Source organism: Caloenas nicobarica, chromosome 4, assembly GCF_036013445.1.
Source record: "Caloenas nicobarica isolate bCalNic1 chromosome 4, bCalNic1.hap1, whole genome shotgun sequence".
NCBI lineage: Eukaryota > Metazoa > Chordata > Aves > Columbiformes > Columbidae > Caloenas > Caloenas nicobarica.
Window position 1 is genome coordinate 16,470,157 of NC_088248.1, and position 72,089 is coordinate 16,542,245.

The 72,089-nt window shown below is 36.6% G+C and overlaps 2 long non-coding RNA genes across 4 annotated transcripts; both read left to right on the forward strand.

Moving 5' to 3' along the window:
• The first annotated feature begins 4,923 nt into the window (after nt 1-4,923).
• LOC135988524 (uncharacterized) lies at nt 4,924-10,103 on the forward strand. The gene is made up of 3 exons (XR_010606166.1): nt 4,924-5,001; nt 6,464-8,214; nt 9,988-10,103. It is a non-coding gene; the product is annotated as an uncharacterized LOC135988524 (long non-coding RNA).
• Nucleotides 10,104-23,565: 13,462 nt separating this feature from the next.
• Nucleotides 23,566-51,082, forward strand: LOC135988573 (uncharacterized). Of its 3 annotated transcripts, XR_010606172.1 has the most exons (10): nt 23,566-23,806; nt 23,910-23,986; nt 24,515-24,577; nt 28,507-28,615; nt 29,742-29,828; nt 31,080-31,272; nt 35,930-36,005; nt 38,101-38,205; nt 49,721-49,799; nt 51,005-51,082. It is a non-coding gene; the product is annotated as an uncharacterized LOC135988573 (long non-coding RNA). The 3 variants fall into 3 exon arrangements; XR_010606171.1 differs by having other exon boundaries at nt 23,566-23,986; XR_010606173.1 differs by lacking the exons at nt 49,721-49,799; nt 51,005-51,082 and adding an exon at nt 41,247-41,364 and having other exon boundaries at nt 23,566-23,986.
• Nucleotides 51,083-72,089: the final 21,007 nt, after the last annotated feature.

Below are 72,089 nucleotides of genomic sequence, written 5' to 3' on the forward strand. Positions count from 1 at the left end.
TTTGTTATTCAGCAAGCAGTCTCCCCGAAATAGACATAGGTCCTTTTTCCATCTCTCACAAATATTTTCTTCTAACATTTTATGAAATAAATTGTTTTGGTAAGTGTTATGTTTTGATAGGTCTTGACGAGTGGCAAGAACAATGGTTTCAAATTTAAAAAGCACGCTAGTAAAACTCCAGTGGGACCTCCTCACCCAGAAACACTAGAAAGAACAACATTCATAAACTTTGTAGTGCTCATGATGAGCCTGCATTAGAGTTTTACCTCAAAACAGGCATGAAGTTTGGAGGTGAACCTCCCCTTCACTTGCTGCATTGCGGTTTACTTTGAAGAATGAGTTTGGAGCATTTGAGCCAGTTTCTCTTTGAGCAGAAGTAAACTCAGAGCTGTGCTCCTGGCATGTACCTGTATGCCCCAACACTTTATGAGTGCCAAGCCCACAGAGCCAGGCTATAGCTTGTCTGAAGTGAAATCCCTGAAGTAGACGGATATCACATTGACATGGGGTCCTCAGCACCAACTACTCACTCTCCAGTTCTGGCATTCTACTTATTAGTGTAGGTGCAGCAAGTAAACACGCATTTGGTTAATAAATAACAGTTTATTACAGACGAAGAGAAAACCACAGTAAGCGATATTCAAAAATGTGGCATAAATACTTAATTCCTGAAGTGTAACTACTGTACAGTCTCAGTCTTCATTGAGACAAATGCTAGGACAGCTGGTGCTTTTCCTCTTATGAATTCTCAGTCATAGCAAGACTGAAGGGTATTGTAACCTATCCTGATGGGTAACAGGGCCCAAATTCAGGTGATTTTCATTTAGCGACCTGAGGTTATTTTTCTGTTGCTCCCTTGCCAACTGTGTTATTCAGTCTGCTGGCATCTCTAGCGAAATACATACTGATGGTTTCTGTTATTTCAGCTCTTGCATTAAGTAATGGTTCACTCCTATAAGGTGAGTTCTGCAATCTTTCTCATACTTCATAGGTGATTCTTAAACAGGTTTTTCACTTCACAGCTTAGAGTAGGCTCATGAAATGGTATTTCTAAAAAAAGCCACTTTTGTATCTCAGTACTGGAAGCAGACTCTAAAGTGTAACTGGCCCAGAAACAAACATACACTGTTATAACCCAGATGGTTCTCCCCTTTCCTTCCTTTTCCATGAAAATAACTTTTTTTTTCCATTGGGCCTGTTCAGTTTGCATTTTTCCTGCTCGTTCTTTCCCTGTCTCGCAGCCCCTTTCCCTCTGAAGGTCTTAGCCAAGGGCATTTTGGTTCTCCCCTGATGCTCAACCTATGTCTTTATATGAGATCCAGCTCAAAAGCTCTCATTAAATTGCACCCATGACCATGACAGTAAGCCCTAGATTACCGCACAATAGGTGCGTGGCATTTCTACATATGCTATCACCTTATATTTAGTTCTGTTAAGATGTTAATCCTCGTCTGCCCAGATTTAAAAGCTCAAGCCCCTTCAGGCTGCTTTGGCCAGTGTATAGGTCCATGCTGGTCTCTCCCAAATAAGAATGATTTTGGGAGCAAGTAGATCAGGCTAGGATGCTTCTAAGAATGCAAAGAAATTTTTGCTACACTTGGCTGGTGCTTCACTCAGACTTTGGTTGTCCAGTTTTGGAAATCAAGCAACCTGCTTGGATGTAACTGCCTCCTAAGGAGGCAGATTTGGCTTCTGTGACAGGCAATTTAGTTATTGCCTTTTGAATCACAATTTGCCTTAGTCTGGTTGGTTTTGGTGTCCCAGCAGGCTGGCTATTGCGAATACCCTTCTTAGTGTTCTAATTCTCTAAAATGGATGATTTAAGGACCTTCTCCTACGTTGTCACTTTTAGTACTGAAGCACTGATATGGCTTTCATTGCCTTCTGAGGTTAGGAATTTATTATCAGACTGAGATGCTGTCAATGTCTTTTATGTAATTCAGATCTGGAAAATGGCATAATGTAATGCCATGCACCTTGAAGAAACCTATTACATGACTTTGGGTGGAGTCCTAGAATTTGACAACTATATGGACTTGTTCCAAACAATTAAATGAATCTCTCTTTGGAGCATATGGTGTAGAGAACATGTCATGTTTGAGAAATATGGTTGGCTTCTAATCTTGATTTTTAATTTTGCGACAGAACAATAATTTGGCACAGCACACAGGCCTTTTTTTTTTTTTTTTTCTTCCTCCTGTTAAGTACAAATGTGTTTTCTTCAAAGACAGAAAAAAAAATCTTTTCAGGAAAATCCAGTTTTCCCTTGCATATATCATAGATATTACTTTTTGTCTCAGTTCTTTTGAACTACAGTTTGGAATTAATGTGGCTGTTTTTATTTCCTATTGGTACTAAAAGTGTGTGATGGAAATTAAAAATCCAAAGACTCAGCTATTCAAGATTTATCTCTTGGTCTATATGAAGGAACTGACTGGACTTATTGTTACTAAAAAGATGATGCTGAAGAGAAATGAGTCATTGTTTGATACACCAGTAATTTAGCAACGTAGTCTGTTCCCCGGCCTGAGTTGCATACTGATGTTTTGTAGTCACAGCAGGGTCCAGGCTGGGTGATGGAGAGGTATGGCACTGTTTGAGCTGCAGAGAAAACAGCAGGCTCACTCTGTTCAGGCATCTGGAAACATCTCGGATGAGATCCTGGATCCCACCATACCAGCAGGGATCTGCCATTGGTTTCAGTGGAGCACAGTGGCTCTGTGTGCTGAGCCAGAGGCATTATACCCGATGTCTGATCAGACACAGAAGGACCTCTGTGCATCACTTTGTGCTTTCCAGACTCATGGACCCATATCAGGCGAGTCCCCATCCAGTCTGGGTGAGGTGAGGAGCACAAGGCTCCTGCTTGCCTGATGCAGAGGCTGGCCAGGATTCTCAGCTCAGCTTTGCTGGGCTCAAATCTGCTGGGTGCTGTGCCACAGCCTCACTGAGCCAGGGGTTTTCTCTAAGGACCTAAGGGGATTAGGCTTTTAAGAGGAAATTTAAGAGGATTGCAGATTTAAGAGATGGCCAAAGGGGCACGTTTATAGCTTTTTAATTAAAAGATATTTTGGCTCGAAGGCCAGAAGGATTAAAGAACCGGTAAAACCAAGTTAAATGTCAAACGCAGGGTTAAACCACAAATTACGCATAATTCTAATGGATTTTAGGCTTCTAACTTTTTTTTTTTTCTCTGAGATTAAACAATCTGTAAAGCTTATTAAGGTCATTTCCTATCAATCTTCCTCTTTTACCACTCCTTCCCTCTTGCCCATATTTATGGCATTACAAATACATTTAAATCCAATATGAGAATTTGAACAGCTGGTACTATAAAAAGGAAGACCTTTAACAGACACATTTTTGAAGAAAAGGCTTATATTTTGTGAGAGTCATAACTGAATCTACTTTTTCTGAGCATAGCTGTGTTTGAATATTTAAATGTACTGGTCTTTTCTTTATTCCTTTTGCATCTACTTATTTTAAATGGTCCGCAGTATATGGAAGTCAAAGGAAGAAGGAAAGTATCGATCAGATTATATAAAAGAAATTCTCACACGCCTAATGCAAGAAACCTGTTCCTAATTTTCCCTATAAGCATCTTGTCATTATATTATTGAGTCATGTAACATTATTTTGAAGTGAAAATGAAGGTGTTAAGTCAAAAGAAGTAATTTTAACTTTTTAATTATTATACAAGTTCTGCCCTACAGCACATTTTCTTAAAATTGTACCTTTTGTTCAGCACCAAACTGCATGAATTACTTATAAGTCAGGCAGATCAATATCTCAGAATGTCTTACAAATAATAATTTTATTCAGCCAGGATTTTTTCTGTTGTTGCTGTTCATTCACCAGCATTTTATTCACAGTGCTAATAGCAAAAATCAGCTAGCTAAAGCAAAAGTGTCTTATAGAATGAATCTGCAAATTCAAGGACACAGCTAGTAGTGCTGATATTACCATACATCTGTTCCTGAGCACAGCAACCAGGATTGTCATGTGTTGTGATATCTGATGCCTGGAATCACTGGACATGTCACGTTATTTTTAACCAGTTGCATTGGTCATCAACTGCACAATTATTCCATCTGTAGCATATTAACCATTTCCACACAGGTGCCACATGCACTATATCTGCTCTAGAGCTCACCAGTGATAAAACCAGTAACAGGATGTTGCCCGCTAAAGAACTGCTTAACACATCAAAGGAATTTGGACCATTGCAAACGGCTTTGTCCTTGGACATTTTTATTATTACAGAATGGTGGGGAGTCTTCTGGTCAATATGCTGAACCTATTGACAAGCACGTCAGGTACTCAGCCATATATGCACTGTTCTGAATGCAGAGTGACTAGTGGTATAACCTAACTGAAAAAAGAAAAAACTATTTTCAATGCCCAGTACCACTTCGTTTGCCATCTTATTTGTTACAATCTAATTTTCTCTTAGAAATAAAGGCTACTGAAAGCCTAATGAAAAATCTTTTTAAATAGCATTTAACAGCTGCTAGAATCTTGATACTTTCAAAAAACGAAGGAGGATAAATGAATATTACTGAAAATGAATATTTTGGATATAGCATTGGCAGCATTTTACAGGAAAAGTGACCTATGTGTGGCAGATGTCTGTATCTGCTTGTGGTTTCAGTAAACTATATTACATCGCGTTAAGGTAAATTTATTAGGCTATACTCAGTCAGGAGCATCTGTAAAATCATCTGCTTTGAATATCTTTTGGAAGTTCAGCACAAGGTTAAAAGGAAAAACACCTAGGAGCAGAAGAAATAAAACACTGGTATGGCAGTCACAAAATCCTCTGTTTTTCTGAAGTCCAGGCAGAAGATAAAATACAGTGTTGCATGCTTCCTTAAATTTCTACCAAGGGATTTCTGTCAGGACACTATTGTCTACTTGCATATTGTTCGATCCAGAGCTTACATCAACTCCCTGGAACCGTCTTGAATCCATGCAACCCTACTGCTTGCTGCATGTCAGAGGGTAAGCCACTCGGAGCTGGGCATGGCTCTACTTTCTCATTTATGATATTTTTCATATATCCAGAGCAATGCTAGGATTTACCCTGCTGTAACAGACAGTAGCTTTTGACCCTGTCTCTCCACATGCCTCAGTTTATACAATTCTCTTATCAATCCTAAAGCAAAAATATTGTTGGATCCCTTTATTAGTGAAATTCTTTGACCTTATGGAATGAAAAACATCTAAAAATATGTTCATCCACTATTTGTTGTCTGTGATGTTTTGAATAGGTGGCGCAGTCAGGCTTGCTGTGTTTTGCTTTCTGCTTTAACACAGAGTTGGTTCAGATTTCTGTTTACTGCTAGCAGTCAAAGGTTCTGGCATTTCAAATGCAAGTGTTCCTACTGTTTCTCTATCAGCACTTTTGTGTGTAGTCTAAGCAAAGAGATGGATTGAAAGGGTGCTGAAGCTTTGAAAAGCAGATGTTCTGTTATTAATCACAGCAACAGCAGCATTGCTTTTTCAGAGGAGAGGACCCCCAGGAGCTGCCTGCCCAGGTGCTGTGACTTTGGAAACAGGGTGTCCCAGCAGAGCAGGCTGCCTGGGCTGGGGCACTCCATGCCCTCCTGCCTCTGCAGCAAAGCCTTCCAGCCCCACTTTTTCTGAACATGAATGTTGTACATTTATAATCTCTTAGCTGGGTTGTGATTTGGCATTTCCTTGTTTTCCAGAATAATCCCATTACCAACCACTAGGACAGCTGGTTGTGTCCCAAAGCATTTTTCTTCTTCAGAGAAATAATAACAGAAGAGCCTTCCCTGTGTGCCGAGTGGTTTGTCTCACTCTCCACTCCATCAGGAACTTGGGAGACCTGAATCTTGCCCCAAGTTGTGCTTGTGGTTTTGCAGGTCTAAGTCACTATTTAATCAGGATCACTTTAGATTTATGTTAGTACAGCTGTGCAGTACAAAGTTGAACTTTGCATATTTTCCCTTGATCATAGTGTTAAGTGTACACGTTAGGGTGCTTCTTGTTTCTTCCAGGATGTTTTTCTCCATTAACTTCTGGTATGCTTTTTGAAGACTCATTCCTGCCCATGTGTGGGAGGATAATCAGATACTGATTCCTGACTGCACTTTTTCTTTACTTTGTATTTCCTTCCGTGTTATATATTTCATGTCATCAACACAGACATAAGTGAAAGTCATGGTACCCTCCTACTTTCTTTAATAATTTTGTCCTATATTGATAGCTATTACTTTTGTATTGATCTGTAACATGCTACCTTCAGTTACACTGTAATGACTGAATACCAATAACATCAGTCTATAAAACAATCAAGTAGAACAACCTGATCTGCATAAAAACACTTGATTAACATATTTTACCACACTCTACTCTGAAATAAACAGACCGTACTGGATTTTAACATCTGGGCCACAACAATTCTTGCAGGGGTGACAAGTTTTTTTCTTCTTTGCAGATACTGGCCATTTTTTCATCAACTTTTTCATCAGGGCACAGCTGTTGCTGCAGAGCACCACATATTCTCATCTGAAATGCGGCCGATGCTCGCTTCTGTTTACTTCTACAAGAATTTGTTTTGCATTGGGTACAATTCAAAAAAGACAAACGTCTTGATGTGCTTTTAAAAGGCATCACATCACCATTTAGAAAATAGCCTTTTATTTGTGCTTATATAATAGCTACAGAAATACACTTCAGTGCTATATCTCCTTAACAGAAGTCTGGAGCAATTTCTTTTCTCAAAGGGAAGGACAATGGAACAGACTCCCTTTGTATTAACTTGTACTTTCAGCCATTATGTTATTTTTTAAAACAAGCCTTTAGCTTCCCAGGGTAGCTACATTCACTTAAATCGGTCAAAAAGAGTGCAGACCAGAACCATTCATAAAATGTTGTGTTGGTGGTTTTTTTTTAAAGTACCCAAATATCTTGTATATTTTTAGGGTACCAATTATGCTTACTTTCAGTTAGCAGTGAGAATCTTTGTGTATGAAAAAATGTACTACAAAACCTTGATCTAAAATGCAACTTTTTTTTTTTCCAATCCAAAACAATAGCTGGTACCATTTAATGTTGCCTTTTGAATAAGGTTTCAGTAACTGTTTGAAAGATAATTATAGTTTTCAAAGGGTGAGTGGCTTTCATGTTTTGGAGAGTAATTTTATTTTTTTAAACTGGAGCAGTGGAGAATTTTATATATAGTACATGTTTCCAAGTCTTGCATACCTGCAGCTTGCTAGTTTTCACACATTTTGAAACGATCATTTATGAAAAGTTGAGCCCTAGTACACTGTGGCTCTGTGATGTAGAGAGGTAAGAGCTATATGGTTTTGGTACTTCTGATTTGGCCTAGTGCAAACACATAAAAATCCTAAACTGTGCCGTGAATTCACATTCAATTCATTTTTCTCAGATGCATAAAATTGCAGTTTAGGTAGCAAATTCTGTTAACCTGTTTCTTCTCATCATACAGCAACATGCTTCCCTACAACTTCTCCCTGTTTCCCACGGGTTATCTTTAATACATTAAAACAAAACCAAAACCAAAACAAAAAAACCCCACCCAACCAACCAACCGAAATTTGTTCAGCATGAGCATAAGTTATAAGAATATGCAGGGAGAACCTCTAAGAGGACCCCATTCCTGTAATAACCACTTCTACTCAGATTTTTTCAGGTCATCCAATGATTTAATTTTATAAATACTGTAATTATTGATGAAAATAATCTAATTTCTACATTTGAAAATACAGGCAAAAGGCAGCAGTGATTAATACAAGGTTTAAAATTAGAGTAAAATACTTTTCTGCAAATCTAAATTTGAGAAGGAATACCTGAACCAAGCTTTAAAACAGATGAACAATCAAGTAAGGCTTTTAAACCAAACTCTGTATTCTGCAGGTTTCTTCATGTGATAGTCAGTGCACTGCAATAATCAATAGGTTGTCAGTCAGACCTTGGATGCCCTCCAGGCCTCTGTGGAATAATGTCTGTTAAATGGACATGGAAAATGGGATCCTTATGATTTTTGCCTCAGACCGTGGAATGACTGTTTTTGCCATCAGCTGCAGTGGATTTGCTTTTTATTGCTGACACAGCCTGGGTGCCTTGGAAGATGTAAAGGTGTTTTTACTGGGTCTTGGTCTCACTTATGAGACTTTTTAGCCAAAATGGACTAAATTTTATTTCCATTATCACTTTCCCCAGGTAAGTCTTTGGATATCTAAATTCCCTTCTCATCTCACTAGCAGACAAGCAGGAGGTTGGGAAATTTTCAAGGAAACCATTCCAGTATTTGCAAGCCAATGGGTTTCCCCAGTGTCATGGGAAAATTTTTCACTCATTTTATAGTGTAGGTAAAAGTTGAGGAAGTTGTAACATCCACATTTAGCTATTCTGCCAGCCTAGACTCAAAGTGGCTTCATGCCCAACCTCTTGCAGTCTTTCAGCACGTGATCTTGAACTACTTTGATAAGTATTAATTAAACTGCAGAACACGCCATATACTTTTATGCCAATTTTACCGAAGAGAAAATGAGCTATCAGTAAAATTTGCACAATGAGTTCAACTAAAAATGCCTAAGTACAAAATGCTAGCTACCTTAGTTAGTATTCGTCTATTGGGAGAGTTTTTAATAATGTATCTGTAAATGTTCTGGGCAGAGGCAAGGGAACACTGAGAGCAATGAAAATATTTCAAAATCATATTTGATAGCGTTTACAGTGTTTATCTGTTTATGTTTTGCTTTTGTATATAAGTATTCATCTGTTCTATTTTTCTGACAATTCAAATTAATTATTTTTCATAGATTCCCTAGACGCACTACACTCCATTTATTTGTTATACTACTGACCATGATTAATGACCAAACACAGTCTGAATATCTCATTTTTAATGATCATGATAAATTGTAGCCCATTGTGGCAATTTAATATGCTTATCATGCAAAATCTAAGTAAAAAACCTTAAATTATATCATAATTAGGAAGCACATCCTAGCTGGGAAGCACAAGAATAGTTTGCCATTATAAAACTTGCAGTTCTGTGCTTTCACTGAAAGGGGTTTGTACCACAGAAACTAGCTGTTCTCCTCTCATGAGAATGTAAGTCATGAACTTAGCCTGTCAGGTAGCAAGATGAAGCTTAAAAGATTCCTCATATGACCTCTAGATTGTATGAGATGCATCACTGTGAGACTACTGTTTGGCTAGAGCTGCATAAAATATGGTGTTACATTCCTCAGCCCACAGCAATCCCACCTCTATATCATACTGAGAGCTAGTGACAAGCATCACTCTCCTTTTTCCTCCTTTGTTTTTGCACCCAGGAAAGCTGTGGACATGTGGACTATAGAGCAGCTGCAGCACTTCTTAACACAGGCTCTGAGCAACTCAGATGTCGAGCATCACCCCATCAAGTAGTCTGAACTTAGCCTCTCTGAATATCACATTCAGTATGACAGTTTTCGATACTTAGTTTCTTCCTACTGTGATGACTTCCGTCATCCTGCTGTCTGTCATCATCCTCTGGGTGACAGTGGAAGCTGAGAGCACAGAACCATCAATCCCAGTCCAGTATCACCTGTTGGCTAAACTTCTGGTGGAGATACTCATTAGCAGTTTACCACTTGATTTTAGTTTTTAAGACAATGCCAAACACAGTAATGAAGACAGTAACTCATCTTTTTAATGATTTTTTTTAAATTACTAGTATAACATTTGTGGTTTCTCTAAATGTGCTTGTCAAATCATCTCCAAGTTAGCACCTTGCACTTGGCAAAGTATTATTTTGGAATGGTCTGTCTGTTTGTACTTCACATCAATGGTCTATAATGTCCATTGAAATTAAGTTATTCCTTGGTTGTAAGCAAAAACAATCACTTCACAGGATGTTTAAAATTCGGTATTAAGTTTGTCAGTGGAAGTCACTCAACAGTAGTCCTTTAAAACTGGTCTCTTGCTGTCCTTGCTCTTGACAAGGTCAAGAGGAGAAAAATCGTAATACTCCTTCATCACAGAACTTTATAAAGGTGGATTACATGAAGTACTGGTGGGAAGAAGCTGGAGACACAGAAGAGTAGGACCTCACTGCTGTCACTGTCAGGGTAAGCTTTTCTTGATTTAGTACAGTCAGTATACTTGGTTCCTAAGAAGATAATAGAAATTCCGAGAGGTCTCTAATAAGCCTTTTAATAAAAGTGAGAATTGACAGAGTATCTTACAATGGACATGATTTAATCTTGAAAAAAATGATTTAACAAAAAATATTTTAAATGTTAAAAATGTCTTTGCCAATGGAGATAGCAACATCATCTTATGCACTGAGATGCAGAGAGCTCAATAGTAGTTTCAGATATATATATATTTTTAAGACTAATTTATAGGGTCATTTAAAAATATTCAATTTTAATGCCATCAATGTTGTCTTAATGTTTTGTAATCATAATGTTGAATTTGCAGTGCTCTTAGAACTTTAATTATAAAGCTGAATTTTACTAATATCCATTAAGTAACTCCTAATTGAAGCCACATCATAAGTCTGATGTGGCAGTACTAATTGGTATAATTAAACTCTAATATACATCAGTAAACTATTAAAAAGAGAGTTAAGAACAGAGGAAGCCAGTTTGTGAAACTTCTCATATCTGAAGGTTTCCTATAATAAGAAAGACTGCTGACTGTACTTGCCCATTTTATTTTAATTACTATATGCAAGACGTGCTGATGTTTCATTGACCAAAATTCACTTTTTCTGAAGACATATATTTCACGTCTACTAGTATAGTATTTAAAGCTCTTGTCATTTATTGTATTTTCCTTATGATTTAAGTGCCCTTAAAATCTTTGGGTTTAATCATAAACTATGATTTTTCCATCTGGGTTTGGCTTTAGACTGACAGTTTGATGTACCAGAGTATGTCTCTTATTTTTATTGGATGATTGAAATGGATATTTTCATAGCAATTCACCACATTTCTGAAGTAAGTCAACTTTAATCACAACAGTTTAGAAATCAGAATGGCCAGCACTCAGAGATCCCCATGAAAATCTTCAAAAGTCTGAAATTTCCAGGTTTCGCAGGTATCTCAAAGGGTAGACGGTCAAGCTTCAGTTTCATGAGTTTGCAGGCAGGAAATGTCACCGTTCAGGGAAACCACTCTGCTTCCTTCTGAAGTAAAGCTGGGAGTTCAACTGGGTGCCAGGGCACCAGTACCAAAGCCACCAGTGAAGGAATTCAGATTTTTCTAGCAGCCTCTATCCATCAGCATTCCTACAATCTAGCTGCAGAACAGCAGCTCCACTTGAGTTCCTCAAGAGCTGCATACAGTTAAAGGGCTACTCCTGGGCATAGTTTTTATAAACAAAACCACCGCATCAACTAACATAGAAGAAATATATGTACTAAGCACTGACTTTATGAAAAGTAAATTAATTCCACTACTTAGTGTGATTTTTCATCTAGTAAATACTGTAGTAATCAAGGTATATAACCTGCAGTTAGCCTCCTGGCTAAATGTGCTGTCAGAAGGAAATTCTTTGGTCTTACAGATGGGATAGATTCCTTAGCCAGATACAGCAGACATCTGTTGTTTCTTCCTTAAGATAAAACACATTCTTCTGTGGTTTTTTTTATCTTAATATGGTAATCAGATGTTCAGTGTCAATTAGGCATAAGAGTATAGTAGTATGTTTTTTGTCACTTAGCAATCATTTTTGAAGGTGAGGATTTTTTTAAATTTTTTTTTTAAATTTTTGAAATACCAGTCTTTGGTATAACTTGTAACAAGGGTAGGTCAGTGTTTTGGGCCGTATAGGTACATTTTTAAGCCTGCATATTCAAGAGACTCGACAACGCCCTCAGACACATGGTGTGAACTGTGGAGTTGTCATTTTCAGGGACAGGAGCTGGACTCGCTGATCCTCGTGGGTCCCTTCCAACTCAGGACATTCTATGATTCTATGATTTTCAATTGATCCTTTAATTTCATGGTTCTAACTATAATATTACAGACTGAATTTTATTTTGTGATTTAGTCTTTAGGAGACTGTCTTGTAGATCTGGAGATCTTTACTGATTTTCATATCTTTAGATACAGTATGATTTCTCACAAAGTTGAATATCTAGCAGACAACTTGAAAATTGTTCAGGAGGGCCTTAAAATATCCAAGGGGCACTTCCACACATAGTATCTGGAAGGGTAAGAGATTTGAGCTTCAAACTAGACACAAGAATGGATTAGCTTTCAGGATTTTAAATGAAGCAACATGCAGCAGGAAGGCCCAATCAATGAGGTGTTTAATCAACTGGAGAAGTAGTGATGAATACCTGGGGTTCTGTCAGTAACTTACATCATTATTAGTACTTTTTTTTTCCTTCTTTTACTAAGTAAGGAGGATTTTGTGATATTTTCCTTGAAAATTACTTCTTTACAGAACACAAGGCTCCTGCTTTGTTGGGTAGTGAAAACAGAAGGAATAGTGAATTAATGATAAATAATGGAAGGAGAGTAATTTGTAATATTAACTTTTGAAAATGTTTTTTTTGTCTGCTACTATATATAATACTGTTTCCATTTCTCTCTTTAACGTGGCCCATCATTTGAAAATATTTTTTTCTTTAATTCTTTCACTTTTATTAATATTCTCATTTTTATTTTCTATTGTTAAAAACAGTTTTTTCCTTTTCAATCGAGATGAACTGTGGAAACCAATGTTTTTATTAGCATATGAAATCAAAATCAGTGGCCACAAAGACCACAGTACTGTCTTCTTCAGCAATGTGGAAGATAATACAAAGGCAAAATTATTATTATAATAATGGCAGATTTAATAATCGAAATGTCAGAAACAGGAAAGTCATAGGCTTATTGGAAATTAGAGAACTTAAACTATTATTTTGTTGATGATTTTTCAACAGCCTATAAAATTGGTCATGCATCCAGAAACCACACTTGACACACATATAATTTTTTTTTTCTATCTACATCAGGATTGCTTTTGCAGAATTGTTACTGATACTTTAATGAAAATGCATATTGAGAATCCCAGTTGAGATTCCAGGTCCATATTAAACGCAAACGGGAAAATAACAAAAGTAAATTTAGTATGATTAATGAACAAAAGACCAATCCATTTTCCACTTCCACTTGGTGGTTACTGTAGCTAAAAGCATAAGACCATTAAAATAAGACTTGATGCTTTCTGGCAATTTTTTAGAAGTGCACTATACTTTAAATATTTTCAACATGGTAATGTAAGTGAAATTCGTGTATCTTTAATGGAAATACAGTGCTATAACCAGATGCATTTAACCCTAGCCCCAGTCGATATTATAACAGAAAAATACCTGGTTCAGCTCTATGGCTGTCTCCTTATCGTCGTTGGCCTTTTCTCCTCTTGACATAAGTTGACCCAGAGAAACAAGGCTGCTCAGGAAAGTCTGTGTTGAGGGCATTCTGACATATTACATGTGTCTTTGGTAAATAACACCACAATATATAAATGAGTTGAATCCAACAGGTAGTAAACAGTGGAACATTGCTGTTTACCCACAGCTTCTGTGTATGCCTCATCAGAATTTAGCATCTTCAGCTTTTAGTAAAATAATATGTGTTTTGCAGAATGATCACAGATTTGATTCAGTTGCATTTTCCTATTTTCAAAATTGCAACCATTCTCCTTTAAACATTCATTGTAATATTTGATGTTCAAAGAGCTGGATCAGCTGTTTCAAACCTTCTCAGGTTGGAACCTCCCTAACTCAGATCATTTGCTAGATGCCTGTGGTCAGCGTACAGTGACAGAGTAAAGAAACTGCATGGGATGAACAGCAGAACTCTTGGATTTGTCTGTTCACAATTTACTGCACAGGTATTGTGTGCTTCTGTAATCAGCTATAAGGGGAACGACTGCAAAAGAGTCAAGCTGATGCTTTCCTGAGAGCAGCTGAAGATGTTCTGGGTGGAAAATATAGTAGAGTTCACTGGAGTCAGTGAGAAAGACGGGGAGAGGCATGGCTAGTCAAGGTCTTGTAGCATGATTGCATGTTGTTGAATGACTGAGTTGAGCAGTCCCAGTGCCAAACCTGATTGAAGATGGGATGAGACTTCTAGACATGTAGAGACAATTGTGTAGAGATTCCACCATTCAGAATGCCTCTGTGAAAAGTATTTAGTAAAACGGAAAACAAGTTCTACTTTACAAGGAAATTATTGGCAAGGAGAGAAATTTGTTTTAATTTCTCTTTAGCAGTCTCCTGTCTATCAGATTTTGAGTTTTCCATATTTAAAGAGCCTCTATTGATCTTTTTTCTTATTTCTTTCTGTAATTTGAGGAAACAACAACAACCGGTTTTAGAATTTTGAAGCCTTTTGGCACATCTCCTTCAAAAAGATGCTCTACCTCAAAGCTTCTGCCAACTCAGGATCCCACTAGAGCAAACTTTGAAGAATTTACAAACTAATAGCACCTCCCCAGAAGATCTATTGTTTATCAGATTTCAATTGCCCAAGGTCTTCCTTATAAAAAGAAATTTTTCTGTAATCCTACTATTAGCAGATTATTGAAAAGAGATTTTAAAAGTAATTACATAAAGTAACAGATTATTTGAACATTAGGTAAAAACCTCTCTCTTCTGATGGGACTTCTTATTCAGTCTTAAACTCTGCTGAAATTAGCTGTATGACAGCACAATACATTAAATATTTAGTTAGTCCTGCCAGGTACTAAAAAGCTTCCCACTCTGTTTTAATTCAAATTAATGGGACAAAAGCATTCTTAGAATGCCTTGGAGCTCTCAGACATTAGATGCTAGAGGGAAGTGAAACAAAGCCTTTTATGTACAGGAGTGTGGATAGACCATATCCCTTTCAAATATTCATGAATGAATGAACTATGTTTGTCTAATTCCAGAGGAGTAAAAATAAGTGGCTTATTCATCTTTTCATCATTTCACATTATAATCTCATTATGTGGAAGCCAATTGCTTTTATGTCTTTTTAATTTTTTTTTTTTTTTAGAAAAACTTCTTTTATTGCAGAAGGAGTTCTAAGGCCTCTGCAAGAGTCTGTGCTGCTGTTAAATTTAATGGGCTCCAGCTGTGCAAGGGTATTGTCAGGAAGAAAAAACAAAACCCCTGGAAGAATAAACAGGAAAACATGATACTTTTTATGGGTTATTTGTTTATTGGAAGGATGTATCACTGAAGTGATATACATGTATGGGTTGTTTTAAGAAGCACTGAAAGCATACTTAGTTACATATCCATGCACTATATTTTTGTTAAACTGAGACACTACAGTGTTACGATTAAAGGTCTACAGTGAAGTGACTGTTAACAGTTGAACATCCTTTCACACATTCTTTATCTGATAGGGAATTCAGAATCATATTTCCCTACTTATTAGCCAACTTGCTTTAAAAGTTGGCTCCAAATAGAAAGCCCTTCAGCCCCTATGCATGGAGCTACAAGAAATCTCCTCCACCACCCTTGCTGCCACTGCCTCTTATTTGCCTCACTGCGTGCATAGAGCTGCATCATTGGCTGCACCATATGAGCTCTGCTGGTTACCTAAAGGGTAAAAGGGTAAACATCAGCTTCTGTCTCCTGTTGCTCCTTGTGCTGCCTCACACCTCCGTTTCTGAGATATTTTAGGAATGGTGGAAAAAATGATTCAGTTACTGTTGTTACTATGTCCCCCTTGGCTGCTCCTTTCCCTATGACCTGCCCTGTGTCACATTCTCCGGCAGTGTTTTGGTGAGGTAGCTGTTGGAGGTGATGGTACCAACAACTGTTCCAGCAGCAGGTGATCACCACGACCCTCTCCAGGAACCATGTTCTTGCTGAGGGGCTGCTGTGGTCCGCTGATGACATCTGCCATGGATAAGATATTCGTGACATTCAAGCGTGTCCATCATGCTTGAGTCCCAGACATCATCTTACCTAGGATTATTAGCAATAGATGTATCAACCCAACAGAGCATGAAAAGTGCAGTTAAAATAGAGACTGTGTATAGTGATTCTGTGAATATAGTGAGATTTCAAATTTGTGTTACATACAGATGTGCCTAACTCCAGATACTGAAAATCTGTTGCTTTTAAGGAAGGTACTGATTGCCAATCTTCTGAAAAATCAGACCCTTCCTAGCCTTTTAGTAATGATCCAAAATGTAAGCTACTTTTCTACTGCCTTCTCTCTAAATGACTCATTTCTTCTACCTTGCCGATTGAATAAGCTGATCTTGCACAAGCTGAATATGATTGAGAGAATAATAGCCTAATTGAGTGTTCCTTGTTTACAAGTTAACTTGGAAATACTGTGAAATATATATATTTGATTTGATTTTTTTATTTCTTTTTTTTTTAGATAACCACTATTACATTCAAAGGGAGAGGTATAAGTCTTGGAAATAACATATGAAAAGTAAACCTCCCGTGGAGTGCTTTGCCTGTAGAAGCAGTTCCAGCACTGGACTAAAAGCAGTATTGCCAGACAGAATTGGGCCATTTGGTAGACTAGTAAGAGTTTCTCCTGTAGCTGGGCAAGGCCAAGTATATACTTCTGCACCTCTGCTTGATCAGATGCTTCATGTCATGAGTTAGAGCCATTACAACTACATACCCCACACGTGAAATTGCCTGACTGTTATCTGGTGTTTAACACTGGTCCATGTCACTGTATCCAGTGTCATTTTTTTACCCCATTATTCATAGTCCAAGTCTGTTCCAGTTTAAAAACACTGCATTAATGAGATATGAGACTAAGACTAGCAAGCACATTAAACTTAGATTTAAAAATTTATTTTTCCTGGAATTATAAATACCTAGTGCATTAACCAAAGCACCACAAATTTCTTTTAACTGTTATCTTTCATGTGTAATGATGTGGCTTTGAAATTACTTTTTAAGAAATACTCATCATGAATACAAAATGTTAATCGTCAAACACCATCACAAAAAGATCCATTATTTCAGTATGTTTTCTGTCTTTCAGCTACGCTTTCTAGTTATTTTTAATGCTTAATCCATCATTTTGTGACCTTCACCATGGGAAAGGTAAATGTAAATCTTTCCAATAGCAAAGAAACAAATAAAATAAAAAGAAAACTGTTTTGTTTTGACAGAAATGCCAAAAATTAAAACAGAATGCCAGGGTAAAGCTCTGCTCTTCAGAGGATTCTCTAGAGACTTCATAGTAATTATTCATTTTACACGCTTGTATTTGAGGATAGGTAAACAAGACCACCATCAGGTTTTTAAACTGTATCAAGGGAAAAGTTGCAAACCTACATGAAACTTCTGTTTTATTGTTTTTTTCTGTATCCTTAACCTATTATAATATTTATTTTTTTGTGACACAAGCAAAAGCAAGTGATTGCCAGGTTGCGAATAGGGAGCAGCAAAGACCCTTGATCATCTCAACACTCCATCTCAACAGCCTCAACAAGTTGAGGCATTACTCCATTTTGCTGTGTTCATCTTCTGCCCACATGCTGCTTTCAGTAATTGTGTTTCTTACTGCTTTTTCTCCCTCCTCTCCACTTTGCAAGGTGAGGAACGGTGGATGTCTTATGCTGCCTCAGTGTGCCCAGTGAAGACTCTTTCACTAGCCCTGTCCTGCCTTGAATCGGAAATGTGGAACTGAGGATGGCTGACTGGACCTGCTTGAGGATTTTGAAGGGCTGATAATTCATTGTCTAGATCTCTCAGTTGACATAGGCTCTGTATTTCATTCCCACCTTTACCCTAATTAATGTTGGCAATTCAGATGACTAACTTGGGGAAATAAATGAGATGTTACTCTTATAACAAAGCTGGTAAACAGCTGTTTCCTTTTTTTCCTCTTCTGCCTGGCATCCAGGAGGTGTGACATAGGGTTTTTAGTACATTGTTGGCAGGTTTTGTTTGCTGGACTTCTAAATCACTGAATGGCTTGGACATTGTACAGCGGAGAGGCCTGCCACTATGATTTGCACAGCTCTGCTACAATAGAAGTGGTAAAACATACACCTGCTTTTCAGACTAAAGCTTCCCTTGTCTTTGGTGTGAGCTGGATACTGATTTTTCAGCACAGGCCTTGGCTGATGAGGGTTAGAAAGGATACAGTTTGCACACTCATACTCTAGTCATCAGTGACAGCGAGAGCCTCTTGAAAACAACACTGCATCAACACTGCTGTCTTAGTAGTTGTTGCCCTGATTAGATAATACTTTCTAAATTCTAATTTCTAATTGGACATGATTTGTCTTTGGTACATATGAAAAGGAAAGATGGTATGATTTTCAGATAAAATCTAAGATGGCACCAATTTATTTTTTTTTTTGGACCTGTGAGAAATGTTTCCTTCTGACTTCACTCTAGTGTTTATAACTCTGGTTCCTTTGCCAGTCAGTACCTGTGTTAGTCTCTCTCCCTTTACTCACAGCTGACTTATTTCACTGAAACAGCCTCAGTTACAGAGCAGATCTTTATAACTCAGTGCTTAGCTTTGTAGCACAGTCAGGAATTCATACCAGACCTCAAACATAAATAAGGAATTACTCTATTCCTGTTATGCCTGATTTTCTTCTTTAATTTATTGAATTAGTAGTAGCTATTCCAAATAAGAAAAATGTTACAAAACTGGTACAAGTGAGAAGCCTGTTGATGTTTGTCCGTCTGTCTGAGTGGCATTAATATGTAACAAAGGACGTGTTTCTCAGCAAGCTTGCTCTGTAAAAGGAATTCTCTTTGACTAACAGGAATAACTTCATTTAGTTTTAAATGTGTGAAGATGCTGATGTCTCAGATGAAATTCCCTCAGACTGGTGTACTCAGTTAACACTGAATTCAGGCTGAGTATAATACAAATTTGTCTAGTTTGAGACCAGAGAAATTGCATCATGAAAGTCGATAGTGTTGTCGGTGAAGTTTAAATGGTGTGCATTGCTTTTCAACCTAGAGAAAACATGAAAGTAGTTGCAGTAGTGGTTGGATGGCGTCCATAATTTTTCATGTCCTTACAGGAGTGTTCATTCTGTTATTTACCCTTTTTTCCTCAGAGGACAGAACATGGACTTTGTGGAATCTCATGTTAAAAGCCATGTTACAGAAAGCTTTCTAGTACTTGTTCGCTGATTCTTACACTTTCTTATTTTAGCATATGAATGTAATGGGATGGAGAAAATTCAATATCTATGTATTTTCAAAAGTCTGTGCTTAATGTAGTAAGTGGGCTTTGTTTTATGTTCTGTATTTTTTACCTCACACTAAAATGTCAGTTGCCATAACAGCAAATGCCACTTTAAGTATCTTTTTCTTTAAGGAATTTGCTTTTCACTCTCTGGATACACATCACCTCTCCTTTTCTCTGAAGACTGTCTCAAGTGGAAATGAGATGACACTGTGGTGACACTGTCTTGGGTGGAACTTAGTCTATACCATGGTTTTTACCACTGATATGCATTCAGAATAGGAGTCAATCGCTCATATATTTTCTGAAATAGCAGTAGGAAATTTGAAAGTCTAAATTAGTTATGTAATAATAAAATTAAAACAGAGGAGGTGGGAGGGAGAGCTAACTTTAAACAAGTATCTTTATGGCACTTCACTGAATAGCTAGGAATCAGAAAGAGGAGTAAAATAAGAAATCACGTAAGTGTCAAATAGAGACTTCAGACAGAAAATTAGAAAAACACCCCTAAAAAATTTAAGCACTTAGAGTACAAATTCATTTCCACCTACGCAGTTAGTTAGGTAGCTAAAGTCTGCTACTTCCTTCACTCAGTATTTTCCCCATTTGTTGAAGCGAAATATCTTGTCATATAGGAAGATCTAGCTAAAAATTCTTTGAATCAATCTGTTTTAGCTCACACGGAATTATATTAGGTATGCTTAAAGAGGCATTGATAATATCCAGCTATTGGAGTAATAACTTTTCAAATTTTAAATGTTTCATTTTCATTTGCCATACTACGGTCTCCAGTATCAGCTTCAATATTCAGCGAAGTTCAAATAATAAATAGAAATGGGATACCTTAATTAGACTTTTCTGTATCTGAGGTTTTTAAGAGGATGATTCAGTCGGTGTTTTTCAGCTTCCAAGTATACTAAAAGCACTGTATCTGGCACATGAGTTTTTGTACAGAACTGTGGTCTGTGATGGTCTACATTTTAGGTAACAATTTAGTGATATTAAGCACTCATTGGGCAGTAGGACTCTGCATGTGGCTGAAGAAGGCACCAAACTTTAATAAATGCTTTCCATGTTTAGCCAAATGCTTATAAATTGGACAGATGATGCTCAGTGTTATCTCTGTAAGTTCATTTTAGACTAGGGCCTTTACTCTACAGATCCTACATTTGTGAGTCTGTAAGCTTGCACGGGAGACATGGGTTCTTGTATATAGTTTCACAAATAGGCTTTTCCTTCCTGAATGGTTCATATTTCTTGCGTCTGGAATAGAGAATGGTCAGTGGTGTTTAATCTTAGCCATATGATGGGTTTTTGTGGTTGTACCGGAAAAAGCGGCAACCTCCTTTTTTGTTTCCAGAGATGGAAATGGGATAGAACAACTCTCATGTCCAGTAACTGTGATGATTCCACAACTTTTGTGTGGAAATAAGTTGTATATTGTGAAAACTGTATTAAATGCAAAAATTTCTTGGAGCTAGTGAGGGCTCGTTTCCACAGGAGAGTAAATACCAAACAATATTCACTTTTTCCTATCATTTGTAATTTTACAGACCCATCGTATCATCCCTCAATCATTTCATTTCCAGGGTGATGATTCTTGGCCTACTTAGTTTAACTTAATATGGAAGTCATATCACTCCTCTCATCATCCTTATCACTAGACTACATACTGTGAGGAGTATCCTTCATGTGGGCTGAGCTGGTGCAGAACACAAGCTGAAATTCATTAGTGTTACAGGGGCTATATGAAAAAACATGTCATTTTGAAGCACTTAAAAAAAATACCTAGCTATTGTTCTTTTCCTGTGTTCTACCAAGACCTCAGTGTTATGAACCCACACTTGCAGAATATCAAGTAGTGTACATTCAGCTGGCTTTTAAAAAAATACTGGCAGAGGCTCAAATTAAAAGTACATTTACTTAATCCTGTCAGCATTCATTTACAATCTAACATTTAAAGGAGACAAGATAAAAATCATTTTCCCCCACTGCGCAAAGCACCAGATAAAAGAATCTTTTTAGAAATAGTATTTCATTGTGAGTTCCACCAGTCCGTTTAGTTTTGGTATTACAGGAAGCCTATTAGCTTTATATTCTTGTGCTGAATGTTGATGGATTCTGACAGCTGTCACTGAGAAACTGAAAGAGATGAGATTTTCAAGTTGAATAAGAATTTTATTGAATAAAGGTGAAAACAACTGCACCCACATAAATCATAATAATCAAGCTATGTATGGATGAAGTACGGATGGCATGAAGTACATGCCCTTGCTTCTGCATCTGGCCTACCCTGTACTATGTCCCAGTCACTCTGCATCACCAGAGAAATAGCCCAAAGCAGGTACTTGCATGTTCAGATGGGAGCTGTATGACACTTTGGCAACCCTCGGCAGGCCTGGTCTCATCTTCTCATACTAGACAAATCATCTGGAAAATACATTTCATAATGGTCAAGGGATGTGACAGTAACAGAACCTAATTCCCAACAAGCTATTTCAGTATTTTATGTAGTGTGAAGGGCTCCTTCGGGCTTTCTGTTATCCTTGTTATCACCCTCATAGACTACAGAAATAACAAAAAGAAACTCAGTTGTTATCTCTCATGTAGGTTCTGGACATGGCATGCTTCCATTACTGACCACTAAATCGTTCACCTGAATTCATGGCTGTCTGAAGAGCTGCCTTTTTTTTTTTTTTGTTAAAAGAATATATTGTATTTATTTGGTACTAAAGAAGAAGAATTTACAAGAACTTCGTCCCTCTCTTGATTGTTTTACAAAGATGGTCTCAGACTAGGATCAGGATTTTTTTGCCTTACTCTGTTTCCTATTATCTAAATGCCCTACCAGAATACGTTTTGTCACTAGCAGTGGAATGTTTAGCATTATTGATTAATCTACTATATATGGTTCTAATCCATTTTTAGCTGAGTTGGAAGGTATTTATGTGTGATTTTGATGAAGTAAAGTAGTTTTCAAATCATCTTTGCAAAATAAATATCTTCAAGTTCTGGAGGGCCAAATGTAAGAGAAATAAACTGTAGTGCAGTATATACACATTAATGTTTACATTTTTGTAGGCCAATAGGAATGCATAATTTGCAATGGCCTTGCAAAGGGGTTACATAGCCTGGTGGAGAGATGACTGTGGATATCTTGTTTACAGAATTTACCAATTATAAACCAAGTTATTTAGTAGGATATTGCAATGTTACGTCTTTTTGGTGTTTTACCATGGAATCCCAAGCATGTTTTATTTGAATTTAATTTTTCAGTATCTGTTTTACTGCAAAAGGACAGTATATCAGTAAACAATACAGTCAAATGCTTAACAACATGGCATTTAAAAAAAGTAAAAGTATTTTTTTTGTATTCTCTGTATAAATATTTTTTCAAAAGCCTTATCTGTGGTTCACCTTCATTATATTCTGTTTGGCTCCAGCCTTTCGAGGCAACAGTTGAGTTCCTGCAAGGCTACTCTTAAAAGGCTGTCATTATTTAGAATGGATCATTTAATTAAGCTACCACAGGGTTTGTAAGTAAAATTAATCAGTGTTGGTATATTGCTTGTATGAGTCACAATTACTAAGCAAATAGGTTACTGCCCAATAGAGTTCCTGTAATCCAACTGTACATAGCCTCATAGAATTTAGGGGCAAGCTTTGTTTACTCTTAATTATACCTAATGCCATTTACTTCAGCTAGGCTGTAGCCTTTGTTGTTACTAATTAATTTATGTAGTTGGTGAAATACTTTATTTTAATACCAGTGTGTGACACTATCTGAGATGAAACTGTCTATCCTATGACTGGAGGGAATAATTACAGAGAAAATATATCAATTAAAATGAGCTTTATTAAACTATATTTGTATCATGAACATAGTTACCAAAACCTCCAAAGATCTGATCTATATTCTTGGCCTTGGGGCACTTACTTAATAAAAACTTAACAGAACATCTTCAGTGACTCATACATTATGTAGCAATTGAATCATCAGGAAAACAAAGAATATTGATCCTTCATGTCATGATCTAAAATCAGATATTAGGAGGGCAGATTTAGAAAAAAATACTGTGTCTCATTTGATATCATAAAATCAGATTTGTTCTCCTGCCATAAAGAAAAACTGATACATAGTCAGAGAGAAAAAACGTTCAAGCAGTTTAATACACTAGCCTGAGATTTAGTAGACCAGCTCATCTTAGCTGCTGTTTCAAGAGTAGCTAGAGAAGTTTTCTAAGACAATTCAATTTTAGAGTGCTAATTTTAATGTAACAAATAATACAACATCAAAATGCAAAACACTAGTAGAGTATAAATTCATGCTACCAGTGTAACTTCTTTTTACCAAAATATCTGAAATAAGACTTTGAGCTGCTAAAAGTTTCTCTGCTTCTGTCCTTTAACTGGATTTCTTACAACAACGCATGGGCTTTTTCTCATGTCTCACTCCATGTCCTATGTGCAGAGGTTTTGATTTCTGGATGTCTTCTTTGTAAATCCATGCTCTTCCAGTGCGATACTTGGATTGTACCTCTGTGGGAAAGTCTGCGCAGTCACCTCTCAGTAACACGGCCTGGATTACAGCAGCTGATCTGAGAGGAACATGAGCGTAACCACTGTCTGTGAGTAGAAGACCCAAGGTTGTTCTGAGAGTGTGTTTGCCCCCAGACTGATAACACTATGGGGAGAATAACAATAACAAAATTTTCTCATTATGACCACCAGCCAGATGAATCAGCAACCAGGGGTTACCAAAAGGCTCTTGAAAACTGGTGACAACTTGAAAAGAAGCACAAAAACTTGTGAGTATGGGTGATAGATGTTAGAATGACAGGAGTGCCAGACTGGCAGTCAAGCCACGTTTGACCTTGCCAAGACTCAACCGATGTCCACTGCCGCCTCTGCCCAGGCCTGAGAGCCATGGTCCCATGAGATGGCACAAGTAGCCTGCAAACGGACAGCACAGGGTGAAGTAAACGGAGACCAACGTATCAGGTGTGTGTTTGGGAAGTCATGGGGTGGTCTCTCGGCAGTGCACAGTTAGCAGATTCCAGGAAGCAGCACAAGCTGGAGCACCTGCGTCTCCAGCAGAAAAGATGTGCAGATGAAGGGAACAAGGACTCTCGGAGAAGTTGGTAGGTGCGCTTGTAACTCACATGGCTTGCGAGAGAGGAGATTGTACACATTGCTATGTTGAATGTGTGTGCATGTAACTAGAACGTTCTGGGATTATAGAAGTGTTTATTGATTTTTATTTTTTTTTTCTTTTTAAATGCATCTGGTGTTGTGGTTTATCTGTCGTATTCCTGACACTAATCCTGGATGTGTAGTTCAGTGGTTGCCATCCTGAATAGCCAAAACTCTCAAATCCCAAGCAGACTGGCAACAAAATGGTAAGCATTAAGACTGTCAAAATCAAATAGATATATAAATATTCCCAACAGTCTCATATTGGTTGTCTTCTGCACCAGGAAAGGATTGAGCTCAGCTTTCTCAGTGTCACCTGCTCTACCCAAAAATTATTCTGTCATGGGAATGTACGCGTGCTTGCTGCAGGAACCAGCAAGCTTTTCCAGCAAACCCAGCTGCTGTGCAGAATGGTCAGATATTTGAGTTTAGTAGATTCAAGCAAAGTAGCGATTCATTGAAGATCATACATAGAAGGCATGCGCTCAAATCAGGTCTCAAAATCAGGTCTCTCAAGGCTTAATTTACTGTCCTAACTACTGAATGATGCTTGTCTTCAGTCTCTCTTATATCAATATAGGAAAGCAGCAACCTACAGGGACTCTGTATTACTTGGAAAAGGAGCAATACATACAGCTAGTAAGGGCTGTTATACATCTTATACTGCAGGCAATTACAGTGCAGGTAATTAGGTAATTAAGATTACATACCTGAAGAGCTTAATGTGCTGGGTTTAAGCAGCTATATTTGAGAACCGCATTGTGTTCCTCTGTTTTGTCTTTCAACGATACAGGACAAAATTATAAATTAGCAAGGTGCCATTCCATCTTCAGGACTAATTTCTGTGGAAGTTAACAACAGCCTCTGGATATTATGCATGCATTTATCCTATAACTGATAATGTTTAGTTCTGTATGTCACTTTTTTGTTTGTTTTATTTTGCAAGAGTGTGAAGTCCTTAGGCTTTTGGTTAATAAAGGTATGTATGTACGCTGGAGGGAAAAACACGATAAGTATCCTTCAGACTCAATCATCTAACTTTTGCAAGCTCAGCAAAAAACCTGTTCAAATATCTGGGATTCACATAACTCTGAACCATGGGGAAAACAAATACGGTTTTTTGACAGTTCAAAATAGATTATAGATTTTAAAGACTCTATGGCTAAGCAGCAGCTTTAGAATGTTTCAATAATGTCAGATAAGTGCTACTTCTGCTTTCCAGTGTTAATGATTTATCATTTGCTATGCTTTTCTGAGTTCTGAATAGTGCCAAATAAAAATCTTCAAGGTATAGATCATACTAGTGTTGGCACTAGCCAAATGTCAGTAATTACAGCTAGAGTTAAAAACTAAAAGAGCTGCTTTGTCAATGAAGGTTTCTGATCAATCAGATGGGCTCATCCTGATGTATGAAATACTGGGTGGCTTTTCTGACGGGCCTGTACGAGCTTTAATTGACACCTAAAAAACATACACTAAATTGTTTCTCCTTTTCATTGCAACAGGTGCGTCATATAAATTGATAAAATTCAAAATGACTATCCACAATACAAAGTATTTTCAGGATATAATTAATTTTTATGCATAGACTAAAAGGCGAGATATCTAGTGGTGAAGTTTTCTGAAACTACAGGTTTGTTAGCATGGTATGTGGTGCTTCAATCCGACTAGTGATGTATCACAAACCAACAGTGTACTTAGGGGAAAAGTGATGTATTAGGAAGAAAAAGCATGTACTTACAGCAAGTAAACAAATCGTTCATTTGTTAGAATTTCATTGATTTTTAGTTATAATCGACTGAAAATGCTGTATATAAGTAAGAGAAAATATCCATTTATAATGAGAACTTATATTTTTATCCCCTGTACTACTTATGGAGAAATCATCTATTGTTTTTACAATATTTTACTATATTTGGGGACATTACACCATTCACATCAATAGTATTTTTTGTTTCCTTTATTGCTTTAAATCTCAGGAATCCAGAAGACTTTTACGATTATTTATAATATTTACTTAATCAAGTAAATAGTTTACAGTGGATTTTAAAATGATGTAGTATTTCAGAAAGATTAGCAGCTGATTGGCTACATCTGGAAAGTGTTACCTAAGACCTGTTGACCACCTAAAGCCACTACTAAATTTAAACAGTAATTTCAAAGAGTACAGAAAATACCATTTATTTTCTCTTACTCTGCTCAGATATTTTGCTGGGATTACAACAGATTTTAAGTCTAGTTTTTAATAGTTTCTATAAAATGTTTTTGTGTCCTTAGAATTTTGTATATACACCTGTGGTGGATGCAGAGGGCATTCGTGCCTCGCTGGTGACCGTACTCATCTGGGAGTGTTGGCCAGGTTGCTCAGCAGCACAGGGAGCCTCAGCTGGGTACTTCAAGCTGCAGCCACAACCAGGGCATGGAGCTCTGTGGATGCTCCTCTGCTTTGTCTTAACTTGGCTCCTGAGGCCTCATGAGACAATAACTCTGTTTTGTGGACTTAATGGAGTCTCAGTACAGGGTAATCAGGTATACACTGTCAATGGGCTACTACCAATTCAGGAAGCTAAGCCTTAAAATGTGTCCTTTTTTTTTTTTTTTTTAACCATGGAAGTAGTATCTTGCTGGTGAAAATCCATATATGGAATCTAGTAGTGTAGATCATTGAACCAAAATAAATCTCAAAAACCCATGGGTAAAATAGTGTCTATTTAAGACATTCAATTATGAAATAGGTTTAAAAAGAGTAATATAAATTCAGATTTCTGCTAGAAAAAGATGAAAAATGTAATTAGCACTCATATTTAGAGCATACTTCTAATAAATTAATCATGTATAGTTCTGCTCCTTATGTGTCTGGATTTTAACAAATTCTTCATGCCAGGCACTGTTTCGAACCTGGAAAAAAGAAAGTCCTAGAAATACCTTAAAATTAAGGATTGAGGATTTCACACTATTATTGTTTCTTGTCGGAAAAGTCACTTTCAAATATAGACCTTTTTGTCTTGGTTTATTAGTGGGCTTAAGCTTTTTCTGGGTTAGTTTTTTAACTTTTGAGTCCCAATTCTGTGCTTATAAATGTGTAGTTAAGTGAATGTGGAATTGTCTTCAACATAGTCTTATTGATTCCCATATCAGAGCTGGGTATTGAGTGAAAACACCCCAAGCAATTTTTTCTCTGACTTGATGTGTTTTTCTATATGGTGCACTGCTAGATGCCTAAAAGTAATTATATATGTTTCAATATAGCTTTATTTTAAAAATAAATAAATAAACCCAAACCAACGAAACAAAACAAACGAAGACCAAAAAAGACCAAAACAACACTGTGAAACTTTTAAGTTTTCAGATCATTTATTCCATACAGTGATCAGTTATATTGTTCAGTGGATATTTCCCTTCAGTGTTGCAATTCTTATCTTGGAGTTTATCAATTTTAAATTAGAATTATCTAAAACTAGAATGCTAGTTTTAGTTTTGTATTGCATTTTCTGAGCTTCTGTATTGTATTGTTAGCTCACGTTCTAGTTCACTAGATTGAAAGATCTTCCTAAATAGGGATTTACAGAACAGATATCTTCTTAATTTGAGGGCTCACATGATCTCCAGAGTCCAGCTCATTCTTCAAGCATGTTCCTGAAACCTCTTCAGTTTCCTTTTGCTCTTTCTGAAGTGCAGACAGTGGAAATGTACACAGCAGTTTTCTCATCAGTGCTGCACAGAGATGTCTTCTTAGAGAAACGTGTTTTTCTTGTATACCTGGAAAACATTAGGGTCACAGGGTCGTATTGGAAATTCACGGCAATTATGTACAAAGGTATTCTTTTCTAAAATACCCTCTTTTAACATGACAAGACTTATGTGGATTTCCTGTCTTGCTTTAAATTAAATGTGTAGTCACACATTTCCCTAAAATGTGGAATAGATTCAGCAGCACAATAAAAAGCCCTGTTATCCTACTTTACCATCTTAGGTAGGGCTTTACACGGTGAGTGAAAGAAATTCATTTTCAGGGCCATCAAAGAGAAATAGGCTAGTAAAAGGTTATGGAAGAAAAAATTGTTAAGCTAGTACCTCAAAGATGTGTTTTCTTGTTGTTTTCTTTTTCTATCTCTATCTCTGTTCTTTTTCTTAGATCTAATTAGATCCAATAGCTGACAATGGGTAGAATGGCATTGTGTCCTCCACATCACTATGGAAATAAAATGAATCAAGAAAATATTTAATTCGGGCCAAGAAAAATGGTAAGGCTATTAGTTTTTCACTTAAAGCACAAAACAAAATCTATTAGCTTCAACCAATTGCTGCAGGATCCAAATAGTTCTTCAGGCACAATCCACTTAAAGTTACAGTAGCAGGTGTCACAAGCTACAGAAAGAACTCACACAAGTTTTTTTTTTAGTATATAGAAGCATACATAGTTTGAATTTGGAAAATAATGTGTATCCCTCAGTGAGCTGTCAGGTAGAATCACAACTGGTTCCAGTTGTCAGTGCTGTGACCCAAGTCATCAGCGCCATGACATGGTACAAAACAGAATGGCTTTGGAGCTGTGCTGGAGTTCAGCCTTTAACTGCTTTTTTATTACAATAAGGACAATTAATATTAAAAAGTGTATTTCAAATCATATCTAGTGCAACCTAGTGACATAAAAAAAGAATTGTTTATATAAACAAAAAGGAAAATACAAATGTAAAAGTAACATATAATCATATCATTTGGAAATTAAAAAAAACATTCTATGATACTTTTGTGAGATAATGTTTCTCGTAAATTAAACATGGTTTACAGCATTAGAAGTTTCATATATTGTCAAATAGTATGAACAGCATAGCTGGATATTACAATTTCCTTAGCATTTTGACATTTTTTCAACCAAGTTAGAATCTGAGAAATTCACAGAGTAACTGACTGTATGGTTATTTCACTTAAATGTACATACTGATGGACAGATACCTACCTATGTTATTCTTCCAAAAAGCCTGCCTGGCAAAAATTTGCTCTTGATCTTCTTTCCTTTTCTTGGGTACTGTTCCTTCTTGAAAATCTGTAATTCTGCAACCTAAAATGCACATATTTTAAGACGCATATACTGCAGCATAGAAGTATTTATGCAGTCCAATTGTATTTTTTCTTGTTTAAAGAATTAAGTGTCTGATCAGCATGGTTATTGTCTTCTAGTTTGTCTGCTTAGTAATTGAAATCACAAAGTTGCAGAATCCCTGTAATAAAGAATACAGCAATAAAAAAGCAAATCTGTTAAAAGATTTAAGATGCTTTATTTACTTGGGGGAAAGCTGACTAGCATTTTCCACTTAAATAAGGAATATCTATCATGGATGCTATTTCCTTTTGTTAAATTGCTTATAGATTATGTTCTGTTGGCATGGAATTCAAAAGAAAATTGACACAGAATTCTTTGGGCATCAGTCTCCAAATGATCTTTCACCTCTAATGGTAAGGTACCTAGAAGAGGAATATCTCCACTAACATTTTCTTACACGCAGGAATTAGTTCAGGTTGAAGAAACCTGTATATTCACAGTTCTAAAGGGACCACTCTGATAATCTAATGTGACTCCTTAGCATAGTCTAACAATTTCTTTGTCACATCAGTAACAAATGGCTGAGCTACGACATTATTTCGAGTACTTATCTAATGTGTAGGGTGAGAAAGAGAATCTACTGAAATCTTTTGAATTAAGAAAAATATACAGTAGTAAATCCTGTCTTTTTCACTGAGTCACGTGTCCAAATAGTCTGGAGCATCCCACAAACACGTAAAAGTCCTGTATTACTATAGCTTAACATCGCAGGACTTGGCCCTGAAACATTTGTTGATGAAAATAATTTTTAGTTCCAGTAGTTTGTACCCTGGAAATAAAAATGTCCAAAAGATATTTACTGTTCGGTCTTTGCTAGGGTGTTTTGTCAGTTTGGTGAGAAATGGCTTATTTTTGATGGCCTGCCAGAAGACCACCCAAGATTGCACAAAGTGACTGTAAGGTCAAGTGTGGAGTTAGAGTAAAAGAAGAAGGAAAAGGAAAAAAAATCCCTCAACAATGAGAACTGTCCAAATAAAGAAAGATGATAAAGGTCATAAATCAGACATCACTGTTGCCCTTAAGTCAGCAACTGTCAAAAAAATTTTCCTTTGCCAGAAACATGCTCTGCATTTGTCAGTACCCTCCATGTGTGGGCCAAATACATCTCAGGGAAAAGAGCAACCAGAAGCCTGAGAGACTCCAAGCAGAAGCTGTGAGAAACAAAGCACAATTTTGCCCATAGATCTTACTGAGAATACAATTTTAAAGCCATTCACTTAGGACTGGTTGCAACTTTCCTAATGAACATTGTTTTCTTTTTTTAAATAATGATGTGATATGCTGATTTGTTAAGGATGTCCTGAATCATCCCACTGATTGGAATTTTTGTGAATTTAGGAACAATGAAGCATTGTCAAAGAGTTAACCTTCCTGTCACTGATAAAAAGGAGTGAGGAAAGTAGGTATATGTGGGGTGCATTATATTTCTGTCTTCTAGAAAACAGTAACAAATCCGTGGCATAATTTGTCACAGGGAAATATAGAACAACCCAACCTTTGTGGCTCTAGGTTTGTGTTGGGATATAGAGTGATGGATAGCTATAGCTATCTGTATTTTAATATGTCTTTCTCGTGTGGGGGTGGTCTTTTTGTGCTGCTTATAGCTAAAAATTAACTGAAGAAAATGCCATTGAGAAGAATGAACCATTGAATCTGAAATAAAGTACAAGTAATTTAGCAAAATCACGATGATCTTTTTTGGCCAACTGGAAATCACAAAACCATTTATGGAACAACAACTTTCCCGTGAAAAGCTTGGAGACGTTACGTTACTGCTGCAAGCTTTATCTTGCTTCTGTAAGTAGCTCTCTTGTGATTTGCTGCCCATTACTGCTTTTGCAACATGCTGCTTTCAGCCCCATTCTCCTGCTAATCTTTTCCTTCAGCGTTTTTAATGCATATAAGAGAGTGTCAAGTTAGAGGCTGCTGCTTGCTGGCTGTCATCTGAATGAGCTTCGCAGATTATTCCTTTTCTTTGCAGCCGAAGATCTGAGGGAAGACTCAAGTGACTACTGACATCCTTTCAATTTGCCTTAGTCTCAACAGGGTTTTCTCTGCTTGCTTCTTAAGTTCAGCAGAGCAAGGAAAGAATGGGAAGCACACTGTGCACTTTAAGTCACAAGACATGTGGAAGGGAGGAGAGGAAAATTGTAGGAAGCACACTTCAGAGATATCGGTACAACGCAAGAGAGAGAGAAATCCAAACGTTTAAATCATATGTAACTGGTGAGCTACTCCTGCCCTGTTGTGTCTTTCTCCTCATAGCAGTTATATTCTTTTTATCCACCACGCCTTTGAAGCACTGACTGTCCTCCAGCTGACCAGTCTACTATGCTATCTTCATTGAAGTCCTGACTATAACTACAACTCAAGTTTTGTAAGAGTGCTGTGGAACTGGAAGCAAGTGTCTAGTCTTTATTTAGGTACCAGGAGCAGGGCAGCTTACAAAATAATGAATAGAATCAAATCTTCTGCAAGAGTACACTGTGGAAAAAACTGCATTTCCCCCCCTTGTTACTTATGTTCTTTTTCTTATAATTTTGCTTCTTTCTAAATAGACATTTTACTACTGGAAGCCAAAGATAATATCCAGAATTCTTTCTTCTACCATTTAAAGAAGATTGCTAAAGTAATCTTTATAACGTTATTGAAAGACAGGGACTTATTTTCTGCCTGCTGTAACCCTATTGACTTCTTTTATTCATATACGTTTTCCTCATAATGATGAATTCACTTTGGAAACATATTTTTCTGAAATGCAAGTGAAGGCAACTTCACTGAAATTAGCCATCAAGGAGTTATGAGTAATTTGCACTAAAATATAATGTATCTCTGAATCAAAGCCCCTGAGATGTTTGGAAATATTATTATCACCTTCAGCATGTTTGAGCTAGGCTCTTTGTCAGTAACTGAAGATAAATCTCTTTCTGACTTCTCATGTTACTTTCTTGCCATAATGAACAAAATCCCCTACCTTACTGCATAGGAGCCTCACACTATAACAAGATGGAAGAGTCAGGCAGTATATGGTAATGTAACTTACTAGTCTTTGAGTTCAGCAATCATTTATTTATTATGCTGTAAGTATTTACAGAAGCTGTATCTGATTTATATGAATCTCCAAATGTACACTCTGTTATGAGATTTTTCTAGTTGTAAATTCCATATACCTCTCATTGTGTTTTCATTTTTAATTTACTACATTCCCCCAAAGGCTTTCGTTTAACTAGTTTGCTTGTTGTAAATTCACAATGATATTCTTTAAATAAACAGAAGCACAGAACATAATTTCCCTGTAACACTGTTTAGAAAATGGATCAGAATAAGGCCCCAAAGCTATTCTGATGATGAATTAATTATAGGATTCCAGGAAAAACACTACGTTGACATTTTACAAGTTTTGGCATGCAGCCTTGTGTAATGGTGCACACGTAATAAGGTTGTTTTGATGCTCATAGTACGAATAAGGACTTAACTCTCTAAGAATCAAGAAGTATTTGGGCATAATGTAAACTTAAAAGGCAATCTCCTGTACTTATTTATCCATTCAAATTTTGGAAATCTATTAGGCAAACAGAACAAAAGAGTGGATCTTCAAATGCTGAGCCCATGTTAAAATATCTTGACTGGCAGTTTCTCTTGCATGTAAACTTTCAACAGCTTTTGTTTTAACAGTAAATGTTTTCTGGTCATTTATCATTAGAATGATTAAGAAAAAAAATCATATAGTAGTACATTTTTTTCCTCATGCTATTTCAGTAACATTTTGTTTCTTTTCTGTTTTTACATGTATACATTTTCAAGTAGTCTAGCTATAATACTCGTATACTAATGTGTCTTTAGCTGAGTGATACTCCAGCATTTAAAACGCTCAAAATTCCTGTAGGACCAAGGTATGTTATCCCTGCTTTGCAATTTGGAAAACTGAAGCAAATATACCCAAACCTGGAAGAATACCCATAGGAATGCAATTCTCATTGCAATGAATAGAAATTAGATCTCTAATATACTTTCAATATTTCAGCTAAACAAATAAACCTGCTGACGGTTCCTTGCAGGAAGGACAATGGCTGCTGCCACTGCCTTTAAGGGCTGAATGAGCTTTGGTTATGATTAATGTGCAAAAATGGCTCGTCTGCAGAGGAGACAGGTTAATGTGAAGTTTGGTTTGTAATGGTAGAGTCCTTGTGTCATCCTTCTACTGAAGGTCTCTAAATAACCTGCCCATCCACACAGTTCCAGGTGACAGGAACCTTGGAGGCTCTTCATAATTAAAGAAACTCTTTTATGATACCAGTAGTAAAATTTGAGCATAAGGTTGTGATTGGAAAGAAACCTGACTTATGGTGGCTCTGGAAACATGCTAAAATTTGAGATAGTTGTTGTGTGGTTTTGTTTGCTTTCTTTTTCCTCACTCTCTTAAGAGCAAGACGGAGTAGTGACAGCTATTTTTGCCAACTTTGTTGGAGTAAGAGATGTTTCTCAAGCTTTCTCAAGTTGTAGGAGCTGTACAGGTTCATTAACATTATGCTCTGCCTAACTTAATTAGCTTGTTTGAGAGCAGGAATGTATTATACCAAGAAGATCACTGTGATACACTGCAGTCATTGTGTTGATTTGTTTGATTCTAGTTTAGATAGCTGTACAAGATTTGTATGGTCCATAGCCTAAAAACTTTACCATAGTATAGTGTAAGCTTGCCCTTGTGGCCAAGAAGGTCAATGACATCCTGGGATGTATTAGAAGTGGGGTGGTTAGTAGGTCGAGAGAGGTTCTCCTCCTCCTCTGCTCTGTCCTGGTGAGACCGCATCTGGAATATTGTGTCCAGTTCGGGGCCCCTCAGCTCAAGAAGGACAGGAAACTGCTCAAAAGAGTCCAGCGCAGGGCCACAAAGATGATGAAGGGAGTGGAGCATCTCCCTTATGAGGAAAGGCTGAGGGACCTGGTCTCTTTAACTTGAAGAAGAGGAAACTGAGGGATGACCTCATTAATGTTTATAAATATGTAAAGAGTGAGTATCACGAGGATGGAGCCAGGCTCTTCTCTGTGACAACCAACGATAAGACAAGGGGCAATGGTTGCAAACTGGAACGTAGGAGGTTCCACGTAAATATGAGAAGAAACTTCTTCATGGCGAGAGTGACAGAGCATTGGAACAGGCTGCCCAGGGGGGTTGTGGAGTCTCGTTCTCTGGAGACATTCAAAACCCGCCTGGACGCCTTTCTGTGTAACCTCATCTAGGTGTTCCTGCTCTGGCAGGGGGATTGGACTAGATGATCGTTCGAGATCCCTTCCAATCCCTAACATTCTGTGATTCTGTGATCTTCTTGCTTGCTCACCTTTTTCTGACTCCTTCCTATTGTTTTCAAAATTTTCTTATCCATTACCATATTTTTCAGTTTCTAACATTTCTCACTAATGTTTATTGATAAGATTCTCAGAGAGGATGTTGTTTCTTAATGAGTTCAAGAGCAGACAAGTTTTTGTCTCCTATTCATTTTGAGAATTTCAATGTTTACATTTTTTTAGCATGCTTAAGCATACATATACATGCACACATCCTGGCACTTTAATGTCTTAGGGTTTTCTGATTGTCTTCCTTTTTTCCTCCACGTGGTTATCTAATACCGCACAGTATTGGCTTTAATCTAGGATAAAATAAGGAGTTTTTTGATTAGATGACTACCTGTAATCTGGAATTTTGGATGTGGTTCTAGCCTATAGTATACAAATCGGTGTAATTCTGAGCAAGTCACTGCAATTGCATGTTAGGTTTGCTGAGGTATCTGGAAGCAAACAGCAGTTTATCCTCCATCTGCATGATTGTCCTGTGAGCTGAATATAAACTCTGAGCACAAGAGTAAAGCTGTTATTAATTGAAAAAAAAAAAGACTAAACATTTTCTTTTTTAGTAAGTTATTATTATTAAGAAGATATTGATATATTTCTATTAATTAAAAACAATACTTTTGTACTACTGTCAGCTTCTAGTTCTACTAAAAGAATAAAACAGAAACAGCTCTAGGGGTCTGGGCAGTACATTTATTTCTCAGTCGAGGCTCTCAGCATGTTCCATTTACACAAGAGAAAACTCTTCAATTACAAGATCCTTAATTTACCCAGGAAATTTCATAAGGAAAATGATTAATTACTTTAAGCAATCAGTTTTACAGATAATCACAGCTCTTTATTTAAACTGAAAAAGCAAAAGGGGATCTCATGAATAAAACATAAAGAAGAAAAAAGCTCTTAGTTTAATAAATACAAAATCAGCATTGTAATATTTCTTCAAATAGACAAATTTTGTTAAAATGATACCTTTCTTCATACTGTTAATTATGGAATTATTTTGTGTTAATACAGTTGGAACATGTGCTTCAGTACAAAGTGTAAGCAAAGTTGCTGTTAAAATGCCCTGTTGCTCTACATTTTTGAATATATTTATTCATTTCAGATGACCCTAACAACCAGAAACACATTGCACATGGAAATAGAAAACCAGTTCTGAAAAGGAGAAAAGAGGTCTTGTGGTAATGGATACTTGACATGGGTTTTTTGTTTCATTTTGGGGTTTTTGTTGATTTGTTTGGGGTTTTTTTGTTTTGGTTTGTTGTTTGGTTTTTTTTTTTTTTGGTGCTCTTCTTGTTGTTGTTTGGTTGGAGTTTTTTGTTGTTGTTGGGGTTTTTTGTTTGGGGTTTTGTTTGCTTTTTGGTTTTTTTTGTTTGTTTATTGTGGGGGTTTTCAGTTTGCTCTGTTATTTGTTTGTTTGGGTTTTTTTGTACTGTCCAAAACAGCAGTGGGAAAGACTTAATCTTCCTGGGAGAACCATGACCTTCAAGGGAGAGGTTTAAGTTGTATCCACTGAAGCACGTAGCATTTTCTGTAGCTCTCAAACCAGTGCCTTTTTCAGAGTTTGCATGCTGGAATAGATTTACGCAAGTGGGCAGGGAAACACCTGCATTGACTTTTGTTAAGTGGCTACTGCTCAGGTCACTCAAGAACTTTGTATTATGAATACAACCATAGATAAAGAAGTAATTTTAGTGTGAAAACCCAAAGCACTTATGGTATTGGATGGCAAATAGGCATCCTGCTTCAGAAGTGCTATTTAGTACTTAAGTGCCTAAATTTTTCTGTAGGCGTTTAGCACTGGTAGCCTGAATAACATCTGAGCGGAGTATTCTAGACACTGGAAGAAAATAGAGAAAGAAAACTTTCCCACACTCTGACCATCGAATTCTTGTGCTATCTGCCATGTTATCTGATGTAGCTGAGTAATTCATCCAGTACAGGGTGTATTTGGTATTGTTATTACTAGTGGACCAGGAATCTGTGGGGCTAAAGTCAGAACATAACAATGTGCTTCTCAGCACTGAAGTTTACACTGCTCTTACTGGAACAGAGGAATAATAAACATCAGCTTATGTCCGAGAGGTTGTGACCTGTTTACATTGAGTGATATGCAGTAAAAACATGATTTTAACTATTTGTAGAGGTGTTGCACAGGGGGATATTAGAAGAAGTGTCCTAGGTTAGGGGAAATAGCAGTCATAACTACCCGGATCATGTTTCTGCATCTCGAGTTGAATACATAGGGCTCTTGTTTTGGTGAAAGAAAAGTTCCTGTTTGCAGTGGTAGATGTGGTTGCCATTCTGCTTCAGTGGTGTCCTGCTTGTAAAGCATTATGAATGTCTTGTTCAAACAGCTAGATTTCAGCTGAGGGGCATCTCGCTTGTGGCATGGGCATTTGTCATCCTGTAGGTCTAACAGACAGATAATGTTTTGCCATTTAAAAAAATTTTGTTCTACAGTGCAATTGCGTCAATTGCTAGAATTTCTTTCTGGAACTGTGTACTCTTAGGATTTATTTTAATAAGAATCGATTATTCTTCTAGCTTTTCCTAGAAGGTAATATTCATATTTAAAACATTTCTTACAAGAATAGATGTCTCCTCTGAGGAATACTTTGGTTTTCTGTTTCTGTATTGACTCAGTCCCTCAGGATAACACATCCATTTGGAACTACAGCTTGAGTGGGTTTGTAGGCTCAATTTAAAGGTCAAATTTGAGTGATGGCATATGACAATGAAGAGACTGGCAAAAAAATTCGTCAGAAAGCTATTAAACTTTTTGCAACGACGATTACCTCAGTCCACGAAAGAGAAAGAAAACTACTTGCATTACCCAAAAAAACTAAAAACAACAACAAAAAAACCTCCCCACACCACACCTGTACTCCATGAATTATGCACAAATATTCATCTATCCATTACTCCTTCTCTTCTAGGAACATATGTTAAGAGAGAGCATGCTATTGATTTCCTAATGTTTGCATAGTCACCATACCTAGCAGTCCTAATTTTTTTTCCCAGTCCCTAGCTCACAGAATACATTTGGTCATTCAGTGCTCTGTCTTCTTTCTATTCTAGTTAGGGAAATTCTTTATGCATGTTAAGGAAGAAAGAAGCACTTGATGAGTTATACCCTTCTTACTCCTAAGGGAAAGAAGAGTATTACTTAGCAAGGAAGTGGTCTGCAAACACATTTTTGATGGGGTCCTTTCCCTGCTTGTCCCTCAGTTTGCCTGTGACCTTGAGCCAAATCATCTTTCCATTTCTTGCCAGCACGAGTCTCCATCTGTCACAGAGCTGCAGAAGAGCTGAGGTTGGAAGCATGCAAGGCTCCTTCCAGATGTCTGAAGGCCTCATCTGCCTTTTCTTCCTGATGAGGTAATCTGTACCAGGCACGCACAGCAATATCTCCCATGTATTCTCCTCTATCTCCCCATGTTCTCCAAGGATGTGGTGTGTTAACCTGAGTCATGACTCACCAAAGCCTGGTTCATGGTAACTTTGGCCAGCCAAGCTCTGTTGATACTCCTGTGCTCCATCTGGGATACATGCCTTGTGCCTTTACTGCCATCGCTGTCTTAAGCATTGCCTCATCTAGACCAAGGGTTTTGCAAGTACCAGTTCTGCCTAGCAAAGCAATGGGTATACATATTACAACATGTATATTTAATTCACGGTGAAGAGCTGATGAATGTGATATTTTTGAAATGATAAGTATGAAGCTTACTGCTTCTGTGTGATCTCTCTCTACTGAGTTCTTGTTTTTATTTTTGTTACTGTTGCTGTAAAACTTTGCTTTATATTTAATTAAAAAACAAAAGAAAATCAAAAAACACAAACAAACAAAACCCCCACAAAACAGAAAAACAACAAAAAAAACCAACCATGGGAGTGACTCTTAATGATTTGATCTAGATTTTTGTCACTGTAGTCTGGATGATGCTGCTAAAACCAAAATGAGATGCTAGACAGCATAGATTTTAAATTTCTGTTTTGGCTTCTACTAATGTGTACTTTTTGTTGATGGAGGAAAGATAAGAGATGAAAATCTAAAGGCTTGCATAATAACATTTTAATTTAAGGAGCCTGCATACTGAGCATAGTCTGAAACTACACTCTGAGACACAGTTTTGTATGTTTTATGCATTAAGACACCATCTGCTTTTTAGGGAAGAAAAACATACTGGAGGCTTTTCTGTAACGATCATATTTTAAACAAAAAACCCCCATGTTTTATACTGGCATAGTCCTTTGAGGAAAGACACGGTATTAATTGCGTAAAGCACCTTAAATAATTATTGTTTCAGAGTTTTTAGAACCCTTGGAACCTTATTCAGTGCAAACCACAAAAAAAATATTACTGGAATAAATGGAACTGCATGGAAACGCATTATTAATTTCAACCATTTTTTTTTCCTTTGCACTTGTTCTGCAGAATATGGAAGAGGATTTTTACTGCTGAAAAAAAGTGCCCTAGAAAGTTTTGGGAAAAAAAAAAAAAATAATGTGAGGGAAATATACCAGAGGTTCCTGAAATAAATGTAAATAAAATGACCCTATTTAGTGTACAAATCTGCTTCCTTGTAAGTATTCTACCTGTAAGCTTTGGGATGCTGAACTCCCAAAAGATCTTCTGAAAAGCTAAGCCCAAGTGAGGACACTGTAGGAACAGATACAACCCCACATGCAAGGTTAGAATAGCAGAGGAAGTGTAACATTCTTATTTTTGAATACTGAATTGAGAAGTTCCCAATTCCCATGTCAGTTTATGTGCATCATACTGTACACATGACATTAAATATTTCATTAGCAGCAAAATCTCAGTTATGGCTTATGTATAAGAAGTTTCCTGAAAAATTTTATTTCAGTGTACAGTTTGTTGTAGCTTGCATGAGGGGATCATTATTCTAGCTTCCAAAGGTGACAGCGACAGTAACAGACTATCATAGTAGGGGAGCAGTAGGTGACCACACTTATGTTCTTATGTATGGAGATGAAAAAAATGTAGAAATAAGCTATTGAGGGTAGGAGATATGAGAAGATTATGTATCAAAAAAGGAAATTATAATAAAGGCTTTTCTTAGGATGTTGTGACAACTGGCCAAGTGTTTTGAAGTGTCATTGGTCGTTGGAACTGTTGATAAGGAACTGTCATTAAGGTCCAGAGTACAATCTGAGGAAGCTATTTCTATAGCTCATCACACTCATTTCATTAGAAAACAAAATACTGATCCAGGGAACTGCTAGGAGGGTGGACATGTTTGCTCAGTCAAAAAAAAAAAAAAAAAGGCATTGCATAAAAAAGGCGTTGCATAAAGATAACTGAGGTAACAGTATAGTATGCGTAGAATAAAAAAAAGTGTGCTTTCATCCACCCAGCAGAAAGAAGAAAACGTCCAGCATACACAACAGAACATGCAGCAAGCAAGTTGCTGTTTGTCAGAGTCAAAAAACAGGGGAAAAAGAGCACTTCAAAATGTTAAATTATATATGAAGATTTTGCATGAGACTACAGCAGCATGCTGGGCTGCAAAATGCCAAGATTAAAATCACGATGCTGTAACCTCAATTTGACTTCAGTGGAGCTGTGGTAGTTTACACAGTCTGTAGTCTGACATTTTACACAGTGGTATGAAACCTACCCCAGAATTTCAAAACAGCTTTTTAGGAACACAGATTTACCAGTCTTGTTCTGATGTCCCACATACAAGCGTATCTGTCATAGAGCTGTAAAAATAAATGCTAATTGAAGATTTGCCACTACCTGTCACCCTCTTTTGCATGCCCTCTGCACTATAAATATTTCTGAGGATCGTAGACCAGGCGGATACAAGAAAAGGAGTTATTAACACTCTTTTTATAGGAGGAGACGAAAGAGAAGCACAGAACATATTTTGAAAGATCAATTTATATTTAAAATCAAGAAAATGGTACAGTACCCTGCTAGGTAAAAAAAAAAAAAAAAACAACCCAATGAAATAGTCATGATTCTTTGTTAGCAAGAAAATTATCTACATATGTCAGGATTATAGTCATCAAATAAAACACATAGCCCTCAGATTCATCAAATCTTTGTGAAATTGTTTCAGATCATGAAAATGGTGATTCTGTCTACATAGATTTCTACCGAAATAAGTAATTGTGATCTAGCTAATAAAAAAAATCTACCCTTATTTAATGTTTGTTGGCAATTAAATCCATAAGTTCCAGAAAGATTCTGAATCTTTATGCTACCAAATATAGGGGTTTGGATTTTACTTTGCATTCTCATGAACAGATTTTTAACCTAGTAATTTCTGGGTTAAAACATTATTTATACCCCTGTGTGCAATCTAAAATACCAAATACAAAAATGCATTTGTGTATATTGAATATATAGCATGAAAGTGTGCTTTTTTTTTCTTCTTTTTGTTTCCAAGCAATGACTGAATGAAGAAAGAAACATTATGTTGAAAATTAACTTCACACAAAGATGTGATTCTATGAACATAATCTTTATCTGACAAATTTAGATCCTTTGATCCAGTAAAATGCTTGTAAACGGTAAGTTACTTGATCGAAACCTAAAGATTGGTTAAGTACCTTTCCCACATCAGTACCTTTGATGAGACTTGAGATTTATCCAGTAATGTGAACCAGCATGTCCAGACTATGCTTTCAAAATGCTTTCAGAAAAGAACTGGATCAGGCTGTGACACACTGCTTCTCCACCCCTTCCCCATGCCCATCAGTAGCAGGTCAGCAGTGAACAGCGTGGAAGTCTATCTGCCTCCTGGATCTCTTACCCTTGCACTGTTTGTGTTCTGGCCTCACGTTGGGTGACGACCACCAATTCTCCCACTCACTTAGTAATTTATTGAAAAGGAAAGATGTCCTGGCAAGAATGACTGGCAGATTGACTTCAGGGTGGGCTGTGGTGTGCAGCTGCCCTGCTGGCTGGCTGGAGGTGGCGGGCATGCAGAGAAACAGTCGTGAGAGGAGGTGAACCAGCGCTCTGTTGCTCTCTCATGCAAGCCTGCATCTAACACCAAGGACCCTCTGATGTGATGGAAGCACATCTGGGTTCCTAACAGGTCCCCAATTGCTATTAAGTATAGGAAGCCAAAAGTCATAATGATTTTCTGGGTTTTGGCTGAACAGAAGTGAAAGGTACTATATTATTTGTTTACATAGGTATTTCTGAGTCATTTAATATTTGTGTGTGTTAACACTGGGAGGGCACAGTTTAGTCATTGTTAACTGTTTAGTTTCTGTAAGTTTCCTGTAGTCATAAGTCAGACCGCTGCGTATTGGATGCCTGGTCCAATCAGCAGGAGTGGGAATCTTATTACTAAACATTAATTTATCAGAATATGCTACACAGGTGTTCACATTACAAAGGTGCAAATAATAGGATGTAATTCCATTTCTTCTCTTTAAGTACTAACCTTATTTGTGTCAAGTCGTTGAAATCACATGCAGTACTATACTGAGGGCAATCTCTTAAGTTATATTTTATATAGGGGTTTGTGCCTTAAAATGGATGCTAAGGGATTTAAATTAGTCACACCAGCCTGGATTAAGGCAGGGTGTTCTGGATTTGTGCATCCAAAGGAAAACTCATATGACAACTTAAAGTAGCTACAGCTTTCCTAGAGGCCAGGTTACTGGTTTTGTTTATTTATTCATTTATTTAGGTTTAAGAACTCCACATCAAAAAATTCCTCTCTAGTGCTCTGAGGCCCCGTGAGAGACACTTCAAACTGAATAAAGATGAGTTACACAATTCATCACTGTTACATCATCAGCACCAGTGTTGAGGAGCTGCCTTGTTTGACTTAAACTTTCTTAATTAAAAAATATTTATTTGGACACAAATTCTGTCACTGGTCATTGGCCTTATTCACCTTTCTACTGTTCACATTTAAATTGCTATTTTGAAGTGAAAAAAATAACTTTCAAAGCAGGGAAACTCTTGCCATTGTTCTCCATTAAGCTGTGGATGCTATCCAGTGTGTAAATGTTATAAAGGGAATAATTATACAATTTATATTCTTTCTGAGTCCAAATTAGCAGGTGCTTTGAGGTAAAACACAGATGAATTTCCCACAACCAGGCTGAAGTCACAAACAAGTTAGCTAAAAAGTGCCTGTGGTTATCTTCAAATGAAGTTATATTAGGATTGTGTCTAATATTCTTTATTACAAGGTGAAGACACTCAGAGCAAATAGAAAGTGATGGGGTTTTTTTCATTCTCCATAGCCTGTGTTCAAGCTTTGCTTTGTTATGTTATTTATATTTATTTTGTGTTTTATAAAAATTAACTTTTGAGAGTGATATTTTGAACTGCTTATAACCTTCTATTTCCTAACACAGTCTACATTTTAAAAATACAGGGGCTATGTGTGGTGATCTTTTTAGCAATGAGTACACAGCAGCAACAGCTGCATTAAGACTCCTGTGATGTTTGTGGCTACCAGCAAATGACCTTGCGACCAGAGCCAGCACCCCCACACTGACTCTCCATTTACATAGTCCCCTATTTTCCCCTGTGTTTCCCCCTTGGATGGCACTATGTGTATTCTTGGTTCCCGGTGCAACCCTTAGAAAACACCATATCTGATTACATTTACACTGTCTAACAAGTTGTCTATAAGGAAGAAGAATATCCCCATAGGTCCCTACTTTCTTTTCATGGTCCCTGTGGTCAGACTGTATTATAAATTTGTGTCGTATAGGTTATATCTATAATCAGCTACTTGATTATACTTTACAAGTTCCCAAGATCCAGGTCAGCCATTCATACCATGTGCTCAGTTTCCTTTGCATAATGGGAATGGGGCTGTTTATTCTCTTAGGGTCTGTTTTTGCTGGTTATACTTAGTTACACGCTTTAGAATACAGTTTATATATGCACCCTCAATTTTGATGTGTAATCGTTTCTGAATGTAATAAGGACATGCCTGTAATAGTTTAGGTATGGGACTAAAGCTCATGTCTGAGTTCTTCCATATTACCTTGCTACTTGGGCATAGACTACTGGTTATGCGTGAACAGAATCAACCACATTGTTATGACTGTATCATTATGAAGCCAAATAGTTGGTTTACAAACCACAGAATTAGTGAATTACTTTGACCACTGTTTATTTATAATAACTGTTTGTAATTTTAAACTTTATGCTTTTTGAAACTTTACTATACAAACTGTGGGTTTTATATGATGAAAAGACATAGGTGATTTTTCCATGTGGATGTATTATTTTCCATACCAGACCTATTGGTTCTTTCAAAATATTTTACATTATCCCTTTCATTTTGCTTAGGTGTACAAGTTCAAAACAGACTGGGACAAAGTCTGATGGTTTCGTTTCACACAACTGTTCTAAATGAGCAAGTAAGATGCTTACCAAATACAATATTAGAGTAAATCGAAGAAGAAATATATTGAGAATGTCAACATTTTCTACCTGAAATTAACAAAATTTTTAATTACAATCAGGTTAGATGTGAGTGTATTATACATACTGTGGTGTCTATGCGAAATTATTTTAAAAAAGCACAAGTATTATGTCTACATTATTCTAGTCAAAGGCAAAATAATTTAAACAGCTCTTCCTCAACAATCTAAAGAACATGAGACAATAGGAGCTTCTCTCTGAAAGCGGCAATACCTGTTAGCAAAAAAGGGTAACAGTGACATGCCACATGATGTGAAATAACAATGGACTCTCTGCATTTGGGTGCTTAGGAGAAATACCGACTGTCTTTAAGCTGGCCACACTATTTGATCTTACTCATAAAAGTGGCTTGGCATCACAAAGGACAGGGAAATAGAGTAAAAACAATTTTAGTAGCTCCTGAACTATTTCTGTGTGAGTTAGCCTGGGACCAGAGGCATTTCTTCACAGTTTCTGAGAGCATCTGCTGCTTTTCTTCATTTGGCTACTGACAGTGCAGCACAGTACTTTGGTTGACTGATTTTTTTTTCCTTTGGATTTTGAAGTTTTTCTGTCTTTGAATAGAAACATAGCCATTTTTGAAATACATGTGATTAGGCAGTATTTGTCATACTATTTACCAGAACACCATCAACTCTTCTTTGTACAGCTGCCTCATTCATTCAAATTTCTGTTTATTTAATGGGAGATATTATATGCTCCTTCTGCAAACTTCTGATATATCTTTTTAACAATCTAGCAAACTCAATGCCGGTATTTTCTCCAGTTTTTATAGAGGCTTTTAGTTCTTATCAAATGAAAAAAAAAAAAAATTAAGTTATATGCAATCCCATGACTAATCTGGAATTTCAGTGCTGCCTAGCATTCTTACTTTCTGTATATCTTGAGTGTTGGTTTCATGGCTTAATATATGTTTAAGGAGGATAAGGAAAAGGGGGAATGAGGAGGAAAATCATTGCTTGTATAGAAAAGCCTTGATATATTGAAAAGAAAAATGGCTCATCTTGTTTTATGGAATTCTTTGTGATTTCTATGTTGAGTGGTAGAGCACTTAAATGAGTAGTAGGTAAAAGCATAACCTAAATACAAAAATGTAAATGTATAATTTCGTTGTTTGAATCATTGATTTGTTTGTTTGTTCATTCGTTTTTCTCCCAGAAATAACAATGGTATCAGTGAAACCACATCAGAAATATGCTAAAAATATTAAACACCTTTAAGTACCAATGGACAAAAGGAAGAAGGAGAGAAAAACTCATGAAGATGGAGAATATATATTGTAAAAGAATGAATATCGTGCTTTGAGGAAAGAAAATGAAGCCCAAAATTAGAACTATTTTTTATAATGATGTCTGTTCTTTTCCCCTGCTACTGCTTAGCCACAAAGTAAATGTGCTGAAAAGGAAATTTACTCTGACATACCCACCTCATATCATTTAAACACAGGCTGACATGAAATAGCCAATAGAATCAATTGAATCAATAGTCTGCATTTGAAATTCTATTTAGAAAAGCACTGAAGAAAACAGACAAACTGAATTATGAAAAGGAAAAGTGGCATTGAAGACTAAGACCTATTTCTGTCTGAATTCAAAAAAGACTTTATAATGTGTTTCATCTGCTTATTTTGTTTATGTTTATTTATATTTATGTTCTCTATGAAGGAAAACTCCCTTTTAATTCCAATTTATATAGCACTTTCAAGACAGAGCATTCGTATTAAAAGAAGCTGGCAGTCATGTCGAGATGCTGCAGTGATTGGCAGCAGCATAAATCACAAATGGATATAAGACACCCATTCATTCCCCTCTCCTAGACTGTAATAGTCTTGTAAGCTATTTTGTCTTCTCATCTCATTCTGCTGTTCACAAGCATGTTGTGTGAAGCAGCCATGCCAAAATGAAAGGAGAAATGTAGGTTGTAAAATGTGTACATAACATTATGGTATTTTTCCTAGCTGGTTCATCTAGCAGCATAAAAACACCCTTGAACTGTCTTGTCAAAAAGGAATAGGTATAAAGAAACATTGGGTCAGAATTCAGTGTCACATAATAGCCTAAGTTACTTTCATTACTTAAAAATAGTTTTTCAGTCTTTTTTAGACAAAGATTTGAGAATGTCTTCACACTCCCATGTATTGTGGTGACTGTGTGCTTTTTAAATTTTCGTTTCTTCAACTGTTCACACATTCTATAAAGTTTCTGTTTAATCTTTCTCTTTTTCTCACTTCATTTGATCCATTTTTGTGAAGTTACTTTATTTTAGATAAAATTTATTTCAATGAAAATCACTGTTAAAGGTTGACTAAAAATCATAATTCTTACTATGCTTACTACATTTTTCTGTATTTTAGCAAAAAGTCTGTTCATAACCTTTCAAAAAACTTGGTGTGTTTTTAAAAAATTGACATATTTCGGGAAAGTGGAAGTGAAGTCCTTCATATTAATATATTTTTAAAGTCTGATCTCATTTTTAATTTTTGTGTACAATCTAGCTGAAAATATCTTGCCTTTTTGACTGTAAAACAAAGGGCATTTGCGTAGTTATCTGAAGTGTTTAATAATTCTTGCCTTCCCTGTGAAATTAAGCTGATCTGATTTTGGTTGAAGAAGTGATTGAGTGTTTCGTTATTCCGAGTGACGGCACGCTGGTTTCTCACAGAGAGCCAGGCAGAGTGGGCAAAGAAGTAAGCGAGCACAAAGCTGCACAGCTCACACTCTTCATGTGGCTGCTCTGAGTAGCTTTTTTTTTTTCTCTCTCTCTCCCTCAATTCACTTTGTTTCTTTTTAGAGATTTTTATGCATGTATTGTCCAAAACAAACTATATATTAAGGTTGAGTTAAATAAGAAGCCTTACCATTTCATTTTCATGTGAAAAACAAGCAAAAAAAAAATACACATGGTTTGGTTTTTTTCACACATGCTAAAGGAACATTTAATTGTAACAGAAGATCCAAAGACAATGACAACAAGCATTTTTTTTCCTGAAGGCTGTGACACAGATGAAGTCCGTTATTATTAAGGTCTAGCTGTAACCCATCCATCTGTTAATATTTTTGTATGTGCCATAGCAGGTTATTTGTAACTGAAGGCCGACTTAAAAAAAGACATGCTTTCTTTATAATAACCTTCCACAAACACAGGAGATTCTATTTAAAATTATTTTTTGAAAATAAGAAGTTTTGTACATTTATGTGACCTTTCATTTAGAGAAGCAGGCTTGTGCTTTCAATGGCTTTTTGCACTTGCTGTGTTCTGAGAGAATTTAGTCAAAATGAAGCAGCGTGCTTAACATCTGTAAGATGCATCCTTTAAAATTCATTTTAGTAATTTTAAATGAAATGCATCACAGGCATCTGAAGGGTGAATGTATGGGAATGTAGTGCAAGATTGGCGGAGGAGGTTAGTTAAATGTAAATACGCTCAAGTGACTTGCACCTGTCTGTAGAAAAAGCACATACATCACACTAATAGTTTTACTGACCTTTTGTGCTTGATGAGTAGAACCTCTCTGTTAGATAACATCGGCCTGTAAGAAACTCTAGGCACCTTATCACTGTGTCTGAGATTCTTGCTTTGTTGTGAGAAAGAGCGGGAGGCTGCACCTGCCTGAACCCTTGAAATACAGGCTAGCTCAGCAGGTCCAGTGATCTTCCAGCAGGGCTGAACTTATAAGCGCCTGCATCCCCGCTTGTGTCACCTCTGCCTGAGAGCTTAGGTGCGGCTTCGGAGATCCTCTAGTAGAGAGGTAACTAAAATAAAACTTGCTCTTTGCAATGCATTTGTGGCCTCTGGCTCTTCTTGTGATATGCCTGCGTATGTGTTCACAGTGAAAAAAAGGAGTCATGAGTAACAAGCCACAATCTTTCAATGTATTTTGCATCAGGCAGATGTTTGGCCTCAAGACATGTAAAGTGGATGGATTTGATTTTCTTTTGTTCTCCCTGCATCTTCAACTGCGGAGATGAGAGAAGCTCAGTAGGAAATTAGCTAAACAAGGGAACTAGATAAGCAAAAGCAAAATGCTAGAGAATATTGTAACATGTAAATCTAAGTATGTATTTTTGCCAGTTGTATAAATTCTGCTAAAACACGTACATGATGATAGCTTGTCTCTGAAAGGATGTGATAACCCTATCAGTATATAACAAGAATACTTCTAATGATGGATGAGGTTTTCTTTCATTTGTTTACAAATCTAAGACTAGAGTCTAGTCAGACTAGTCTGAGTGAAGAACTAAAGTCCTTTTTCCCATGTTGTATTGTACTGGATATGTTATTTGGCTGCAAAATGTATTTGATTACCTTAACAAAGACCCATATTAAATGGTCAGTTGAACTTGACAGCTGGTTTGCAGACCCAGGGTAAATATGAAGCATCTTAATTAATTCTCCCAACTCGATTGTTGCAATGCCTTAAAGTTGCACTGTCTGCATTAGGTACACACTGTGCCAGTACAGACGATGAAGATGGTTAGTATCTCGGAACAATAACCCAAAGATCTGACATGCGATATGTAGCAAATCAGTTAGGAAAAGCAGATGTAGGCACATGCCTAATTTCTGGCCTCTATGTAAACCTGAGATGTGTGCCACATGGCCGGTTGTTAACTATCTCCACTTGTCCAAGAGGAGAAACTGCATGGTCTGTGGTGGTAGCTAGCTAAACTGAGCTCATCCTTCCTAAACTACAGCCACAGGAAAAATCCTGTTTGTTTAAAGCATAATCACAAAATGTTTCAGTCATCAACTCGAGACATGGGAAATTCAAATTAATTTCTCTCTGTTGGGGATGAGGACCAAGATTTTTTTTTTTTTTTTTTGGTCTTCTTCCAACTTTAAATGATCAAATACAAAGGATTAAAATAACAGTGGTTTTAATATATATATTTGTTTAACTGCTATTTGTCATTTTAATTTATCAAAATATTTTTATACAAATTTTTGGGTAAATTCTATTTACATAGTAGCAGCAGTAGAGAAACCTGGAAGACGAATTAAAAGCACTATACAAGGTGAGAAGAAAATTTCTCTTTTTTTGGTGCAACAGCCAAGAATGGCACTCAGACCATGAAAGTTGCCAGCAGAGCCCATCTGTTAAGCAACAGACTAAATCAGATGCTGCAAGTTTCCAGTGATCTCAGGAAAGGAAAACACTGAGAAGCAGCACATAGAGACAGGAAGGTCATTTTCACCTCAGAGGTCTAACACAGCTTTTTCTCTCTATAACCTGCTCTTAAGTTGGTCTTTTCCTGTACAGTACTCTGATTGATCAGTCCACTGAAAATGGACCCAGTCTTAGTGGACAGACATTTTAAAGAGCAGAAAGTTTGTCTTGAGTGCAGATACGTTACTTGATATGCATGCGAGGGATCCTTGAAGGCACAAGTCCTGAGGAAACGTTGTTTGCAATGATCCCATTTCTCTTATTAATCCAGGCTCTATCACTTTCAGATCCTGCCTTGACAATGAGCATAAGTGAGTGCTGACGGAAGATTCAAGCTTGTTTGGCTTTTCTGTCTCTCTCTGACATGTATGTTATTTGTATTATTCAGTTGCTTTAAGAGACTTTTGTAAAATACTCATGTTCCATGGAACTAGGTTGCTAATTGAGGGATCATTAAAACCAGTGACTTAAACTGATCAGTTGTAGGCATTCAGTAAGCAGACTTGTCGAGGGATGGTTATCTACTCTCTCTACTCTGCCCTGGTGAGGCCACACCTGGAGTACTGCGTCCAGTTCTGGGCTCCCCAGTTTAAGAAGGACGAGGAATCACTGGAGGGTTTTCAGTGGAGAGCTACAAAGATGATCAGGGGTCTGGAGCATCTTCCTTACAAAGAGAAACTGAGAGAGCTGGGTCTGTTCAGCCTGGAGAAGAGAAGGCTGAGAGGGGACCTTATCAGTGTTTATAAACATCTCAAGGTGGATGTGAAGAGGATGGGACCAGACTCCCTTCAGTGGTGCCCAATGATAGTATGAGGGGCAACAGGCAGAGACTGAAGCACAGGAGGTCCCAAATGAATATGAGAAGAAACTACTTTGAGGGTGCCAGATCACTGGAACAGGCTGCCCAGAGAGGTTTTGGAGTCTCCTTCTCAGATGGGTTGGACTAGTTGATCTCCAGAGGTCCCTTCCAACCCCAACCATCCTGTGATTCTATGAGAAGAGAGTGAACTGAAACTAATAAATGTATAATTCCCCCAATGCAGTGCATATCTGAGCTTCAAGAAATCTTGGAGTTACATTTAGAATTAGATTCCTTATCTTAATACCTACCAAATTTCAAAAGCTATATTACTGCCTTTTGTATGAAAAGTGCTAGTAAGGAAAAAATATGATGCATATGTAGTTTTCTCAGTGGAAAAAAAAAGTAATAATATAGTAGAGCCCTTTTCTATTGGATTGTCTGACACAGTAAATGTTTCTAACCCCCTGGATACCTTTATTTAACTTTTTTCCTGTCTTTCAACAGAAAAAAAGAACTTCCTATTTTATATCATGAGCGATAATTTTACATATCCCATTCTAAAGGACATATCATTCTATGTATTCATAACCTTCTAATTCTCTTTAGAAAGACCATAACTCACAATTGCATGAAGCAAAACATAAAAGTAAAAATGTAAATGTGTGTGTAAATATATAAGTTATCTGTACAATTAAGCATGCATCTTCAGTTTCACTGCAAATGAGTAGAATTTTTCTTCTGTTGCATGCCTTTCTCTTTACCTCATAAGCTATGTTGACGTGCACTTGTCCTGGACCAGAGTCTCAGAAGATGGTGACCCAAAATAAACGGTGCAGCTGAAATGAGGAGATATCTGTAAGTTACTCCAGTTTTACTAATGCATAGTTGCAGAAAGCTATTCTGCAGAGAAATTTGAAATGAAACTGATTCGACTGTCTGCCATGTTGTTTTGATCTTGAAAACATTACCAGCTTTTTACAGAAATAACAAAACTGTTGCTTCATTCAGTCAATTAAATTGAATTATTGGAATGAGTTACTTTCTGCGAACACTTTGTGAAACCCAACTCTCTAGTTTCAACCTAGCTGAAGAGATCATAGACATCAAAGGTCAGTTCTGCATCTCTCTGACACATTTGTTTCTATTTAGGTTGAGAACCCACAGCATGGAGTATGGTTATCAAATATCTGGCAGAATACTGACTGTCTTTACCTTTCTTTTGCTTTTTGTGTAAAAATGGAAGCCTAATTTAGCTGACAGAATGTGTATTGGTCCCATATTGCTCGTGTATCTTGAGCATACTGGCATCAAATACTGAGGTAAAATTGAGGGACTGACATGATGCCACACTGCCAGTTTCTGCCTTAAGGGCATCTTGTTTTGTGAGGATTTTATAATTCAGTAAATGCTAAATACAAACATCCAGTATCAAGTATCTTATAATTTGAAATCAGATTTTTCAGAGAGTAGAAATTTGGTTACTAGCAGCACTCGTTGTAGTTAACCTCTCTAGAAGTTTGCAGCTCAGGACACCAACAGTTTAGCTCTCTGTCTGTGAAATGTAGTTTTCAGCTATTTTTCAGGAATATGTGTGCAGTATGCATTTAGAAAATTGCTAATGGATTATGAGGTTCAAGCTCATACTGTTTAACATTGAGCTTATTATTACAATGTTTATAAGGAATTTAGAAATTGTCTAAACCTAGATGATATGGAGCAGCTGTTTTTATGTGTCTGGCAATAATAAAAGTTAGGAATTGTATAAGTTTATAGGAAAAAGACTTGAGTAAATGAAAAGTGAAATTAAAAGAGACTTGTTCAGACTGTATCCACTAAATTGAAGTGTGTAAGTCTGGATTAGCAGTGTTTGTTACCAATCGGTATTCGTAATAGTTGACATTTTGCTAAAAAATTCTTCTTCAGAGTCTTAAATCACTTAAGTAATCATTTAATGATGAGATATTGAAGGATATTGAGGGAAGAAGATAAATATTTAAAAATCTTTTCAGTAAGCAAATGGATTTTAAATTTTTCATAGAGCTGAAAGAGTTTCTGTTAAACAATAAACTAATTTTAATTAAAATATACTACAATAAAATGGGAAGGATCACATGCATATAACTGCATTTAAAATATGAATAATAATGTATATACTTTAAAATTAACCTAGAAAAGGCAAAGGCACTCATATATTTATATGAATAAATATGGACATATGTGAATATTTTTAAGTGGTCTTCTTTTCATGGATATTTATTGGGCATTAGCTGAACAATCAGTGAAAACAGGAGGAAAAGGTGAACAGTACGGCTCCATTGAAAGTGCAACTTCCCTGTCTCTTGTCTAGGTACATACATACTGTTCCTGTACAGTGATTTCCAGCTCTCTACAAGGCACCAATTGCTTCTATGGTAGAAACTTCTTCTGGAGTGAAAGGTACAGCTCTCATATCTATCTGCCTGGAAAACTGAAATAAAATTTCCCAATCAGCTGTCACTCTGCATCTCTCATTCCCAAACACTGAGAATTCTTTGAGAAGATTGAGCATAGTGTGTGTGGTTTTGGGGGAAACAGTTTGTAAACTCTGTGCTAGCAAATCAAGGTGGTTAAGTATAGCTGTGCATATTGGTGTACTGTAAATAAGCTTACAATTGTCTGAAGTATCCAGGGCATGCACGTAGATGCTTGTATGGTGACAGGAATGTCTCAGTGCTGTTATACGTTTACAAGTTCTTTCTCTTGCTAAGGACTCTCCAAAGAGAATCCGTTTGAATGCTGCTTGTTCTACGCCACTTTTTTTTTATCAGGAGTGGTTGCAGACAGCGGCTGTGTGCATTCCCAGCCTCATTCACCCCTTGGCACAGCATCAGGGTCATTTTTGCTCTGTCTCATGAACATAGGCTGGACTGCAGAACTGGGGTGTCCAGCATGATGTGCTCCCTGCCTTGGCGTGGGTTTGTGTTTATGGATGTCACACCAGTAACAGCTGTTCAGTCACTGTGTCTGCTCTTAGTGACTTCTGAGAAACCTTAAGGATCTTAGGGATTTTTTTTCTTTTCATGGCTCATTTCCATGTCTTGTTGGGCTGCAAAAAATTCCTTTCCCTAGAGCAAGACTTATGTAGAGTGATGGCTTCACCACCTAGTAATTTTCCCTTGTGTAAGAATGAATCTTGGAAAAAAGACTGCAAGGCAATGTGTTGACTCTGTAACCATTAACACCTTTAAACATAAATGTCCATTGAAAAAAAATCTAATCATTAAATCCTCAAAATACCTTCTCACTTTGCAATACACCTGGCAAATATATGTGCCTATGGTTGATTATGTGTCTGTGGATTTTATTTCACTATTAACACTAAAAGCAGAATAGCTTTCAGTAATAGTTAAGATTTTATAGTACATTTAATTTACATCAGCACACTTTTATATTCTGAATCACATCATCATGCTCCCTCAGTCCAAACAGTTCTACTTGAGGGCCTAAAGACTTATCAGCTTGTGTCTTCCTAGTGCATAAGACTCATCAAAGTAAACCATTAATCAAATAGATATGAAAATTAGAAATAATAATATGAGGTGTTAGATAGCACAATCTGCATGCAATAGCAGCTTGATCTCTCAGGAAATTAAAATAATTTAACAAAAAGGCCATATTTAACACACTGCATGATGGAATTAAGAATGAAAATCTAGCCTATTAATCATGCAAGAAATTGCAATTAAATTATATTTGTTAATTTCATAGTGAAGAGGTTTAAAATTAAGTTATTAACCATTTGCTTGAATCTAATTCTACGCAATCGTAATTCAGATATGAGTGAAATGCAGTTTTTAGGGGTTAAAAATAGTTTTCTATACAATTTATTTTATTGCCTGTAAAATAATTTATTTGGAAAAAATTGAGGCACAGATCTCAAATTATGTGTTTGTTTCTCTCTCTCTCACAATACTTTCCTCTTGATTCCTTCAGTTCTTTGTATCTCATCTGTCCCAAGCAGCATGGTAGATTTGTCTTATTAAGTACATTTATTTCAAATATAGAAAAAATAGGCTTTCTCCAGATTTTTATTTATGATGAAAGTGTTTGAATTGTCTATTTGTATTTGGAAACAGGATTTTAAACATATGAGTGGAGGACAGTGAAAGGTACTGTATTTGTAAAGGCAAGTGGTCCTCTGGAGCTAGTCTTGTTAGTTCCTCTGCATTTTTTAAGACATCAGCATTACTTTTAGGCTTTGCCACTACAACCTGAACATTACAAATATAAACTGGAAACTCCCCTAAAGTACATTTCAGCTTTGAATATAAAGTGAAAGAAAAATTGGAGAATAAACATCTGAGCTCAGTGTTTCCGTTGAAACATTCAGTGATGCCATCATTGCTAATGAGTCATCTTCAGTCTTTAAGGAGAGCTGTGAAAGCCCAGACCTGCTAACTGAAGATGAGGTTACACATGTGAGACCAGAGAGATGTAAATTTCTGACGAGGGATTAAGTTAGTGTATGGTCTCCAAAGAACTTTCAGTTTAGCTCAAATTTTCTGACATCCAAAAAATCTGAATTCATGCCACAGCCCTTGGAAGGAATTAATGTAGAACCTTTATTTGTGCACCTGTTTTTACAAAATATGTGGGAACTGATTATCTCTGAAACCTCAGTCTCATTGATGTTTCATTTGATTGAGCTTGGACATTGCTTTTGAAATGTTTTTTGAGTAAGAGAACGATGAAGAGACAGATAAACACATGCAGAAAAAACTCATATTGTGATCGTATATTTCGCATTTACTTAGGAAAAAAAGCTTAAAATTCATAATTGCATGCACCACCAGTCCACAGAAGTTTTACTGAATGTTCAGATCTTTTGGTTACTGGTAACTAAGGAGAAAGATCTAGATACTGACAACACAAGAGTCTAATGTCATGATGTAAAAAAATTACATACCATTCTGTCTTGTGTGAAGAGAAGGGTTTTTCCAAAAAGATCAGCAAATAGTCATATCAGAAGTCCAGGATACAGCTGACAATTCTAGTCATCAGTATATAATTCAGGCTTGAACAAATGCCTGAGGTGGGACTGTAGATGGACCAATAGAAGCTTGATGTACCTAGGGAAACAAAGGCTGATGGGGGATGCATTCATTTCATAAATACAGCCTTGGCATAAACATTTTCTCTCTCTTTCTGATCTCTTCCCATTCAGAATAAAATTAGTAACTTAACTAAAACATAAGAGATTTTTATATTTTAAACTTATTGATTAGATAATGTCCTCACTATGATTCAGTGTGAATTCAGTCTTTTCTGACTTCAGCTGCCTTGAAATTATGAATCTAGTCTAAGTAACTGATGACATACTTTATGCAGGTTCTTCCCTAGAGAGTGATCTGACTTCTTACATGTTTATTTTAGGGTAATTGTTTCTGTAAGGTGCTCATGTCTGTCTTCTCTGACCAAAATGGGAGCGTAGTAATGAAAATAAGGTGCTTAAGTTTTTACTCATCCATATTAATTTCAGTTTTACCTTGGGTTGTCTCCAGTTTTACCTGGATTAATTCCGTTGTACCTTGAAAACACATCTTCCATGTACTAATGGAATCTGAGGGAAAGAAAACAAACCAAAACAAAACTGCAACCAACCAACCAACCAACAAAAAGCACAAAACAACAACAGAAACAAATTCATCCAATTGTAGTAGTAAGGTGATACTTCACTACCAAATTGAATTTTAAAGTAGTCTACAAAATTATAGTCTTACATAAATATAATGAGTGTAATTTCATGGCTGTATTATGAAGGTTTGCTATATTTGCCTTCCAAAAAATTTGCCAAACCTTTACAATTTTCATTAATTATATTATTAGGAAGTCCAATATTATTTGCGTAATAAAATATGTTTGTTTCATCCTATTCATGAAGTTATTTTAAAACATAGTGATTTTTTTTTTAATTTGCTTCTTTCTAATGGCAAATGTTACTGTTGAAGGAACCTCAGAGCTCTAATTTTGTGCTTAGAAAATGCAACTAAATTATAGCATGTATTTTTAAAGTAGACAGTTTCTAAAGATACACCTTGCTTTGCTGTTCACAGTATTCTCCAACGAGTTTTGATTCAGAGCAACTGTTTACTACTAAGCGATATCTTGTTTTAGTAGTGGAACGTGAAGATTAGATTTCATAACATTCACAAATATCTTCTGTCTGGATTCTTCTAAGGAGTACTCCCAATTTTCTCAGCACCAACATAATTTACACATTTTTGTTATGCTAATAGCAGTGTAGTATTATGCATTGCGTCCCTCATCCTGGTGGATTTTGTTTCATCCATTTTACTTGTGTTTCTAATCTGATAACAGAATATATTAAAAACATCTGTCCTTGTGTTACAAGTATTTGTTATTTGTAGAAGATAGGAAATAGAAGTATGAAATTAATTTTCATTATGAATTGTACTTGCCCTCAGAAGTTGCTAGAGATTGCATATTTTTCTGCTTCAGAGTAAGAAGTGAGATTTTATCATATTACGTTGATTAGAAATTCACTGCTAATATGAAACCTGTACGTATTAGGAAAAAGAAAAAAGAAAAAAAGAGAAAAAAAAGAAAAAAGTTTGTTTTTCTGCATTGAGAGAGTTAGAATTTCTCTGTCTCTCTGAGTACAGTCAGGATTTCAATCAGTGTTATAACAAATGAAAATTGAAGTGTATCATGAGTTATATGAAACAACTCAGACAATAATACGCTTTATTGCATTAAATTTATGCACCAGTTATAATTGCGTGTATCTGGAATCTTTTAACATTAAAGAAGCTAAAACAAGTTTAGATAATCCAATTTTAAGAGACATTGCTGGTCAAAACGAAAAGTGCCTTCATAGTTGTGTTGTTTGCGAAGTTGAATATCAAATGTTTTTCTGTTGTTACAAAATTTTGGAAACTTATTCAAGGCACAACCAAGCCTAGTAATATCTGTGCTAAAGATTTTTATACTAGTCAAACTTTGCAGTCCTCCTCAACAAGCTGGTTGAGAATGTTTCTGAGTTGTAGGGGATTTTTAATTGTAAAGAAGTCATTTAAAGATCAAAGAGGACTGATAATGAGACTTAGAAGATTGTTTCAGTTTTCAAATGTTCCTTCATTTAGGGTTTGTTTTTTGTTCTGTGGGTGGGGTTGGGCTTTTTGTTCTTTTGGTTTTTGTTTTTGTTGTTTTCTGCAGAAGGAAATATGCAAGGTTGATTAGCTCCAACCTGGCAGCCTTTAAATCATTACAGGCTTCCTGAAATGAAGTTGTGAACAGTGGGAAGAAACTGAACTGTAAAGCTTATTCTTTAGGAGATTATAAGATTTTTCTTTTTTTTTCTAGCAAAAGAATTCATTATTCCTCTCTCTTAAGACTTTTAATTTCCATATTAAATTCATATGTGGCAACAGAGTCAAATGAATATTTTCTAACTCAAGAAGTCATGAAAGTCAAGTTGTGGTGGGTTTTTTTTATTGTTTTGTTGTTGTTGTTGAGGGGGTGTTTTTGTTTTGGGGGTTTCTAGTGTGTTGGTTGGTTTTGTTTTGATGTGGGGTTTATTTGTTGGTTTGTTTCCCCAGGGAGTTTGTCATGCTCAAATGAATGGATATCCAAGTCTTTTTTCGGTAAATCTTTGTTGTCTAGGAGTTAAATTTTGTTGCTGTTATCTGACTCCAAAGATAATTCAGAGTATATCAAAACGGAAAATATTGAAGTAATAGGAATAACATCTATGCTGCCTGTTCGACAGTGCAAATTCTAGCACTAAAATGTTTTAAAATGCTCTAAAATTCCAAATTGACTAGACCTCTATATTATGTGATTTAATAGGGTTTATTGCTTAGATTTTTGCAATAAGTCTTCATCCCTTCGTGCACACCATCATAGAATAGGATGAATATCTTAGAAATCCTGTAATGCAAATCTTTAATTCCTATAAGTGATTCTGGTCAAGTTGCTGTGCTGTTCTGGGAAATAGCCTTGATTTGCTATAGCTAAGGTTTCCCAAATCTCTATAATAACCACCATCACCAAAAATTCTTTGCCTGTTAGTACGGAAATATTAATATTCTGTCTACTATTAGTCTAAAATGTAATCTTTCTGTGAAATCTAGGGCAAGATGTTGCAAGAGGAGAGCAGAAAAATTATGTACATTCTTGATTATAATAAGTAAATCTCTTTTTTCTATTTGAGCAGCTTTTACACCCAAAAATTCTCATTGTACAGGCTGAAAACCAGTATCTGCTCTCTGTTTTTCTGTTGCAAGCCAGATTCTAAATTTAAACCAATACCCAACCTATCTAAATGGGGCCAGAGAACTTCTGTTGTATTCTGCATGTTAGTATACTGCTGTAGGGGAATAAAAGATGGTAGTCAATCTAGTTTTCATTTGAAGTCAATGATTTACTAAGTCACACTGCAAATTTGAGGTCAATTTGCAAAGAGCTTTCTGGTAGGTACTGCTTAGGTCAGGGGCTGTGCTCAGCAGAGTGGTTCTCTCCTGGGAGCTCCTGAATTTTACCTGAAGGAAGAAACTAGGAAGGGTACTAGAGAAAGTTACCTACAATTAGTCCCCTTTGACTTGCCATCCCACCAGTGCCACTGACTAATGTTCATGTGTGTATGTGTTAGTGTTAAGTAGAGACAAGGAAGGGGAAACACTTCCCAGCCCCCCAGAGGTAGCTGCCTTGGTGTGTTCTGCTCCCCAAATAATCCTAAAAAGTTAGAGTGGTTGTACTCTGCTGTCATATGGAGATAGGAACAAGAAGAAAAATCCTCTATTTCCAGCTCTGTTTTTATATATCTGAGAGGAACATTGACACAAAGTGTGCTTACTGTGAGTTAGCTGGCTAGTAGATGGGTAGGAGCAAGGCTGAAATGGAGATAAGGAAGAGAATTTCATGCAGAGTGAAATATGTGTCTACAGGCACATTTACTAAAACTGTATCAGCTGTTGTTCTTAATGAAACTGCTGTAGCTAAAAGCGTTTATGGCTAAAAACATGTAGTTACACAATTAATTGATTAAAGTAAGAGAAACTGCATAAATAAATCTGAATCATAGAATCATTTAGGCTGGAAAAGACCTTTAAGATCAAGTCCAACCATAAATCTAACACTGTCAAGTCCACCACTAAACCATGTCCCTAAGTAACATGTGTACACAGCTTTTAATTACCTTCAGGGATGGTGAATTAACTGCTTCCCTGGGCAGCCTGTACAGATGCTTTATAACCCTTTCAGTGAAGAAATTTTTCCTAATATCCAGTCTAAACCTCTCATGGTGCAACCGCAGGCCATTTCTGCTTGTCCTATCACTTGCTACTTGTGAGAAGGGATGAACACCATCCATGCTACAGCCTCCTTTCAGGTAGTTGTAGCGAGCAATAAGGTCTCCCCTCAGCCTCCTTTTCTCCAAGCTAAACAGCCTCAGCTCCCTTAACGTGGATAACTTTTTAGGAGAGAGAGGGCATAACGTATGTGCGGTGAACAATCCAGGGCTTGACGTGGCCGCGGTTTAGGCTTGGGCTGCCGCTTGTCATCCTCTACCGGCAGAGACACGGAACATCATGGCGCGTGGACAGCGGCTGATCGCCAATAGCATATGGGGGTGGGACGTGTGATCAGCGCATTGTAGCCAATCATTATTGTATGTTTAGCGCGTGCTTAAGTTTGATATATGTTCTGTTGTTGCAGATAATAAAGGAGAACGATTTAACCCACATTGGGATGCTGTCGTTACTCTGGCCGACTCTTTCTGTCCAATGAGGCTCATCCAAAGGATCCTCTCCAACACCTCAACTGCTCCTCATAAGACTTGTGCTCCAAACCCCTCACCAGCTTCGTTGCCCTTCTCTGAACTTGCTCCAGCACCTCAAACTCTTTCTCGTAGTGAGGGGCCTAAAACTGACACAGTATTCGAGGTGCAGCCTCACCATTTCTGAGTACAGAGGGATGATCATTTCCGTAGTCCTACTGACGACACTAATCACATTTCAAGTAAAAGAAATTGTTTCCTTATGTTGGCATTTCCAGTTTACTGAATACTTTGTAACAATAATATTTTTGTGATATACTGTAGAACATTCTTACTGTCTCAGCTCTAAAGGTCAGATGTTTTACATGACTTGAGTATTTTCATGGTGTTGAAAGCGTAAGATCAGCATTTAGTATATAAATAACAAAATATCATCTTGTAAGCCCAAGCGGGTGTAGGAAGAAATGAAGATAAAAATACTGAGGAGACTGCAGATGATGAATCCTCGCTCAGCAAATGGTAAGGAGATACATAGCCCAGTCCTGCAGTTTTAAGTCACTAACAATCTAGTACTTTTAGAGATTAAAATATCAGAGGAAAGACATTACAGTAGTTGATCATTTATTAGCAGTGAACTGATGCAAATGGAAAATATCTAAGGGTTATTTTATTCTTCACATATAAAGTGAACTGATAATAAAAATATGGAACTTTCATTAAGAAGTGTAACGAGACATCAAGCTTTTAGTTAAGACTACAGAAATTTTCTGAGGAATTACAGATTTCTATGCTTATGATGGAGTTAAATTCAATCTAATGTGTAGATTGTGAAGTGTACTTCAATCCATGACAGCAACTGAGGGACCCAAGAGCCAGCTCCCAGGTGCGGCTAGTTGATTGACCACTAATATTTGGGATATGAGGTTTCATTCATGGCAGAAAAATGCAGCTGCCAGGGAGAGTGAGAACTGCCCCGAGAGTGAGATTAAGCAGGAGACTGGCAGAAATATGACTGAGGTGTGGGGCTGCCAGAAACAGAAAGAAGAAAAGCCACTTTCCTCAGCTTTCCATGTGTCTCCAAAATATATCTTGCTGTAGATGAAACATGGCATTGCTAGCCTTAGTGAAGCTCTTCCCATTAGGATGTTCTTTTTGTTTCAAAGGCAACTGGCTATGGGATACAGCCAAAACACACTACCAAAGAACAGCAGCAGATGGTGGATACCAAGTCAACCCATTCAAACAGACACAGACCAATGCAATGTGGAGCTTCTGTCGCATTACGAGAGCAGTATTACAGAAAGCGATGTGAGGATAGTGTAACACTGAGCAATGAAATAATGAACAATCTTGAACTTGATGACAGCATGTGACCTGTGCTCAGAATGGCTAAGGACAAGCTTGGAAGCTATGTTTTAAGGGATCCATATTAGCCCAACCATAGTCCTGTGCTTTTATTTGAGGTTTTCCTGGAAGCTTTCTTCATCACCAGTTCTATGCTGAATTATGGACTATTCATTTTATTGCAGAAATAGAGACAAAGGTGTGAAAAAACAGACAGATGTTGATGATTAGTAAAAAAGTGTATGCTTGCAGAAGAGCTTGGGATAAATAGAGAAATGTACAAATACTGTATATTCAAACTAATGAAATACAGAAGTTATAATGGGTGCATTACTTTGATGTCTCAAAGATTTTTATACCTCAGTTAATGTAGGTGAAATTGAATGCAGGCCTGTTTAAAAACAGAAGTGATTCATATTCTTAGCAGAGTCTGAGGATGCATATGAAAATTTCATTGTAAATCTATGGAGCTGGATTATATCTATGCTATGTAGTTGTTTACTTTTTTTTTACTTTTTTTTTTTAATCAGCCCTACTTCTAACTCCTAAAAGTGTTGTAAAAAGCTACAACAAGTTCTTCTTGAAGGAACTTTCACTCTTATTGATAGAGATCCATCCTTTTCCTGTGCCAAGTCCCAGGAGAAAAAGAGAGGTGAAAAAATAGACAAAAGCTAATGGATATCAAGATTATTATGGGTGACAGATACTTATAAAGCTGCTATAGAATTCAGGCTGCAGAATGATTTTCCAGCATCTTGATTCTTCATCATGTGTCAGCTTTTCAAAGTAGAAGCAGAATATACTAGAAGAGCACAGCAGCAGCATAAAATTTGTGCCAATGAATATAACTGGATGGTAAGCAGCTTTTATGACTAGAAAGGTGGTCTTCCTCAGTTAAACCAGTCTGCCTCTCAAAGTTTGAAGGGTTTTTTTGGAAGGAATTATTAGCATTAGCTTGCCAAACACCTATGATGGGACACTTAAGGTAAGAAAGAAAACATGCTATTACACTTTGCTCTCCTGTTTACTGTTTTCAAGCAGTTGGGAAGGTGGAAAGTTTTTCTGCTATCTGGGGGTTTTGTGGGGGAAGCTGTTGCTGGTGTCTACATGGATGCCTGTGACTTCTTTATAAACAGGTGACAGAAAATCCTACTGGCTGCATTCTGCCTGTTTCTTATATTGGAGAAAGAACTATGCACAAGAGGTCTGAAGCAGGGAACTAGTGGGGTTTATTTTGAAAGAATACGGAGGATCAGAGAATCAAAGAAGTTTGCATTATTCTGTCACTGGAAGGTTTTATGGAAGTTCCAGAGCTTTTAGTCTTTGCTTTCTAGTTCCCATAGTAAGCTGACAGACTTAAATCATTTAACCTTTCCTACTGGGTCTAGGTGGGATGGAGTTAACTTCCTTTATAGCAGCCTGTGTGGTGCTTTGTATTTGTGGCTAAATTAGTGGGATAACACACCAGTGTTTTGGCTATTGAACACTACTTGCACAGTGGCAAGACATTCTCTCTGCCCTCCCCACTCCCAGAGGGTAGACTAGGGGTGTGCAAAAGTTCGGGAGGGGACATAGCTGCAACAGCTGTTCCAAATTGACTGAAGCAATATTCCATACCACATGACAGTGTGCTCAGTAATAAAATATCAAGGAAAGGAGGAGGAAGAGGGGATATTTGTAGTTATGGTGTTTGTCTTCCCAGGCAACCATTGCCTGTGCTGAGGCTGTGCTTTCCGGGAAGTTGCTGAACAGCTGCCTGCCAGTGGGAAGTAGCAAGTTAATTTATCTGCTTTGTTCTTATACACAACTTTTGCTTTCTGTATCAAACCGTCATCTCACTCCACGAATCTTCCCACCTGCCTTCTGTTTTCTCCCAGTCCTGCAGGAGATGCTATTGAGTGAGAGTCTGGGTGGGTGTTTGGCTGTTGACTGGGTTCACCCTGCCACACCTTCTGTTAACTTTACAGAAGAAGGAAGGAGAAAGACAAAACCAACGTCTCTAGAATGTAAAGCTTTAAGTGATATTTTCATTATAATAACAGTGGGGTATTTTAGTAAAGTCCTGATTGCAGATGGTGTTCACTGTCATGCTGGGGGAAGAGTGGTAGAGGTCAGGCAGTTGATGTGCTAGAGATGATGTTGCTGTTGTTGTCTGAGTCCAGTCTCACTTTCTTGAAAGAAAGGAGTTTGCACCAAATAGGAAGACTAAGGAGCAACCAGGAGGATACACAGCTTGTGTTTGTGGACTCTTGCTGATAGCCTGATACTGAAACAGAGACATAGAAGGTACTGTTACAAGATTGCCAATGATCTGGCAAATTCACAGGAGCATCAAGATGATTCAGGTGTTGATTTTTAGCTTGCTTTGGTGACAGATTCACAGCAGCAATGAAAGGAGTCATTCTTTGCTGGCTAAACCTGATTGTCTTTAAAGAGAAGGCAAAGGAGGAGGAAGAAGTTGTGTAAATGAATGAGTTTGGGTAATAGAAAAGAGCAGAAATCCAATTCTGTCAATGTAGGCCCACAAACCTTGTGGAAATATGGTAGTCTTTCTCTCTGGACCAGTAAGATGAGGATGTCCCTGGAGAATAGGATGCCAGATGTTCAACCACAGTGTATTAAAGTAAAAATAGTAAAGTTTGATTCTTCTTACTAGTTTCCTAGGTTTGTCTTGAAATTAAGAATGCAAAATTATCTACCGTTTTGTCACAAAATAGTTGTAGTTTCAGCTTCACTGTTGAATTTTTGTATTGTTTTTGTTTACAGTAGTCTTGCACTATATGGAATGCTTCAGTAAGTCATGGCCTCAATTTCAGGGTTTGGTCTGTTTCAGTGCTTTCCCTTTCTGAATTTTACAGACATCTAAGGTAGTGGAGTGAATTTATAATTGTTCTGCTTTGAACAGGTTAAGGTGTAGATCTCCTAAGAGAAAGTTGCACTGACGACTAATAAGCCCTTGTTACGATCTCTTTCTTGTCACTTTTGGCTACATCACAGGAATTAAACTGGTAATGATCTTCCTGAGGCTTAAGAGAGAGAAAGAGTAGACTCTAAGGCTCTTATTCAATGCATTATTTGGTTTTCATGTAAAACTGGGAGAACTGGGGAATTCTTTGTTTCTTAGTCTGGGGAAAACATAACAAGATCAAGGCAGCCAATGAACAGAACGTATCTCCTATTTAGGGGTTCTAAATGAAAAGTAATTAATGTGGATAAACTATTAATGCTTTCAGGTGATCTGAGGAGATAAGTCGAAATTGCCTGGAAACAGAGTCAGACCAATGAGAAGAGTCCAGCTCTCAGTTTGAACTGTCCTGTGTCTGGACACCCTGATCCACAAGCCAGAAGAATTTGCAGTTGTTGTCACCTAGATATGTGTCTTAAAGCATAATCTCAAACAGTCTGGATGAGACAGGAGGAAGGGCAAGTTATTTACTGTTTCCTTAATGAGAAGTTTGATGTGTCTTTTCTGAAGCATCTTGGGTTGGTAACTGTCAAAAACATGGTCCTCAGCTAGATGAATGAGGATGGCAAATCCATTAATGTGTAATATATTATCACATAAGTGGTATTCATCTTATGTTATCACTTACTTCATTATATTAATCATTATTAAAGACCTGAAATTAATTATTTTCAACCTTTAAGCTAAGGGGATGGCTTGTGAAAGTACTAAAAGTAAGTAGAAAAAATAAATCTTTCCTTCAGCTATACTTCTGTTTCACAGAATGCCAGTTACTGCAAAGTAGTTCTTATTTTAATCAGCAGTGAAACCTAGTAATTAAGCTTAAGCTTAGAGTGCCTAGAAAACTGTATGGTTTTGATTTTTTTCTGAAATGAATGACTGATCATTATTTGTGCTTCCATCTAATCGTTAATCACTGTGGAAGGAATTGCGAATGATAAAAGAACTAAAATAGATTAATTTATATCAATGTTCTTTAACAGAATGAATCAAGTATTATACAGCACAGAAGCTGGTTCAAGCATTGCTGTGAGAACACAATAAGCGCAAAACCATATTTATAAAACATAAATTGTAATGTCAAGTGGTGACATTATCAGCTTAATTTGGTCTGTGTAAATGACCAAAAATGTCAGTATTTAGCAATGGCTGCACATGGCCTTCTTAGACAGAAATTATGTTCTCTCTAATATTGTTTATTTTATGTAGCTCCAGGGAGTGCACAAATCTGAAACCATAGGCTACAATCTTACTAGATCTCCTAAACCAGAATAAGTTTAGAAGGTATCTCATGTGGAAAACTCAATATTAATGGGATTTTCTTAATGGTATAAACAGTCAGTAAAAGTAATGCTTTTAATGCTACTTCAATATTTTGATATTCATTAAGGGAAGAACTTAGTTCAGTTCTGTGGTGCAGTTTTCCTTCTCAGAAAACATATTTTTTCATCGAGTTGAGAGGAGGTTGTTAGCTCGTAATGTCCAAATATAGAAGGATGGGACTGCACAATGCAGAAGTGGCTAGTTAAGAAAAAAAAACCTGTTTAGGTTGTTCTGCTCTTCCTTGTCAATTCTTCAGGAAAACTCTTCACTGGAAGCCCTCATGTTTTTTCACCTTCGTTTCTGCCTTGCAGTCCGGAGAACGCTTGAAGTCTAGGGACCTAAATCTATCACCTGTTTTTGGAAACATGAAATGTTCTCTTTGAGACAAATTTATCAGGGGCTGCTTTTTGGCATCTGAGAGATGGAATGTATTATAAAGTAGAGTAAAAAAAATGGCTCACAGCATAATCATAAATGGTAGTGTTAAGAGAGGACTAGGCGACTGTGTATGTCTTCAGTACAAAAAAAAAACCCAACTCATTACTGTCTATTGTGTGGTTGGACAATGAAGTAATCCAGATGTGGAATAACTCCTATATGTTTGTCTGAAGGAAACTAAATATGAGTATCCTAATTACAACTTCAAACACTGTAATATTCTACTAAACCCATGAAATGATGAGGCCGGAGAAAGGATTTTGTAGTTGAGTGTAATAATTTCTATCCCACATTGATGGATTACTATATGGTATTTTATTTTAATCTAAAAACCTCTGGAATTAAGGGCAAGACAATTTGTCTAGGGCTCAGGCAAGGTGAGGTTGAGTCTGATCTCAAGCAAGGATCTGAGAAGACTGGAGAAGAGTCTTTAATTGACTTAAAATAATTTAGAATAAAGAAGGACGTGACGTGAGTCAACATTAGAAGTTTAGAGGTGAATGAGCACTGACTTGGAAGTAACCTGAAAAACAATCGGGCATCTCAATATGGTGTACTGGAAAAAATACTCACCTTACTCTCTTTGACAGTTGAAGTGAGCTAATCATGTAATAGCCAAGTAATATCATTGCACAAAGCCTGAATGTAATAACAGCAGTCTTAATGAGAAGATATGAGAAGGGATGATCTCAAGGCAATTTTGGATCCCTTGCATTTCTAAATTCTGTTATTGCAGAATGAATTTTGAAAGTTAGACTTTTGTGACTTTTTTTTTTTTGTGGGAAGTAGGATTTTTACAGTTCAATGTACTCTTAAGAAAATCAGAGACAGCGGTGCATTATGGCTTTCTTCCACAAGGAGGAAGCTGTGAAAGTGATCAGTTTTATGTATTTGGCTGTGTTTAATTTATTCATTACTGAAAAGAGAAATTGTATAATTTGCCTCTCATTGGATCTAAGCACGTTGATATTTTGTACAGGTTGATTTGTTTTTTAAGTTCAGAGAAGTAACGTGGCTTTTAATTTACTATTGTAAGTGTGGACTTAAAAGTTTTGATCACTAAGATGTTTAGACTTTTAGATTGAATATTTTTTATTTTTTGTAATTTTCTTTTGTATTTTGCCATATTATGTGAGCTTTTTATTATTTTTGTGATCCATTAGGTACTTCATCTTGACTGTTTAAATGGAAACCCAGAATAAGAAGATAATTTCTCAGGGTTGTTTTTGGTTTCTTTACAGTCAAGTCTTTATTGTGTTCTTCATTTTAGTAGCAGTTTTGAGAAGAGTTTATTTTTTTTTGAAGTAAGTGTTCATACTGTAAGATCATGAAGCTGTATCTGAGTTACTTGTTATTCTGTTCTTGATAAATGGTCTTATAATAATTATTGAAAAATGACCTGTGGATTTTTATCACTGTCCCTGTGGACTGACTAGCGTTTTTGGTTTGTTTTTTGTTTTTTTTTTTTTTTTTTAGATGGAATGCTGTTGAGTAACTGAAGTTAAAAATACAGTTCAAGAATCAGTGGAAAGATTTTCAGTCTGAATCCTCTCTTTTCTCAGGCTTCACTATGTGAAGTGTCATACAGATTTTTTAGGCATACATTACATATGTGTATAGAAAAAAGCCTTATTTTTTGTTTTGGGTTTTATTATGTATTTTCCTGTTTGATTTTTCTGAGACCTCACTTTAACAGAGTGATGTAACAGTGATTCCAGTTAAAGAAGAATTGCTTTGTAATGAGAGATAACAAAAACATCCCAAAATTAGTCATCATCTGTCAATGCAGTCATCAGGAAGAAAAAGATAACAGGTGAAAAGGTGGTAATTTGAATTTTCATATTTTTGCTTGTTACCATTGTAGTCCATCCATATCTTCGAAGAGGAAGAAAGGGTAGGTTTTCTGCTGTAGCTGGAAGAAAAATGTGTTTGTCTGTCTGTCTTTATTTCCTGAATGTCATAGGGTGCATAACGTACCTCTGCACAAATTCACTACATGGGAAAAAAGGGTAATAACTTCCACTTGCTCCCAGTGAAACTGTGTTTAAGAACATAGTGCTAAGATGGGCAAGTCCTCATCAAATGTTAGTTTTCCCATTCTTGTTTCAGTAGTTAACATTTCCCTGTCAACAGCTAACATGTTAAGTGTGATAGGAAAGTTGTATTCTTCTATTTTTTTAGAAAACAAACCTCTTTTTGCTTCAGAAAAATACTTAACATAGAGAAGGAGGCAAGAATAGTACTGTATATATTAAGATGTAAAGCTCACTGAAGTTTTTCTTTACAGGCCAGAGAATGTAGAAAAAAGTTTTTTCTCACATGTGAAACCTGAGAAGGAGCAAGACAGTAAATCTGAATTATCTTTATAACCAAATACATGAATAGACAAAATCTCTCTTAGTTAAATGATGCTCAGTAACTCTATACTATTTTCATTTCAAATACAAAGGAAACAAAAGTATTTGTCATGAGTGCATTTTGATAAGAAAACCAGCTGGGCCCTGGTTTCTCTCTTGATAACTAAGACCTGACCCGGGATCAATAGAAGTAGTTTTATAACAATCAGAAAGATTTGTTTGATATTCTAATTCCATATCTGAGTTTTTAGGATTAGTTTTATCATGGCCTTGTATTATTGAACCACTTCCATGTTTTTATTTTTGAATGTTGAGGACGTGTAGGGTCACAAGTAATTTAGGGGTTTTATTTGGCGTGTGGCTAAGTGAGGCTAAGCTTTTCTCAGTTTCTCAAGTAAGAACAGAGTTAAAGCAAAAGGACCAAGTGCAGATATTCATTAATTTCTGACTAGGAAAAGTACCAGCCACTGCTTCTCTATTATTTTCCTAGGTTAAGATTTTTAAGCCTTCGATAAATCCCCAAGATTACTAAGTGAAAGAAGTAGTATAAAATGTTTCATTGCACTCTCTGCAGCTAGCCTTCCATACTTTTACCAATGTTCTAAGTCACACTGCTACTGCTAAACATGCCTATTTTGTCACTGTTCTAGCAACAAATCCAACAAGGGGTTATTCAATAAAAATCTGTAACATAGTATATTATTTGGAAATGTGATTTTGTTACTGTGGCCAACTGCATAATCTGAAAAGGAACGAAATGAAATACTAAAAAGTGCTTGGGAGAACAGTTTCATAATTTCATTTTCATTTCCTTGATTTGACGCTTTTAAACAGCTTAAGTGTTGGAGCTAGCTGGATGTTTGCAGGAGTTAAACAAATATTTTACTGTGGGTTTTTTTGTTAGTTTTGTTTTTCGACTATGAGAACACAGTGCAGGAGAATACATTACACTTCCCACTCATTTCAGAAATGGGGAAATCCTCTGCGGTAACTCATCAGTGTTGTACAAGTAGCAGACAGTCACAGGCAGCCCACCTCGACCTCATTGAGATTTTATGTTCTGTCTTTAATAGACTGTGTACAGCAGAAAAACTGGGAAACTGTGGCAATGGGAACAATCATTCTGCTGTGTTATATTTCTATATGATTCTGTTAGTATAGGATAAATAGTTAAGGCAAAGCAAAGTTAAGATTATAAACCTTAACTTGCTCACTGCTGGTTAAGACATGTTGATGTAGGTATCACTAACCTGAATCAGAGCCCTCTTGAAGTTATGATTTCTTTTTTCTCTCTTCCTTTGTACTTCAAGCATTTTTGGTAATTAATTATTAGACAGATTCCTAGCTGCGACTTCTTATCAAGAGAGCAAATGGCTCTGCATTGTGTTGTTTATATTTTGTGTTAATTAGTTAAAGATGTTATAACATTCACTATTGGATTATAAGACAATTTGTGACAGAGTGGCTGTACTAAAATTGAAGAGCTTTTTCTATTTTTATCTTACGTCATTTACCTGCTGTCTGGTGTTAAATCAAGTAAGTGAAACTGGTAATGCCCTTGTGATAAGAAGGCATGCGCAGCATGCTTAAACACCTTGCTTTTTGAAGAGAGAAATGGTATTTTATGGAGAGCGGCTCGTTCTTCAGCTGCACAGAAAATAGATTAAATGTTGGAGCGATCCTCTTTTTCACCATTGTTTCTTCCCTCCTACATAATTTTACTTTCTACCTAGCTAAAAAGGATCATACACCATGTGAATAAGTATATTATGCATTTATGCTTTCTGAGTATGCTAAGATGAACATAATTATTGATCTTTCCAGCATTCCATAACTGAGCTTTAGATGGAGTCAGAAAGAATAGATTTGACCCAATTGCAAAATATTATGATTGCTATAGAAAACTCTTACCTGCTGCCCCGTGTCTGACAATAAAATATTTTTTAACCATCTGGTTGTCCACCCATCTAGACCTTAGTGTCCCTGCAAAGGTGCTTTGGGATGTTTTCTTGAAAGCTTTGCTGAAATGAAGGTAGTTGGCTTCTAATGCTGTCCCCTCATCCACAGACCTAGTCATTTTATTGTAGAAGGCAGGCTGGTCAGGGATGGCTGGTTTTCTCTGAAGGAGTGATGGTGGTACCAGGGTTAAAAAACAGAATCATGGTGAATCGCTTCAATTCTCAGTGTCAAAATCTCCCAGACAAATAAAATTATTAATTATTAAATAATTTCTAGAAAATTGGAAAATCTTTGTCTCTTCCCTTTCTCTACTTATTGTAGACTGTTATTATGACATTCCTATGGAAGATAAAAAATGCTACTTGGGAAAAATGAACCATCACTGTCTTTATTCTGATGAGTGCTGTGTGAAGTGAATGGTAGTATTTGGGGGTCCTTCCTCTGTTAGGCGTAGAACCTTGGGAAAGAGCAAGAGCAGATATTTCCGATAGTTTTTTCATTCTAAAAAAACCATGGAATTTAAGTTCCCCTACTGGTTGCCTTTCAAGTTTTCCTTGCAGAGTATTCTCACTTTATCCAGGTGCCTATCTATGTGCTTGACAATTTATGATCCAAGTATGACCCCTTCTCCAGTGACTGTGATTCTTATTTCCACTCTGTGTGCTGGATGCATGAAATATCTATGTTATAATAGCCACTGTTTCATGTCTAAGTCATATTTTGGAAATAGGCTTATATTCCTAATATATATGATAGCAGAAAAAGTTTTTTAACATTCTTAACAGGCTTCCTGTATAACTCAGATAAAAACCTGGAGACATTTTAAAAAAGAATAATCAGTTCTAAGTTTTTCATTACAATCCTGTGAAACTATTAGTCCAATGATTTGTTAAACTTTGAGCTTAAAAATATACATAACTTGGAAAATGCAATTCAATGCAAGACTTCAGTTAGATAAATTATGTTTTATAGTGAACAGAAAAACTGTATAAATTTTCAGTGAATTAGCTCGTATAGGCTTAAAAATTGCAAAACCACTCATTTAGACCTTCTGAGTTGTGAAGCTTGTGGTAGCATAAAAGATCAGAATCTCTTGATGAGGCAAAAGAGAACAGCTGAATGTCAATTTTGTGTGTCAGTGTGTATGAAAACAACCCAGCACATGGAATGCAGGGGTGAAATCTGATGGCATTTATTAATCATTAGATATAACGCTTGACATATTTACGTATTAAACATAGATTTTCATTCAATGCTTTGAAAATCGCTGACAAAATTGCGGTGGGTGTCTGTATCTTAAATAATTTTTACAGTTTTTTCCGCAAATAGGCTCTGAGCCTTCTTGTTAAAACACATAAACAAACAAGCAAACAAAAGGACATTTTAACTTGAATTACTTAATTGCTTTTATATTCTTAAAGAAGGCCACAAATACTTGTTAAAAAATGAAATAGCATGGAGAAAACAATTCATTTCAGCTCTTGGGATTTAAAATGTTCTGACAACCAACACAGACCAATTTTTTAGGGGAGGAAATATAAGCAGACTGAGGTCTATATGGTAAATCTCATCCTGAAAAAAACCTAGATGAATGAGTCATAAGCCTCTGAAAATGAGATTTCTAATGGAAACGCCAAATCAACTTTTACTATAGTGTCAGGAATATGACATTATAATAAAGTACACTGATGTA